At 35.6% G+C, this 72,089-nt stretch overlaps 1 pseudogene across 1 annotated transcript; it reads right to left on the reverse strand.

Moving 5' to 3' along the window:
- Window positions 1–43,776: 43,776 nt before the first annotated feature.
- Window positions 43,777–45,287, reverse strand: LOC308433542 (E3 ubiquitin-protein ligase XIAP-like; annotated as a pseudogene). The gene has a single exon. The product of its transcript is annotated as an E3 ubiquitin-protein ligase XIAP-like (transcript).
- Between the last annotated feature and the right edge of the window lie 26,802 nt (window positions 45,288–72,089).

Raw genomic sequence — 72,089 nt, forward strand, 5'->3', positions numbered from 1 at the left:
ATCTGATAGCTCATAAGGACTAGATGCATTGCACATATCAATTAAATGTATATTTTAATTTTGAACATTAGTTTACATATGGTATTCTTAATAGAATACATTGAAAAGAGCTTTTTTATGCATACAGGTGTTTTTTCGATAAATCTCGTAAGAAAGTACAAAGAAACATTTTTTATAACCTAGTAGGTACAGAAATACATGACATTTCCTTATCCCAAGGGTAAACCAATACTCCTCTCTTTAATAGATTTTATGTTGAGATACTTTATACCAGTATACATGTGATATTTGACCAGTTATCATATTATCATTCTGTTGGAATTGGTGATACCATTAAAGAATATACACATTTCAGTAAGATCTTTGTGTCAGTTTGAATAGATCTGTGCCTCCTGCCCGAGGTTTATGTATTTAAATGCTGGTCCATAAGAAATAGCACTGTTACAGGATTTGGGTTTATGGGGGGAAAGTGTGACTGAAAAGTATGTCATTATTAAGGGGAGATTGATGGGAGGATGAAGGAATTCCTTAGACTAAGGAGCAAGGCTTATGTAGGTTCCGAAGAGAAAAAAAGCAAAAATATAAAAGAAAGCTAAATTTTCATAATACCTGTGTCACCTGAATTCCTTCTTTTATCTTGGTTCCTAACATCATAAAAACTCCATTTTGTAATTAAAAGAGATAAAAGAAAAATATAATCTTGTTTCCAGATGATCCTATACACATATAGAAGACCCCTCTAAAACACTATTCAAATTGAGTTCTGCAAATATACAAACACAAATAAAGTTTACACATACAAATAGAAGTTTTCAGGTTTTTATTCTCATTAATTTTATTTATGTAGTACATTGAAGCAAACTATACAAATTAATAAAGGGATTTATTACCCTGTATTCAGGATGCAGTGTAGATTTAATTGGGTCCCATTTTACACGTTGAAAATTAAATAATAACTATCATAACTTTCAGCTCCTTGCATCTTAGACTTTAAAACTAAGATATGTCACATTCTCTTACTGTGGAAAATCTAAATATTTTCCATCAATCTCCACTTCCATAATTCCTTCCACCTCACACTCAAATAGGATGGGTCTCAATCGGTCAAAATTAAGATAGCATCAAGGATTTCTAATGAATTGGTGCTTTCTTATTTTTTGTTTATTGTTTTGTTTCGTTTTCTTGATTTTTCTGGTTACCCGAAGATGCCCACACTTGTGACTTTGTGCCATTATTCCTGTCCTTCGAGTACAATGGTCTCTTTACTTCATTATAAGTAAAACCACCATGAGACTCACCTTCTTGCCAAATTATTATGACCCATATCATTAATATGACACACTCTGTCATACTAAAAACCCTGATGATTATACTGAATCTGTCAAATTAGTCCAAAATGATCTTACAGTAAGGTCCGTTGTTTAGTAACTTACTTTTGGCAATTCAAATTGAAATTTTCTTTATAGGAAAGCTTAGAAGGAAAATAACTGAGCAGTTTGCATTATTAGTCACTCTTAAGAAAATACTATGAATTTTTCGTTACTTCTGAAGGCTACTAGACAGTTGGCTGGGCAATAACAGTCTGGTAAACACATGATTAAAAAGAGACCAAGTGCAAGTTTCAGAAACAAATTTTCAAGGATCCTGAAAGCAAGAGGATATTCTTATCTTAGATGCATGATCAGGGCGGTGTTTGGTTCGTATTGTGCTCTACGTGGCTGTAGTCCTAGGTTCTGAGTCCACTGCAGTATGGGATTTACCAGCCTCTTCCTGATTCACAGATGTTGGCTACATGAATATCAGGGTCACAAGGAAAGATATAGGCACTGTCTCTATACACATTGTTCCAGCCATGCTTTTCCATGAGTTATCGTGTCCAAAGGGACTAGGTTTTCTTTAGTACTCTTGCACTTGAGTAGAAATGTTGTTTTACTCTGTATCTGATCTAGGCATTTTTTTCTTTCAAGGTTTACACTAACTATTCAACTACTCTTCATATAAACTAAAAGCATGCCTTGGTTTTTCCTATGTTCTTTAAAAAATTATTTTAGAGAAGTTTATTTCATTTAAGAAGGTTTCCCTGTAAATCAGAAATTATCATTTTTAATCTCTTTATTTCTGAAAGATGACTGTGGCATAACAAGATTTTTGATATACTAGCCTATTGTATCCATAATGTCTTAAATTATTTATAGTGTGTTTACTAAAGATAATGGAACATATCTGTTACTTAAATATCAATTGTGACATTTCACACACACACACACACACACACACACACACACATATTTATACACTGTGAATATTTTGTTGATTTTAATGGGGATAAAGCTCAAGATACTTTAAAGGTATTAAATAAAACCTGAAATTAAGAGCAAATGCATATAAGCCTGCTTGATTCATATCTTTTTTCATGATGTATAAGTAGAAAAGAACAGACTGACAGCCACTTTCAGTAAGAACATTTGGAAGGCTATTGAAATGTAGATATGTAGGCACAATAATGCTATGCCATTATGCATTTTCTTTTTAAACTGGCAATAATGCTCTAAGTACTTGGACTTACTACAACCAGAGATTCCAAAAAAACCTATTTTCCATTGTGGTGGAAATGTAGGAACTTATCATCTGGCTGAACACAGAATGAAGGGACAGCTGATACCTTGGCAAGTTTTAAATGAATCACTACATTTAGAATAATAAGTGCTTTTTCGAATATATAAAACAGCCAACGTTCGACAGTATTTACCCACCAGATTCATGAATTTTCTTTCCCCTTGCTTAAGAAAATATTGTTGCAATGCACTCATTAATATGAGGACACAGATCAATACATTTAGGGCAATGTTAACTGTATCAGATAGAAACCCTAGAAGTTAAAAAACTTTTTAGTGAAAATGCACAGGACAAGAAGGTGCCATGTCACCAGCTTAAAACTCATGAAGAGGACTGTGGGTATAGTCCCACGATTAGTGAATCTCAGCTCCTGCTTACTGAAAACTGAAGGAGAAGCTGTTCTTTTTGTGGAAATCCACTGTCCCAAACTACCATCATATGTACAATCTGTCCTCCCACCTACTTTGCTATTCTTGGACCTCTGGAGACAGGACTAAACAAGAAAGGTTTAAGCATCTGCATTTTTTGATCATTTTATTTGTTTTTTTTTTAACATTTCCAACTCAGAGGAGCATTTCTCAGTTTTTCTAAGACCCTACTCCCTGCTCAGCTATCTCTTTGCTTAACTGAATGATTGTAAACAAGCTTAACCTTTTCTGTGCAAACATACACAAACAAAACCAGAACAAATGCAAAAAATGCACGTCTCTCCCAAAGGAGTGAATGCCTTACAGTCTGATTACTGCACTCATCTTCCTTGTAAAACAATTCATATTTCAGTGATCTGTGGGGAGGGAGAGGGCTGCATGGTTGGGCCCCTCTAATCTGCCATTTTAAACTTGTAAAACTTTGCAAGTGTCTGATATAAACTCTCTATGAACACTGTAATGCATTGTACACACTACCCTATCTACCCCTGTTTTTATTTTTACTGCTTTTTGTGGGTAACACTGAAAATGAATTCCAATGGTTAATTCCATGTCATCTTCCTTTCTTGCTTGTTTCCTCCCTCTTTGTCTATTGCCAGAGCCATACTGATACAGAGGAGGATGCTTGCAGCTGACCATCAGACTGAACACAGGGACCCTAATGAAGGAGCTAGAGAAAGGACTGAAGCAACTGAAAGGGTCTACAACCTTATGGAAAGAACAAAATTATCAAATAATCAAACCCACCACAGCTCCCAATGACAAAAACACCAACCAACGAGTACGCATGGAGAGACCCAGGACTCCAGGTATATACGCAGCAGAGGATAGTATTCTCTGGCATCAACTGGAGGAGAGGCCTTTGGTCCAGCACTGGCTCATTTTCCCAGTGTAGGGAAATGCCAAAGTGCTGTGGAGTGCATGGTCACAATGAACAATGACTGCAGATCTAGTAGATTAGTCTCTCTCTCTTCTGACTTCATAAACATCACACACACCAAATCTACAGAAATATGAATGTTTCCAGGCAATCGTACACATAAAATGAAAGTAAAACGTTAGAAATTATGTTTTATGGGGCTGTAGAAATGGGATAGCAGCTAAGAGCACTGACTGCTCTTCCAGAGTCCTGATTTCAATTCCTAGTAACCTTTTGGTGGCTCACAACCATCTTCAATGGGATCCAACTCCCTCTTCTGGTGGGTTTGAAGACAACAACAGTCTACTCATATACATAAAATAAATATACCTTTAAAGAGAATAGGTTTTGATAAGAAATGTCTTTTCTTCATGACTGGCAAATTGCTGAAAGTTGCATCATGCAATTATAATTTATGTGTACTGAGTAGACTGAAACATGCCCATTTACAATTTAATGATTATGGGATAAATATCTAATTAACCCCCCTCATATACACACAAAATGGAAAGCTGTTGTGCTTTAGCATTTAAAAGAATATAGACTGAAAAAGCCTGCTTATACAATAATATACAGTGAAAATTGTAATGCTTTAGTTAGTAAAACCATCATGCATCTGTTTTAACTATTATCGAGCTATATTTCAGAACCATGTCATTTGACACATCTTACTAAAAGGATGGGGAATTTAAGAACATTTGTTTTAAGAGTGTGTGTCTAGCATAAATGTAACATAACATATGCAGTATTTGTTCATTACTGATTTGTGTGACTTTTTAAATGAATCTTGAAAGTAAGTTTTCAAATGCAATGTCCTTTTACAAGTACTTAATTTTCTAAATATTTAAACCAAGAAAGGCAAAAGTTATACATTTTCTCTCACATGTGGATGGTAGCTTGAAATGGTCATATATTTGGTTTTCATTTGAAATACTCCTAGATACTATGGAACATTAAGAGGAGGCTTTCAAGGGGACAAAGAGAAAACATAGTGTTATAAAATGTTAAAGAAGAACAATAGAATAAAAGGGTTAAGCTTGAGTGGAGGGAAGGGAAAAAGGGTTGGGAACACAGTCCAGGGAAGGATACATAGTAGTAAAGAACTAAACTACACACACACACACACACACACACACACACACACACACACCTGAATCTCCCTACTAAGCACCACAAGATAACAATGAGCTATTTTAATAATTGATTACTTACTAGTACTAGTCATTAGGAATTGCTTACTTCTGTTGGAGTTGTTAACTATAATGTCCCAAATACTCCCAGACATAGCAACATCACATGCTCTAGTCATTTCTCTTGATTTTTTTCCTTCAGAAGTTGGGTAAACTATCACTGAATATAGTATATACATAAATTACAGAACCTGGAAATATCATGTTGGTACTGGTCTGGCAGCCTCATCTCTCTAAGCTAGCTTTCATATTGTAGATGATTCTGTGGGAAAGAAAAGTCGCCATTGATTAGTTTTAATCAGTTGTGAACCCTGAAAGATATGGTAACAGTTGTCATGGAAAAACATGTTCACTGGTGCAGTAATGTAATGAGTATCACAAGAGTAGCCAACCATTCTCTAATTCTATTTAAGTTCTGTACCACCTCATTACATCCATGCATGGCACTATATCTGGTCCAAAAACCCTGTGGCTACACACAACATGTGTCCCAAGAAAGTTCCTGCTGATCTGATGATTAAATGTAGCAATCTTCTGAATTCTAATGGCTTTTTAAAATTATTGTAGACATAGGTTGATATATTTTTCAACTCTCATCATATAAGCTTCTATTTACAGAAGATGATGATTAACATGGGACCTGAATTGCCACAAAAAAGAGGCCATGCATCATCCTCACTGAACCTAGAATTTCAAGAGAAGTAACTTGGTACACCTAAACTATTTACTAAAGAAATATCTTTCTTATATCTCCATGTCTGTAACTATTTTCCAGTCATTTCATTGCCTCCTTTGATGAAAATTTAGGCACTGACTTCCGAATAATTCCTACAGTATAAAAAAAATAAGAAGGTAAAATTAAGTAACCTCTTAATTTGACATTGTTTTCACAAGGCTTCAGAGTCTAGTTTCAATTAAAATGCCAAGCATTGGTATACTGCTCAGACCCAATTTCAAATTCTCTTTTAAAAATATTGCAGTACAGAATATGCTTATTTCCCATGGCAGTTCTTCTGACAAACACATATAATTATGGTTTCACACCATCAGAGTGAATCCAGAATCCACTCCCTGCCATCTTATTGTGAATTATTAGTGTATTCTTTGTGCTTAGGGCACAGAAAAGCAGCATTTGCAAATAGCCTAATAAAGTATTTGCTATAGGAATATTTCAGGACTTGAAAGATTTGAAAATAAGATAAGAATAAATCATCAACTTTCTGGCTTCTCTGTATATCTTCTGTGGAAGTATGAGAAGAAACTTAAGTTCCAAGTCTTCTCAGAAAGTTTCCAGCCCATGTTGAAACAGTAGAAATACATGCGTGGATATGAATGAACTGTGTTTCCAAAGCTCATTTAGCGTCTCCTTTCTTTCGAATATATTTCCCTTTAAGTGTATTCTCCTGAGAGGTTTGGAACAGCACGTAAGAATAAAATGAGTACTAGGCTAGAGATATAAATGATTTACATGTAAATTTATACTTATTGGTTTCTGGTGTTTCTGAACAGGGAAATCTGAAGATCCAAATTGAATCTGGATGATATCATTTTGTGAACTGGAACTCATGAAATAAACTTATGAAGCTGGAACTCAGACTGAAAATCACAAAAGAAAATGAGAATGGAGTCCTCTTACTTGTCTTTTTACTTCCTAACTAGAGACAACAGTAACCAATGACTCATGCTTCTGCAGCCATGGCTGAAGCCACACTTCTTTTTTCGAGTCACTCCATAGGAGGATAATTCATGCCTGGACTTTATTCCTGGTGTGAAGTGTGGTTGCACATGGTGTAAGTCATAGGATGCAAACTGCTGTGGTCATCTTGCTGGATGGCAATACTGTCAAACTGCCTTCTCTGTATTTTGCTTACATCAACAGACTTGGGCTGACTTCCACCTTGGTCAGAAACAGCAGTAGTCATTGCAGAGACAAATCATGTTCAAGGTGCTGAGAAAAATAGACTGAATGCTAAGCCAAAATGAGACAACTGTCTCCACCACAGATTGGGGAATGTTCCAGAAGGTGAATCAGAAAGATCCAGAAGACAATGAGAAATGCTGTCTTAGGGAATTTGTGTAACTGCCCCACACATGAGCTACAGTAACCCTTACTATCTGTACAAGACCTAGAAAATACCAAAGCAACTCAAATCCAGTTACAGGTGAGAAAGATCATCTTAGCCATCTCTATTGATTGAGAGAAGGCTGATAGTATATGTGGAAAAGGAATATAAATCACTTTTGAAGATGACCATGACAACTCTTAGAAAATATTTACTTGGGGCTGTCTTACAGTTTCAGAGGTTTAGTCCATTAACATCATGGTGAGAAGCACGACACAAACAGGCAGACAGGATGCTGGAGGAGCCAAGAGTTTCTTATCTCGATCCAAAGGCAGGAGAAGACTGTTTAACTAGGTGTATCTTAAGCATAGATAACACCAAAGTCCACCTTTGCAGTCACATGCTTCCACCAACTAGGCTACAACTACTCCAACAAGGCTACACCTTCTCATAACATTATGCCTTCTGAGGGCCAAACATTCAAACATATGAATGTATGGTAGCCATGCCTATTAAGGCCACCACATTCTACTCCCTGAACCTCATAGGCTTGTAGCCATAAAATAATGCAAAAAAAAATTATTCAGTCTCACTTTAAAAGTCCCCATAGTCTACAACATACAATGGAAGGACAGACAAAGAGACAAATGGGAGAAAAGTTTGACAGTATGAATCAGAGATATATCCAACTCACATGAGAAAGCAGAAGAAAGGTTACTTGAGAGCATTGAAAGAGAGAAAATCATTGGTGCTGGTGATAATGTGGTTTGTAGGGTGTGTGTGTGTGTGTGTGTGTGTGTGTACAGAGACAGGTTCCAAAAAGTACAAAATAAAACAGGTGAAGGAAAAATGCGCCAAAAATGAGGAGAAGCCAGAAGATTAGAACATATTGCCAAAGTTGTATGAGGCCAAGCAGAGGAATTCAGTGAGAAACAGAGAGAAACTGGATTGAATCCATCAGTTGAGAAGATTAGATTGCAGAGATATTAGAAGCTTCCAGGCCTGGGGTATGTATGGTTAGAACAGAGAAAGAAATGCCTTGGCTCAGCCCAAGTAAGATGTTTGCATAGCTTGGTTTTGGCTGTCTTCTCATCCCTTCATCTGAGATAATTAAAGCAACACTCACAGTGCTGCAAAAGGTGCTGTGCATGCTACTGAAGTGTAAAGTAATCACTGATCTTCCCTGCTCTGAACCCTGTGAGCTACAAAAAGCTGCCTGAGAAGGAATGCTTACAGATTCACTGCAATAGTGAACACAGATAAATAGAGATAAGAAATGCTTTCTCATTAGATTCTGGGCCTGATGCATATGGTGTAACCTATATGTAGTGCTATTTGTGTGTGTGTGTGTGTGTGTGTGTGTGTGTGTGTGTGTGTGTGTGTGTGTGTGAGTTGGTGTGTGTCAGAGAGATCATAAAGCTGGCATAGAATCTACTAGTGTTAATCTACTCTACTAAATGCAACATAGTATTAAACTGACTCCTAATGACTTATGAAACCCATAATTATTCCACCTATCAATCTTCATCAGAGAAGCTTCTCTTTGAAGTATATGGTAAATAACAGAGACCTACACCACGTTAATGTACAGGAGATAATGCTTTATAATTGTTAGTAAATCTAAAACACTTTCATGAGTATAAGTCCTAACACTTAGATAATGAATCACTATTCATTTTTAATCCACATGCAAGCACTCAGTGTATTCAGTTTATTATATAATTAAATAGTAATGTTTAAGTTGTAATTGTGCACATTAAATGTATTACTCTGTAATAGATTCAGTTGCAGTGTGTCTGATGCTGACGATCATTTGGGAAGTCTCACAGTTCCTATAGTCTCATGTTATTATTTTTTGTGTCTTAGTCTTATCAGTAATTAAATTATAAAAGTTGAGTTGTATGCTTTAAAAATATTTTCAATTAATAATTCAGTTTTCAATATTATTGATACATTTTAGAAAAGTAAATATCCCTCTTTCTGGAGGTTCAGTTCTAGATCAAGAGCTCCATTATGACATTTATGTTGTGTATACTTATACTGAAATATTCAATTATCTAAAAATATTGGAAGAAAAAAATACAGCTGAGCATTAGATATTAACATGCATAGATATCTGAGAGAACCTCTCACAAATACATTGTGTAAGGAATGTGTTTTATAGTTGTTCATAACACAAATATTGCTTAACAGTTGTTTTATGTGAATACTGTAAATGTCATTGGTTAAATAAAATGCATATTCATCTTCATTGGCACTAATAAAATCACTTGGAAATCTCGCCTTCCTATTATAAAATGGCAAAAGTCAGTCAACTTACCATTTAACACTTGAGTGACTTCAATAGCCTCAGCCTCTTTCCTAAATAACCCAGAAACAGATATTTCTAAATATCTGTTTAATTAGGCTGCCTCACCTCATACTTCCCAAAATTAGTGTATATTGGATATGCATTATTGTTGAAATCATGTTCACATTACATTGTCAGAAATGTTAAACAGAAGTGGAATAGCTGGGTCTTCAGGTAGTACTATATCCAATTTTCTGAGGTATCGCCAGACTGATTTCCAGAGTGGTTGTATTAGTTTGCAACCCGACCAACAGTGGAGAAGTGTTCCTCTTTCTCCGCTATTCCACTTCTGGGCATATACCCCAGAGACACTTTAATACACAACAAAGATATATGCACCACAATGTTCATAATGGCTCTATTTATAATAGCCAGAAGCTGGAAAGAACCCAGATGTCCTTCAGAAGATGAATGGTTACAAAAATTGTGGTACATTTTCAAAATGGAATACTACTCAGCCACCAGAAACAATGACTTAACCAAATTCTTAAGTACATGGCTGCATCTAGAGAATATCATCCTGAGTGAGATAACCCAGTCACAAAAGAACAGACATAATATGCAGTCACTGATATTGGGATGCTAACCCCAGAGGCTTGCACTCCCCCAGAAACAACTCACAGACTGTATGAAGTCCAAGAAATAAAGAAAACAATATATATATATATATATATATATATATATATATATATATATATATATATATATATATATATATATATATATAAATATTTACAAAACAAGAAGACTTTGACTATTTCCATGTTGCGATTTGTTTTGCATGTACTTTATGCTCATGGTAACTATTAGGTTTACAATGCATACTGTCTAGCCCTTGAAAAAATCAAGTACTGACTAAAAAATATATTCACATAGTTTTATGTAAAAATTATTTTAATATCTGAAAAAACAGTACTGACAAAAATGTATAATTTTAAGCAAAAAATGTTTAAAATCTGTACATTTATCTTTGTTTTGTAAAATAAAGTCATTTAAAAAAAAAAGAAATGTTAAACAGAAGATTACAGAGTTCTCTCTGAATTTTGCTCTGTCATCTACAAGTACCTTCAAAAAGCTAATGGTCCAACTTTTAGTATCTTAGTTGCTATCCTAGTTTTTTTTCTTCCTTTATTTCTAAATTATAAAAAAATATATATTTGTAAGATGCTGTAATATATTTATTTGTATGCCAAAATTTTCTTTCAATATTGACATATACTAGAATTTTGTAATTACAATTACTGTTATTATTATTTAACTAATAGTCTCCATATGCATAAGTTGATTAAATTGTTTTTATAATATAAACGATTGTGCATACAAATCATCTTAGGTTAGATGTGTTTAAATATAGATATTAAGGATAAATATTTTTGAAACAAAATCATAAACAAAATTTAGATTTTATTAATAGTCATTTAGCAAATATAAGAGTATTTTAAGGGAACAGAAACAATCAAACATTTATCTCAGAACAGCTCAAAAGAATAGTAGTCACACATATACATGTATTTTCCAGAATTTTAATTGAACTTAAAAATATTTCACATTAAATGACTCTGAAACCCCACATTGAAATTTAATGTTTGTGAATTTAATCTACATGTTATTCTATATGTCTAATACATGTGTTTTACATTTTAATGTTAATATATAAAATTTAAATTTCATGACCTCTTACATTGTTGTTCACTGTTTTATTAATTCAGTGACCTTACACAAACATGGAGCATACAGCAATTCTGCACAAATTAGTCAAATTAAAATTATTGATGATCACAGTGCCTATATTCCAACCATATTTTACAATGAACCCATACCTCAGTCAAGAGACAAGCCCAGTACATTGCATCATCCTGTATGGTTCTCGGTATGATGCAGTCATATTCCAACCCATTCTCCTCTTCATTTGACCCAACACTGTTGAACTACCTCCCTTTCTCTGTTCTCCTTTCACTTTTTAAACCCTTCCATGTCATACTTTCTATTCCTGTATAGTATATACAATTCTTGAACTTATTTTTCTCCAAATTTTGATTTAAGTAAAACCTAAAATACTGTGCTAACTATAAATTCTCTCCTCTTTATTGCATATTTCCCTTCACACTGAAGAACACTGCAAAACACGCTTATTTACTCATTTTTCTTACCTCTGCATTACAAAAGATTTGGATAGGCCTATGCTACCAACTGTGTAAAGAGACCAACCGCACTTCAATTCCCTCCTCTTACAGCTAGACACTTCATACAAACACAAGTTAAACAAATAAACACTGGCATTAAATGACATCATAAATCAAATGAGTCTATCCATAGGATAGGTTGGAGTGGGTGAGCATCCTCATAAAAGCAGGGAGAGAGTAGATGGGAGGGAGGTGGTAAAGGGGATAACATTTGAAATGTAAATACATAAAATACACAATAAAATACAAAAATTGAATACACACTTTTTTTTAGTGTCTCATACCACTTTCTCCAAAATTGAATACATAGTAGGAAATAAGGTTACCCAAATACATAAAACTAAAATAATAATGTCTGATGGCAGTGAAATAAAATTGAATATCAATAGCAGTAGCAAACACAGAGATGGTACAAACACACACATACTGATGTATAAAAATTGGTCAAGAAAAAAAATCAAGAAAGAAATGTTTAAAAAAGGGTGGATCTTAATGAAAATTAAACAGCATTTTAAAGTAATTGAGGGAATCCTAAAAGGAGATTTCACACCATCAAGTGCCTATATCACACTTGAGGGATCTCAATTTCCTAACCCTTCCTAGTTCTATAAGGACATATGCTCTCTACCACGAACCTTTGCTGAGATCTTGCATCTATCTGCATTTCCTACCATTGAAATCACTTAAACTCCATTTACCCATTGGTTTATTCCATTGTTTGATACATGAGATTTTCTGGTATCTAAGCATTTGTCCATTGCCTGAAGCTGTCAATCACATTATTCTTGGGACCTCGATGGGGTACCCACATGAAGCTCCCCTCATTTAATTCATTCAAACTATGGCTTGGCTGCCACCATTGAGAAGTCCTTTGTTCTAATTCCTCTCCCCAATATTTTCCAGTTCGAACACTGTATATCTCAGCAATATTTCCTATTTCTCTACATTAGAACTGTAAATATATAACATTGCATAATTTATTATTTGCAAAATCCTCACCTAAATTTTAAATTCTGAGGAATGAAAGGCTCGTGTGTTCTGGTTTCATATAAAAATTTAATGAAGTGGTTGTGGTTCTCCATGCTTGAAATCTTTCATAGATCTACATCAAATATATATTGTAGATATCGGATATGAGATTGATATATATTACAAAGTGGATCTCCTTTTATCATCAATACCAGAAACTTCTTATCATAAGAAATACATATATTTAATTCACATGTTTATTTTGAATCTTCAAAGTTATAAGTAATCATGCGTGGTTGAGAAATTTATCTTTTCCACAAGCACTTCCTCTAATTTTAAAAATGAAATGTGCTGCTAAGGGTGGATATCCTGTAACTGTTCTCTTAGGATGTTGGTGTCTTATTAAAGTCTCTTCAAATGGAATTTGACTATGATCTATGCTATATAGCTTGTGGGTATAATCTAACAATTTATCTATTCAACTCTACAAAACAAAATAACTAATTCAAAAGTATGACTTTCTAATTAGTGGCTCTGAAGTTCTCTCTTGGATGGATTGCTCTTTTTTTTTCCTGTGGCAGCCATATTTTCTCTGTCTTAGTCAATGTTCTATGTGATAGTCATACAAATAGCAGAATTATGTGGCAACTTGACAGAGGTCACAGCAGTAGTGAGGTAATTTAGTTTATATTCAAATTATGTTTAGTTATGCCTAGTTATTTCCAAACTTCCTAGTATGTGAAAAGCCACCAAGGACATTTTTTTACAAAACTGTACAGTCCCATATTAATATACTAAAGAAAAAAATGCCAATAGTGGGGATCAGTAATGTAATGTTAAGGAGTGGAAGTGACAGGAACATAATGTGTCAGCCAATGGAAATATAGTAGGTCAGCCACTTTTGTCATCAGATTCAGTAAGCACTGAGATTTAGATTTTTATGCAAAAAAATGTTTACTTAAGAATAAAATAAAACTTAGATTTTTGAAGTCTTGCAAATAAAAATGGGAGATAAGATGAATTCGTGCAAATATACATATATGCATACACATGAATTGTATATGGAACATAGGGAAGTCAGGATACATAAGCAGATAAATATATAGCCATAAATAGTGCTCAAATGGAAGAATTGTTTAGAGTTGAACCTCACTCATGAATAATTCCACTGTAAGGAAACAGCCTATCTTCTTTTATATTTCAGCTCCTATTTTAAGAATTTTACAGTGAAATTGTACATTCTGAGTTCAAGTGAGGCAGGATTACAACATAAGTATCTGATTTTTACAGACTCTGATCCATTTCAACCACATATAAAAATTCTGTGATGTTTCGTGTAATCTTTATGGAAATCAGAAACAAATTTTTCTTTTATGGTAAGTAAGTTATGTATTAAGTAAATAGTACTAACTGCTCATAAGACTGACAAATGTATAAAACACACTCCGTGCTATGTTTCACTCTTGTTACCATGTACAGACAAATGAGACTCAAATCACTGTTCAACCTAGAACTAAAACTACCTACCTGACGGACTCATATTGATCAAGTATCTTACCTTTGTTCTTTCCTCTTAGCTGTATCAGTGTAATTTGATCTTCCTTACCAGACCTACAGTGATATTGATCCCACTTCTTTCTTTTAAAGATTTATTTATTTTATGTATATAGTACACTGTGGCTGTCTTCAGACACAACTAAAGAGGGCATCGGATTCCATTACTGACCGTTGTGAGCTACCATGTTGTTGCTGGGAATTGAACTCAGGACCTCTAGAAGAGCAGTCAGTGCTCTTGTCCTCTGAGCCATCTCTCCAGGCCCTATCTAATTTCTTCTTAATAGTCTTACAGTGAATTTTTATAAACTAATTTTTAAATCAGTGATAGGTAACTTAGGACTACATACTCATTTAATTATGTTTGTCTTGTTTTCCCGTGAACTTTACATATCATTTTGTATAGAAAACATGTGAATTCCTGCATAGCCCATGGCTATACTTATTCTTAAAAAGTAGAAATAAATAATCATAACAGAAACTGTGTAGAGATCAAGACTAAAATATCTTTAATGGGCCTGTACAGAGAATTGAGTATTTAGACAAAAATGTCCTAATAGAGACTATACAATCTTTAACAAGACCTATCAGTCAGTTGCCAGGGTTGTTTTCTCATGTATTTTATGATTTCTCTGGATAAGTATATTTATTTCCTGAAATCAGTATCATTTTCTCCAAATTTTCTTTCTGTATCCTCATAGGGTAAAATGTAAAACATGTACTGTAAACACTAGGTGCTTTCCTGATTATTCCCCCAGTATAATAAAAGCATATCTCAAATGCATTTCAAGTGCAATATAATTAAACAGAGTATGTAATGAATTACATATCTTCACCCTGGAATGGCAGCTGTTAGTATCTCTAGAGATGGTGATTGCCTCACTCATGGTGTCTTTTTGAGGACTAACCCATGATGATTGTTTTTAATTTTGTCTCTATGGATTCTTATTTTTCTCTCCTCTGAAATGGGAGAACTATATAATTTTAATACTATATTTAAAATAATGTGGTCATGCTTCTTCATACAATGTAGTGTGCGACATTTCCTAGGGAGATATGAACAGATGCCAATTCACCACAGTTCATCACAGTTTATCACTGTAAAGATGCAGTGAATACATTATTCTACACAAGCTTATCTCTGCACAATAGTGATAAGTGATCTCTCCTGAGAGGAGCACAGAAGATGGATTTTGTACAGAACATGCAGCATTCACTGACAGCCACCTCTTCTTAGCTTCTGAAAGGACCTGTTGGTAACATATCTAACCAGAAGGCTTCTTTAAGCAGGAACTGTTACTAATATTATAACTTTGAAAGGAGACCCTTTGAGTCATCTTATCTTCCAGGGTCATTCTGAACCTTTTAAGTTTTGTTAAATTCCGAGTCTGATAAGTCTCCTTCCTTCATTAAGGGTATTTCAGTTTGGATGACACAGTTGCACAAGATGGTACCACTCCTTTCCAATTATTTTATCCTTCTAGACCCATACCAGGATGTCCCCTGAACCTTGGAGGGAATAATGCACTTCTCATATGAAATTTACATTGTCATAATAACCTCATGGACTCAAGGGTGTCAAGGACCTCCCTAGGCAACTACTAAAGTAGTACATGTGTCTAATTATCTTCTTCTTTTGAGTCTGATGATTACACTGCTAAATGACAATGGTCTCCTATTCTTAGAATTTTTACCTGCCTAAAGACTTTAACCACCAAACATAGTGTCAGTCTGAATTAGTATAAAAGTAGCAGGAATCCAGAAACACAAACACATTGTTCCAGTGTACGAGTTGACATAAGTTGCTTTCATCACACTAAACAACTTGTGCTCCTTCAGTATTTCCTGTGATGTCTGGACAACAGATATTATCCCTGGTATTCAATACCAAAGCCGATTACACTCCTCTGGAATTTCCCTTAAATCCAACCACAAAGCAGCTGGTTGTAACCTTTGCAGATAATGTTGCCCCAACATGGATACACCATTTAGGCTCTGTGTGCATAGCACATAACATCCACAGCGAAAATATGCCTAATAGTGATAATTCTCCCACGGCAGTGTGCATAGTGCTTTTAGGTTCGAGAAATCATCAAGCCATGTGTAAGTAGCCTGGCCAGTTGCAAAATTACTTTACCATGTATTACAACTAAAGCATGTAATGTCTTCAGCTGATAGGTTTCATCTTCCATTTCTCATGTGCAAATAACATTGTAGTAATAGTTTCATGGTCTCTGGGTCGTCAGAGATCTCTCTAGACCACAACAAATAAAAAGTTAGCCTAGCTGTAAAGAACCCATATGTCCTTCAACATAGGAATGGATACAGAAAAAGTGGTGCATTTATACAATGGAGCACTACTCAGCTATTAGAAACAATGGCTTTACAAAATTCCTAGGCAAATGAATAGAACTAGACAATATCATCCTGAGTGAGGTAACCGAGTCACAAAAGAACATACATGGTATGCAGTCACTGATAATTAAATATTAGCCTCAGAAACCTCTGGATACCCAAGAAACAACTCACAGACCTTATGAAGCTCAAAAACAAGAGAGGTTAAAATATGGAAGCCTCAGTCCTTCTTAGAAAAAAAGAAAAAGAAAAAAAACATGCATTCATCACATATTAATATGTAACAAATGCTGTGAGCTATAATAATATTTTGTAAAATGAATTAATTAATTCAAAAGATCAAAAAATTAAAAATACAAAAAATAATATCAAAAAAGATAGACTATATTTTTACTGTCTATTTCATTCATCACCATTGTCTTCACTGTTCTAGATACTTTTCTAAACAAACAGTTAATGTTCTATAAAATCTCCAAATAGCTACCACCACTCGACTCTCATTAAGCACCAGTTGACCTTGAATGGTAGACAAGGTACTAAAAACAATGTTAAAAAAGTCCAATACAAAACAAAAAAAGAGTCCATCAATTATGCCAATTTTTCATTAAAAGGGCGAATATTGGGTCCAATAACAAGGGTGGTAAACACTGGTATATTTAAGCTCTGAATATTCATGATCATTTTTATTATTTCTATTCTGGGGTGCTGATGCAGGATACAGACAACAATGTGGCTGCTGCTTTTCTCCTAAGTCCTGATGATCCATGATTAGACATGGCTCCCATAGGATTATGATTCATAGCTTAGTCCCAGTCAGTGGAACTCTTTGGGAAGATACAGGAGGTGTGGCCTTGATAGAGAAAGTGTATCTCTGGTGATAGACTTTGAGGTTACAGAAGTCCATGTTAAACCCAGTCTCTTTCTATGACTACCTGCCTACACATTAAAATGTACTGATTTGGCCTCATGCATTCATTCCAGCATGCTTCCTACTGTGGTGATAAAAACCTAATAGCATGAAACTGTAAGCAAGATCCTGTTTAGATATCTTCTTTTCTAAGTTGCCTTATTATTTCCGGTAGTCACACTTGGCTATGACATACATAGCGAACAATTCACCCAGCATACTATCTTAGAGAGGCGAATTGAAGACTGCATTGTCTGCTACCAATGCCAAGGCAGATTTTATTTCTCTAAAGCTCTATCAGCAACACCTTCCATTAAACATAGTTTGTGCTCTGAAGCTTTCTAGAAGCTGCCTAGCACAGTAGTTGGTTTAATATCAATAGTTTAATCTTAAGAAATCCTTCAAGATATGATCTTTTCTTATTAGCTTTGAGTGTGGGACCACTTTGTGAGTATTCTCTTCTATGATCTCCTCTTGATAATTTTAGCATTTTATGAATACAATTTATAAGCTGCTCTAAATCATTAAAATCTCTAAGAAAGTACAGTTTCATAAAGATGGATTCTACTTATTGATGCATTACTATTTTTTTTTATAATTTAATGGCTGTCTACTATGTGATGTTTTATGGACTTTCTTCCTTTTATATGTACAGAGGTTGGTTCCCAATTCTGCCCCAAATGAGTATTGCACTTAGTTCAAACATAGCTACCAGCAGATCCCCCATCCCCTACTGATTGAGCTATCAACTTTCTGTCTTTATTTTTTCAAACTGGATATTTTATGTATTTACATTTCAAATGTTATCCCCATTTCCCCCACTCCCATTCCCCTCCTCCCTGCCCCTGCTTCTATGAAGATCACAATCCCACTCACCCACTCTGACCCATCGCCCTGGCATTCCCCTACACTGGGGTAAATTACCCTTCACAGGACAAAGGGCTTCTCCTCCTACTGATGCCAGACAATGCCATCCTCTGCTACATTGGTTACTGGAGCCATGGACTGCTCCAGTTGTACTCATTGGTTGGTGTTTTAGTCCCTGGGACCTTTGGGGCGAGTTGGTTGGTTGATGTTGTTGTTCTTGTGGGGTTGCAAACCCCTTCAGCTCCTTTACTCACTTCTCTAACTCCTTCATTGGGGTCCTTGTGCCAGTCCAATGGTTAGCTTCAAGCATCCTCATCTTTCTATCTTAACTGAATAGGAACCCCCCCACACACACAAAAAAAAATAAAAATAAAAACAAGTAGTGAGAGTCCCGGGCTGATAAACATACTCAGTACATGGAAGGTGCTGCCTCCAGTCTGGACTGAAGAAAGACCTTTTGTACAGATTGAAGAAAATGGATTTTCATAGAGAAATCTATTAGATTAAGAGAGTTATTTTATTTTTGTTCTAGTAGTGCTACATACTTGCCAGTGGTAAGTTATTTATTAGTTCAAGATAACTCTGTGTTTTTTTCTCCTTAGGACTTGTTAAACATCAAAAGACATTTTTGAACTGTACATCTGATCAGATTGTTAACTTTTCCTTAGTTTTTATTAATTTTTCCTCAGATTGTTAGTTTTTATATCTTTTGAGAACCTTTGAATAAAAAAACATTTGAAACTTTCCAAAAAAAAAAATCTACCCGTTGAGTTTATTAGAAAACTACCTAAAACTCATAGTAATCTCTGCAACCACTTTGAATTAAGTCAAATTCTTTGTGTACATGTGTGTGCTTGTGTATTGCATGTGTGTGTGTGTGTGTGTGTGTGTGTGTGTGTGTGTGTGTTTGTGTGTGTGTTTTTCAGTGTATATCTCTGTGTGTGTGTGGGTATGTGTGTGTGTGTGTGTGTGTGTGTGTGTGTATGTGTGTGTGTGTGTGTGTGCTCATGTTCTTTGTTTGTGCATCCAGGTTCATGTGAAGTCCAGAGGAAAACTAAAAATGTCTCCTCTGGTGTCACTCCTTATTTTGTGTGAAAAGCTTCCTCAGTTGCCTTGAACTCTCCAAGTATGTGCATGACATCTTGAACATCACTTCTTGTGTTTTGAAGACAAACATTTAACTGAGTTATTTCTGTTAACCCCACAGACCCTCAACCCACTTCTCAACTGTCCTGTAAACACAGTATTAGTTGATCTAATAAACTGAACATGAAATATGTCCTCTAACTTGCCTAGATTTTGTGTAATTCTTGTCTACCAATTATTGGTTTTTAGTACTAGATCTTCATGTAGCTCTCATATGCAATAAGTGTCATTAATCGTTTGTATAAAACATTCCACCAAGGTCTGATTTCCCAAGTAGTGTCTCAGATTATGGAATTTTTATCTCCAGGAATGCTGATTGGTTATATTACCTATTTTTATTACTTCCAATTTTGAAATGATATCATCCATTTCTATGGGCTAATGTATCATGAAGTTAGCTGCCAGAACTTTGCATTGATTGTTTAAAATATTTCTCAATGAAAACAACTGAGATACTAAGTAGTTCAAGATCACCATACTTTTTTATTATTTGAACATTATCAATGTCCCATCTGCAGGCTGAAATGTGAATTTTTCTTCTGTACTAAATTTAGAATCTGAAAGTATATTTTACCCTTTCTATTTTTTCCTTGTCATTCAAGATTTAAGCTTTATTCTTTTAAAATTAAATTTTTATTAGATATTCTCTGTATTTACATTTCAAATGTTATCCCCTTTACCTCCATTCCCATGACCTATCCCCCTCAACTTCCTTCCATGAAGGTGCTCCCTTTCCCCCCAAAAAGACAGTAAGGCCAGAATATGGATACCTCAGTCCTTCTTAGAAGGCAGAAAAAAAAAAAAAAAAACACTCACTGGAGGAAATATGGCGACAAATAGAGGAACAGGGATTGCAAAAAAGATCATTCAGAGACTGCCTCACCAGGGGATGCACTCCATATGCAGCCACCAAATCTAAGCTCTATTGCTGATGCCAAGAACTGTTTACTGCTAGGAGGCAGATGTGGATGCCTTCTCAGAGGTTCTGCCAGTCTTATAGATACAGGATGTTTGCAGCTAACCATCTGAGAAAGAACTGAAGGAGTTGAAAGGTTTGGCAACCCCATGGGAAGAACAATATTATCAACCAAATGAACCCTCCAGAACTCCCAGGGACTAAAACACTAACCAATGAGCACACATGGAGAGACGCATGGCTCCAGCTGCATATGTAGCAGAGAATAGCATATATTTTTTTCTATTCATTGTGGACATCTTCCAGTGGGTTCCACATTTTACATTTACAGAAGTTTTTGTCTTTTGGACCTGCCTGACTCTGCCTCTAAGAAGCAATATTTCCATTCTAAGGAAAGAATTATACAGTAATATTCAACTGTGTCTTCCTTTGTCATTGACATAGATGTTCCTAATACCCCTTTTACATACTCCTTAGATATTGTGCCATCTGACCAGAATCCGTGAAGAATGTTTTATTCCCCGATTAGACAAATTACCTCTCATACCTCCACAACACTGGCTGAAGCAGATTTCAAAGGAACTCTACAGTAGATATTGGCTAGCTGGGTAAATTTCTCTGAATGATTCAAACTCCTACAAGCAAGAGTGAATGTCAGCGATAGAAGGGGGTGTGTGCCCGTGTGGCCTGAAAGGCTGCATCCCTTAGACTCAGAGCCTAAGCTGCATTTTTGAAACCTACAAAGTTGAAAAAGAGATTGTCCAGATGTCTTTATAAGTCTCTTGCAATATGTAGAGTCTGAAAAGTTCAGAAGTCATTAATCATACACAATCTGAGCATGCTGCTACTGCTAAGCTTGTATTAGTTTCTTTGCGGAATAATATATTTTAAAAATTGCCCCTTTGCAAAAGTTTCTCTGCTCTTAATATACATTCAAGATAGATTTTCTTTGCCAGTGTATTGTCAAAATTCAGCAGAAACAATCACGCTATTCTCAGTTTGTATTTTGATGCTGTTATTGGGTAAGCTTTCTAACAAAATATGAGAGAGTCTCAGCTTTTTATTGTAGAAGACTACAATCACTCTGCATTAGATCACACATAGTACTGAAGATAGATAGAATCACAAATTGCTATGTGTTAATAGAAATCATTAGAAATGTTTTGTCTTTAAATTACTTTTCTGTCACATAAAATTGAAAATAAAATATTGTAAGAGTTAAAAATGTAGTGTTATTAGCATAAATGATAAATTGTTATACTTTAGTTAAAGTTTAAAAAAAATTAAATATGACCTTAAGTCGTACTGAAAATACCTGGATATTACTACATCAAAATATTTTACTGAATCACACTTTTAGGTAATATTATAACATTTAAATGTGAATATTCTATTATACTAGTCATTATTTTATTGTCCTTATAAATACAATTGAATTAAATTAAAATGTTGTTCTCTGATTTTTTTTTCTGTATTCATGTATCACCTAATTTCTATGTTCTATTTAGGGGAAGTTTGAGTCTTATATCCTGCATACAATATATAAATGTACCATGATTTTACTCAGTAAAAATATTAAAGAAACCTTATTAAATAAGAAAAATGTACTATCAAATAATTTCTTAATGAACCATGTATTAGAGTCATTTTGATGAATACTGGTGTATTTGGCAAATGAATTCCAGTTAACTAATGTAAACAATTTTTCCCATGGCTCTATTCCAGAAATATGTGATGGAAAAGTACAAAAATGCATATTCCTGGTTTAGATTCAAAGCAACATATAAATGCACATTTCAGTGTTGTTTTATTTTAAACTTCTCAGTTGGTAGTTTCTTCTTTTGCTCTTGGTTTATCTACCAATGCAGTCAGAACTCAGTCATCTGTATTTCTCTTATCTCCAGCCTTACTTTAAACAGTCATTACTAGTCAATTTCAGTCAATTCATGGTCAATAAAGCTCTGTGCATAGGGACAGCATTGTTCACCCAACCTTAAAATGGACCATAAGAGCTAAGAGCTTTTAGTCATACAGACTATCTTGAAAGTATTGCATTATGTTCTTCTGCAATGAGAAATATGTAAAGAGCCTACTTTTCATGCAAAATACAGGAATAGAGAATATTAAATGTCTGCTTCTTCTTCCAAGGCTATGGCAAGGCAAGCACTGGTTAGAAGTTACTCTTAGAAATCTATTACTACTGCATAGCCTGTCATTCTTCACATACCTGAATCTAATAAAACAAATGATGGAGTTTTCTTGAGTCCTTTCCTCTAAAGGGTTAACATTTAGTGTGAACATCACTGCTTCTCACCCTTCCAAACCACTAGAAGCTCAGATTGTCTCAGCATTTTTTAAAAAATAAATTACATTATGATTATTACTATTTTTACTTATTCAGTACACATCTCACTCACTGCCCACTCTCAGCCACCCCTCCCAGACTATTCTCTTCTCTCCCTCCCCTTCTTCTCTGAACTGATAGGGAGCCCTTCCTGGGTAGTTCAAGTCCCTTTGAGCCTAGGTGCTTTCTCTCCCATTGCGGTTAAACAAAGCAGTCCAGCTAGAAGAACATGTCCCATGCACAGGAAACAGCTTTTGGTATAGCCCCCATTCCAGTTGTTCAGAGCCCACATGAAGACCAAGCTGCACACCTCATACATACATGTGCAGAAGACTAGATCCAGCCCATTTATGTTTTTGGTTGGCGACTCAGACTGTGAGAGCTCCAAGGGCCCAGGTTAGTTGACTTTGCTGTTATTCTTGTGGAGTTCCTAATTCTTTCAGGCCTGCAATTCTTCTTATTCTTCCATAAGAGTCCCAAAGATCCATCCACTGACTCTGCATGTCTGTATCTGAGTCAGATGCTGAGTGGAGCCTATCAGAGGACATGTTTCTGTCTGTGAGCATAACAGAGTATCATTAATAGTGTCAGGGATTTGTGTTCATGCATAGGATGGGTCTCAAGCTGGGCTGTTTATTGCTTGGCCATTCCTTTAGTCTCTGCTCCTTCCCCCATTTCTTGACTTCCAGTAGATAGAAGGAATTATGGGTTGAATGTTTTGTAGATCTGCTCCACTGGGGTTCCAGTCTGGCTACAAGTGCTATCCTATTCAGGTTCATTTTTCCAATGTAGTTATATATTAAATATAAATAATGTTATATTTCCAATGTAGTGAGTCACAGCTAAGGTTACCCCCACTGATTCTTGGAGCCTCCCTTATCTTGGTCTCTGACTTATCCTGGGGATGCTCCCCCACATCCTCAACCCTAAGCATTTTCTTATAGAGCTAAACCAAAAGTCAGCAAGTTGACAGAGAGCATTTTCTCTAGTAATCTTCATATCTCTTATCTATAGTAATATGTCATTTCTGAATAAATGTTCAGAAAAATAATTCATGAATTATTATTTCATGAATAAATATGACACTACATAATGTCAGCTCTTGATTAGAAAAAGCTTGGTCAAATTATGTTTTATATATAAAATTCATAAAATACATCTTAATCTGGATATATTATCCAAAAGTTCTATTAAATAAATAAACATGGGTAGTTTTAATGTGACATCTGACATTTGCCAAGGTCATCTTTTATTTTGATGCTGTAATAAAACTCTACAACATTAAATACTCAAGATTTATAGATAAGGTAAAAACACCTAAAGAAGATTTCTGTAACATTGCTTTCTTACAGGACAGCCTGTAGATGTAAGGATATTTATAAATGTTTATAAATTGGTGTTTTTTAAGATGCAGTAGCCGCCATGAAAAACTGATTACTTAAAATATTATTATAAACATGGAAAAATCATTGTTTTCTATTTATAAATTAAATGAAAATCTTATTAGAAAAATTTACAAGATAATCAGAAAGAAAATAAAAATATTCAACTATATAACATTTGCTAGTTGAAAAATGTAAATTAGACATTGAGAGAGAAGGTCATAAAAATTAACTTAGAAAAATGATTTCAAAATCAAGAGCAAAATACTGCTTATTGACTGAATTTAGAAAATAATTTATCATCTAGTTATTAATAGGGGAAAATATTATTACTAGCTCTCCAGACATAATAATATAGTATTTAACCCATTATATATATATACATATATAGTTATTTAAGTGATTTAATATTAGCCAAATTTATATGGAAACATAAACTTACATGTCTTTCAATATTTAGGCAACTAAAGTCATACCTACTTATTAGTTCCAAGTATATTTGTTCTTAATCATGGGGTATACTTTATGTTCAATTTATTAAATATTAAGGGTCATGTATAACTTGCTTTATGTTTTTAAATTATGTATGTCTCTGCCAATAAGATGGCAAACCTGATGACCTGAATTCAGATGCTATATTTCCTCTGGGGGAGGGAAGTGGGGGAACCCTCCAGAAAGGACCATAGATCCTGGAATTGAGACACTCTCAGGAGTCAATGGAGGCGATTTTAACCAAAATGCCCAACAGCGAGAAAAGGGAACTCGAAGAGTCTACCTCCAATAGATAGACAGGACCTCAAGTGGAGGGATAGGGTTGCCATCCCATAATCAAAGATTCTGTCTCAGAATTGTTCCTGTCTAAAAGAACTGCAGGGGCAAAAATGAAAAGGAGACAGAAGGAAAGGCAGTCAAATGACGCACCAAACTTGTAATCTGTCTCATGAGGAAGGGGCACCAAAACATGACACTATTACTGAAGGAATGATGTGTTCTTATATGGGATTCTGGCATGGCTCTCCTCTGAGAGGCCCTATCAGCACCTAACCAACCAATGGATTGAAATCGGGGACCCCTATGGTTGAATTAGGGAAAGAATTGAAGAAACTGAGAGGGAAGCGTGACCCCATAAAAAGACCTACAGTCTCAACTAAACTAAACACCCCTGGGAGCTCCCGGAGACTGAACGGCCAACCAGGCAACATACAAGGGCTAGTCTAAGACCCCAGCAAATATATAGCAGAGGACTATCTCGTCTGGCTTCAATGAGAGAAGATGTGTCTAATCCTGAAGAAACTTGAGGCCCCAGAGAAGGGGCATGCCTGGTGCTGGTAGGTATGTGGAACACCTTGACAGAGGCAAGGGGTAGAAGGAATGGAATGAGAAACTGTAGAAGAACTGGAAGGGGCAAAAAGCTGGAATGTAAATAAATAAAATAATGAGGAGGGAAGGATGGAGGGATTCTTATTACATAGCCTCAGCGAGAATTGGAACTTTCAGTCTTCACCCTTAACTTTCCTGGTGTCAGAATTCTACACATGGGTCACTGTATCCAATTGTTATTAAAACTCATTCATAAAATACAGATCATTGAGAATCTGAATCTGGGGAGAAGTGATATAAAATGCATAGCAAAAACCTTCCCCTAATGATTAAAGATAACAGGGCACCAATCACTGGGCAAGGATTAGGAGAGACTTCCAGGTCGGAGAGAGGAAAAGGGGCTGTAGGAGAAAGATGTTTCTTTGGATGGGAAGGGAGATAAAAACAACACGGGAAGGTCCCCGGTTCATGTTCCTGCTCTTTTGGTATCTGCTACCGAAGAATGTATAACTTATGAATTATTAAAAAACAATTTGTTTTATCTAGGTGGAAAGTTTTGATCATTATCAATTGGCTGTGAATTTATTGTGTAGACATTTTGTGGGGGTGACAATTTACTGGTGTAAATGTGATTGATAAATTACAAACCTCAACATTTTTTTTTTATTTTACCGGGTTACTGGGAATGTAAGCAGAGCTCACAGCAGGGAGCTGGCACTGGAGCAGAGAGTAGAGGGCACCAATATGTGGCTAGCCATGAAGGCAGAGGTGGAGGAGAATCAGGGGGTAGCATGGCCTGGTGCCTGGAACCAATCGCCATTTTTTAATATTTACCGCTGCAGAAAGGCTTCCAAACACAAGAGAGCGTGTCTTCTTTTAGCAACTGGGGAACAAGCTAGACAGAAAAGGGTTATCTGGGAAAGGACTACAGGAGGTAGTGTAGAATATAGCCAAAAGAGTGTGAAGCCCACAGAATTACAGAATACAAATAAACCTGTGAAAATGGTATGCTTAGAGTGGTACACGTTCTCTGCAATAAAGTTTGTTCAGGATGCTTTCTTCTAGCTTTCGGCACAACACAGAGTATGGTAAGTATCCATAGTCATCATATAGTGAGACAGACAAGAGTTTTTTTCTCCTATCCAAATACCCATCAATAAAACTTTCTCAATGCTATGTTCCTCTCTACTCTCTCACGTCTCCAAAACGCCTCCTTTCCCTGACAGATTCTATGAGGCAAAACTTTACAGTTCAGGAGTGAGCATAACCTGCTTGTTTTCCATACCAAAATGGTCATCAGTTGCTTCTATCTTTGTGTATCTGTCAAGAATTGCCCTGGACACACAGAACACACCCTCTTCATACCTTCTTCAGTTCAGGAGAACTCTGGATATTTCCACTTTTTGGATCTTGTCAGGGTTGCTTCAGTGAACTCAGGAGTGGAGTCTCTTACACAGATTTTTTTATTCATATGTATCCAGGCCATTTGCATATATTTGAATATAAATTTGAGGAGCCTCTCCTCTGTTTTCCATAATGGCTATACAGATTAACTTTACCAGTAGTGAGCCAAAGTATCTCTCTTCATTCTGACAATATTGATACTTTTCCTGTTTCCTTTTCTTAATTGAACAACTTTATTTTAAAAAACAAAGATAAATGTACAGATTTTAAAAGCATTTTTGCATAAAAGTATATGAATACATTTTTGTCAGTACTTGATTTTTTTAAAGTTTTGATAGTATGCCTTAAAATCTTACCAGTTACAATGAGCATAAAGTACATGTTAAACAAGGTGTAACCTGGAAATAGTCAAAGTTTTCTTGCTGTGTAAAGATTAAGCATAATGATTTCTCATTTTATCTTGGCCTTTGTTTTTCTTGAACTTCATATAGTCTGTGAGTTGTTTCTGGGGTGTTCAGAGCTTTCTGGGGTTAAAGGACTGAGATAGTGCTTATTGTGGATTTGATTAACATGTCATCGGTGGTATCTGTCACATTTCTGCCATTAAGTAGTACGTATTCTTTTGAACAAAACCAATTCGATCCAGTTCTATATCTAAGTCTGTTTTTAATTTGAGTATGTATTTTAAATATATTTTTTATTTTTGCAAATGTATTTTTATTTATGTTATGTATATGGGTATACATACCTGCTGGTCGGTCTTTACATCACATTCATGTGGTGCATACAGGGGCCAGAATGTGTAGGGTTCCCTGGGACTGGAGATACAGAAGGCTGTTAACTGCCATTCATGTGCTCGGAAGCTAACCTGGGTTGTGACCAGAGCGACAAGTACTCTTTACCTCAGAAGCAGCCCTTCAGCCCCTTTGTTGTGTGTTTCATTAGTGGATGCCCTGCTATGCTTTCTGCATCATGCACTTACATTTGTCTAGACTTACTTTTGTCTTCACGTCTTTAATGTTTATATCTATCTTTGAAGCACAGTCATGATACATAGATCTGGGAAGCTTAGAATTCACTAGTAAGCCAGGCTGGCTTGGAACTCTCAGACATCCATATGCTCTGGCCTCGAGTATAAAGGCGTGCATCACTACTCGGTCATATTTAAGTTTTGAACAAAATTAGGGTTAATTATTTGCCAAGGAAGAGGTCAGTGAGCCTGGTTTTATTTTCATGAGTGTGGATATCAGTCACACTTACATTGACTTTTGAGATGACAACCCTTTGCCTAATGCACAGTCTTTCCAGTTATGTGAAGCAACATTGAGCAGTTACTGTTGGAATCACTGCTCCAGTCCATGTATCATTTCTACACAGCAATTCTTACTGCAGCCTCATAGCTCTCTTCAAAATTAAGCTGTGAAAGTCCTCTTCTACCTTTTCTCTTTACTTAGAGTAGCTTTGGTTACTTTGGCATCTTGCCATTGAATACAAATATAATGATTAACTTCTCTAATTCTTGTTCTTTAAATATCCTTTGTAGTATTAGCTGTTTTTATGGGAGGGTGTTTGTTTCTTTTGTATTTTTTTTTTTTACTGTATGACTACACTTGTTGATGTCTACTTAGGGGTGAAATTTTGATTTGAGTATACTCGATGATTGGTGCTAATTTTTTTTTCTTAAATAGATTTAGTTGTTTGCTGTGTTGTTTGATTTTTTTTTGGGGGGGGGGCGAAATCAAGTTTGAGATTTTCATCTGTTAGTATTAACTAGAGGCAAGCACTGTAAAGGGAGTGCTCAACTGTGCGAAGTTCCGTGATGCATTTCTCTCCAAGCAGTGAAGACAGTGGTACAGCAGTGGTACAGCATCCTCTGACTGTTTGTGGAGCTCCATTTAAACTTTTTATAAACATCGTAGGGCCTCTCACAAGACAGGTTCTAGAAAAGCATCACGTGACACAACTGAGTTGTTCAAAAACCAGACATTCCCACTTCATCGATAAGAAACGCTGAGATGAGACAATGTCTATGGGAGGACTCTACATATGTATCCACACATACAAGTAACATTACACACTGACCAAGGATGTACTTACACACCTACATACATGCATATGTATCTATGTCTGTGCAGGTGTCTTTACCTTTGCATATATATGTAAATATATTTGCATATGCATATATACCTGATATAATTCTCTTACTTTTATTAGCAAAATTTGCAAATATCAAACATACAACCTTTTTTTAAATTTTGTGTTAGCTTACTGTGAATGTGTCTAAGCAACACTAGGTCGAATAGCTTTATCGTGGCTGATAGAGGTTATTCAGTGACCAAGTTATGGAAAGGCATTTGGCCAATAAAATATATGTGTGTAGTCCTATTACCACTAAATTATAACAGCAAATATACACAGTATTCAGTGTTTTCATTGCTAAGTTAAAGCTGATAAGATTGAAAGAATAAATATGCGAGTGCTCACGACACAGGAAAAACTCTGGGTCCTCCGGAGCTCATTGTTTTCTGAACCTGTGATATTCCATTATTCAGCTATATGTTTTCATTGAGATATAACTATGACTTACAGTGCACATCTAAAATAAATGTTATATTACATAGGAATGTGATGAATGTATATATTATTGCAGTTAATACTAAAATCCACATGCTCATAGGGTTTAAAATTTTATTTTTTAATTAACATGGTTGAAAAAGTGGTTTACAAATTGAGGTATAAGAAAATGTTATTCCTTCAGCATAACCTATGCATGGATCATGGGTCTAAAGTACTCTTATATATGATAATTTGGTCGTTTGTATGAGTGAACAATTTTTGTTCATATAGTAATTATTATTAGGTTTAAAATAACAATTATAATTATTTAGTCAATACATATTTGAAATCATGATATCTATATTTTGATTATAATTGCCATCTCTGATCCAGTTAAAATGGAAATGTATCTTGGTTCATTTAATAAATAAATATTCACTAGTCTATTAATCAATACATAAAAAACTATTAATTTTTTAATTTACTGTGCAAGCTGGAAATCAATTCAAGGTGATTTAGTATACAGTCTGCATTGAGTCATGACAATGAGTTTCTACCGCTTATGGTTGACAGTTATGGAGCACATTTCATGGCTCTGTGTATACTATGAGTAAATTTCTTTTGAGAAAAAAAATATTGCTGGTTGGAAACATTCTAGAGCACACAGGAAGAGATACAGAGAAATGTATGCTATGTAGAGAGGTAAATGAGAGCTTCATTATGTAAGTTCTGCCAGAACAAAGGCTTCACAGTGGCATTTGCTTCATTTGAGAAAGTCTCATCAGCTGGGAATTAATTACACTTGTGGTGCAACATCAGAAGAAAAATTGAAGCTATCCCATCAAATAAAGACATGGAGTCATCTCCCTTTTTGAATCCCAGCTTTGATTTAAAAATACTGTAGGGTCAATATGCCCATCTGTGTTTGTGTATCTATTTTTTTTAACAGCCTAAAGACAGAACCATTTTAGGTGCATGACCAAGAAGAGTAGATGAGGAAAAATATTGAAAATAAAAACAAACAAACCATGAGATTGTTGTATTCAGCTTTCAAGAAAATTGTAACAGCATTTGGAGGCCAATGAATGCAGCTATAAAATTATCTTAAGCTAAGTTCTAGGGAAAGAAGGAAAAATATTACAACTTGTTCTCATGTATATACTGCACACAAGGTAACTATAAGTCATAATTATGACATTCCAAAGGAAAATGCTCTGAAAAGGGTCCCATGGAAAGTTTGTAAGGGAAAACAAGCAAAGGGGGAAATAAAGGAAGAAAACAAGACACCACATAATTGATACAAATACAAAAAAAGAAGTTCATGTGAACAGAAAACGTCCAGAAAAAAAGGAATATTGAATAGGTGAAAAAGTTCAATAAAAAACAAAGTATTGTGGAAATTGCACAGAGAAACTCATTTTGTATTGTATGCTAATTTTTACATAATTAATAAAAGAGAAAATGGAGGCTGGGAAAACAGAGGTATGCCAAAGGGAATGTGCTAAAGAACTGTGAGGGCTGTAGTTCAAATACCAGCACCCACGTAAGACACCAGCCATTCTATAGGTAACTTTAGCCCCCAGTGGTCTAATGTCACCTTCTTCTCTCCTCACCAAATGCATGCACAAGTGCATTTCAACGACATTCATATAAACACATGTTAAATAAAATACATTTTATAAAAATAAAATGTCTAGAGAAAGAATAGTATTGAAACTGGAGAGTCTGTTGAGATACAGTAGATACATAACATACATACTCATTAACTTTCTTATAATTCGTAGAATTCTCCTCTACCCTTGTTCAAGCAATTCAAGAACCCTTCCTTTTACTCATGTTCTCTCCTTTTTAAAATGTTTTATTCTATTTCTATCTTCTGCTTCCTCTACTCCTTCCAGTCCCTCCCTACCTTCCCTCCTCTGTGGACCCACTTCCTCCCCCCCATCTCTAGAAAATGGCAGACTCCTAAGAGAGAACCAAAGATGACATATAAACACACAATAAAATACAGCAAAATTCACTATTTTGGAGTTAGAAAATGGGAGGAAAAGAGTCCTAAGAGTGGGCAAAAGTGTGAGCTAGACATGCTGTCATAGTAAGGAGCCCACAAAACACTAAGCTACAACCTTAATATATATACATGCAGAAAACCAGGCAGTCCCAGGGCTTACTGCTTCAGTCTCTGTGAATTCATATGTGCCTTGCTTAATTGATTTAGAGGGCCTTCTTCTCCTGGTGTCCTCCATCCCTTTTAGCTCTGGTACTCATTTGACCTTCTCTTCTGTGAGATTCCTTGGGCTCTAAGAGGAGGAGTTTGAGGAAAACATCTCATTTCAACTCCCTCTATGAGATGGGTTCTCTGCTCTGTTCCCATCTGGTTCTGGCAGAAGCTTCTCTGACCATGACTGAATAAGGCACTGATTTATGAGTATAGTAGAGTGCCACTAGAAGTTGTATTTATTGGTACTTTATGGATTAATTATGTTTGTTTGTACCCTAGGACTCTGTACTATCTAGTCTCTGGTTCTTGTTACCAACCAGTGTTAATTATGAGTCCCTGCTTGTGGAGTGAGCTTTAAATCAGATATTTGTGGCTCTTCTTCTAAATCTGTGCCACCATTGCTCAAGCATATTTTGCAGCCATGTCAGATCATACACCAAATGTATTGTAGCTGGGTTTGTGTTGTTTTCTCCCTTTGTAGCCTGTAGCGTACGTTACCATACCAAAGACACTAGAACATAGGGGTGAAAACTCTATGTTGGAACCAGTTGGATTTTCCCATGTTCAGTGAGAAAGAGTTGTGTGGGTATTGTCCTGGGCAATACTTCCCCTGCTGCTCTCTAGTATCAGTTTGCAGAGAGCAAACCATTGTCTTAACAATAGCCTGGGTTATTTGGAAATTTCCATGTAGCCCACTTAGTCAAGAACTAAATTGAATGCAATCCAGTCCTGCTACTGGAAGAACCCATGTGGCATAAGAGATGACCAGTTGAGATTATATGTCCCATTATTAGGAGGCCTCATTAGGATCTCCATCATATGCCATTCTGGGTTTCTATATCATCCCTCCAATTCCTCTGAATTCCAGCTGTCTTTCCTCAATACTCTTCCTGTACCCATGTCTCCTCCTCTTCCTCACCTAATCCTTTTATACCTGTTTCCTCACTCCCAGCCCACACATAAAATCTATCCTATTTCTCCCTCCTGGAGAGATTCAGGTGTCCTCCCTAGAATCCTCAATACCTCACTTCAATAGGAGAATTTGTTGAACGTTAGATAGTTCATTTGTTGGTAAGCTTTCCTAACCATGGTGTAATCTGATGTAACTGAAGGTAAGTAGTAAAAAGAAACCAAAAATTAGTACAAACTCATAAGACTGTTAAACCTGCACCATTTCAGTCAACCACTCAGCAACATAGTTTCCATCCCCACCCCCATATTCCTTTCTCACAAATCAAACCCAGCTTAACTTCTCTTGCTCTGTTCTGTTGTTATAGTATGAATGTAGCATGAATAAGTATTTATCAGTGAAAGTGAAATTGACATTGGATTCAATTGCACAGGTGATACATGGCAGGACCTCTAACAGGTCATCATGACATCAGGAAGCACTGGTTCCTTCAACACAGAAAGAAGGTTTTGAATTAGCTGCTATTCATCACTAGACTATTACAAAGAAAAGCGACACTGCCTGCTTGCTGTTCATGCTCCTTTTTATCAGGAGTGGAGAAGACAGAAAAGCCCTGCTGCTAGTGTACCAAACTCTACAAATGTAAACACAAACGAGCACTTTTCCCCTAGAACTACTTCATTTCAGAAATTTGTCATCTCAACTGAACATGAATTAAAAGATAATTATGTATAAATAAGGCAATGAGTCAAGCACTGTGCTTACTTTGACTATGGAGGAGAGAAAATTTGTACCTCTATGGGATTTATCTAGAAGAGGTGTCTAGAAACAGCCCTGTGATGTTCGTGTTTCAACTTTTGAATAGTCCTGAGATGTCAGATGGAAAAGAGAGCTAGAATAGATCCAACTAATGTCTACAGCCGCTGGAAATGTGTAAAAATAAGAATGGGAGCCATTACATTGTGGAGAGATGAAAAACAGTTCTCATAAGGATTATACTTGTGGTACTGGGAGCTAGATTCTGGGCCACTTATACACTGTTCAAGAAATCTACCAGTGAAATAGAGTTCTATCGTTGTACTTAGTATAATTGACAGCTACTTGTTTATTGTTGTGGTTACTGTGATGAGAATTATTTATGTACTCTCAGGTGATATAACAGGCACAGAAGTTGTTCTGACCCTTAAGACGTTAAACTGATCCACACAATTCTCTGGTTTCTCCCCACAATCTAGGGAGGAAAACCATCCACCTGAATTCTTTACAAGAACTTTAACCAGTGTATCTTATGGGGTATAGGTCACGTCTTTTAATAAAGCTTATGAAGGTCCTCACCTCATTAGATATTTCAAGAGCTGGACTGTGGGGAGCCGAATGCTGATGCCATTACAAGATGGCGCTGGCTCCCTCACGGTTTGAGGTAAACAACTCCATATATAGTAATGCTCTTGTCAGCTAAGGTGCTGCACCCTGCTCATGTGCAGTACATAACCTATCTCCAGTCAATCCTGAGGCCTCTGGTGTCAGCATTGCAAGCCCGTATGTGCTTCTCCCTATATAAGCGAACAGCTAGGGTAGTTCGGGGCCCCTCGCTTCCTGCTCTCCCCTTCAATCAAGAGGCTCCCACAATAAAGCGTGATCTGAGAAGAATCCTCTGGTGGTGGTCGTCTTTTCTTGCTGGTCGAGGAGTGCACCACACTGGACTTTTTCAGAGGTTTCTGTTTCTTTATATAAATCATCATAAAAAAATTACTTGGTACATATTTGTGAAATGCTCTGAGAGCAAATCTGTCAAAGGATAAAACATGCTTTCTAGCAAAGATCCATGGTCACTCACTCAGAGAGTCCTTGCCTTTCTTACTGGGGACAGAGATAGGCAATAAATTCTCCAGAAGATGCAGGTTGACCTTTGTCTATATGAGCCTTATAATCAGGTAGACAAATAGACCTTGAGTAAATAAACTAATGGTGTTCTCTCGATGAAGACATCTTTACTTTCTGGAATCTCATAAGTAATGATGTTGATTCAACCTGACTCGGCTCTTATACTAAATGAATCTAAAAACTACATATTTATGGGAATGGGATTCGGATCAGTGGAAATGTACTTGTTCCACAAGCTTGAGAGCATAAGATTCCCATCACCCACCTAATCATCCATGCTACATGGCATGCATCTCTAACTCCAGCACTGGAACATGAAGGCTACAGACTGTGAGCACTTCCTAGCCAGAGCCTTTAGTAGAAATGCATATATCATTCATAAAACTCTCTATCAGTTTGTCTCTTTCTTTCTCTCCCTCTCCCTATTTCTCTTTCCCTCTCTCTCTTCCTTCCCCTCCCCCCTCTCTTTCTCTCTCCGTCTCACACAGATGGGTGAAGGTGGACAGAATAAAAGCACTGTATGTTTATGATGAGGTAATCATGAAGCCTGTCACAAAAGCATTGTAAAATGGGAATTCAAACTGGAATTCAAATTAGCATAATTCATAAGTTTCCTGAAGTATGAGGTGTTTTTCCTGTTCAGCAATTTTTCTCGTTTCTGGATCAGCAGCTGTATGCATGGTCATATAAGGAGGAAAAGTCTAGAAAGCTCAGCTTATGTTATTAATATGTAGTTACAAATAGTTATTTTTATGACCAAAAAGCATTTTGCCCAAATATCTTTTGAAATTATATTTATATGAAGACATTTAGTTTGGATGAATAAGTATCAAATCTATTTGATGCTTTAGTTAACCATTTTTCTGAGAAACTTAACTTTATTAACCTTTTGTTTTATAGCTTGTCAAATATCTCATACTGTAGACTTTTTCCTCAGCATAGTCAAATGAACTGCCAAGCCCTTACTGCATCTTAAAAAAGACAAAGAAACTCCCGTCACACAATGAATCCATAGGGCTCTTGTTTGTTTGCTTGTTTGTATGTTGATATGTTTATTAGATTATCCCCTCAAGGTTCAGGGATCTATGCAGAAAAGATTGAATAATTAAGGCAAGAGTTTGTGGGTCACTTCAAGGAACAGAATCTTCCGGACACAACAAGACTGGTACACTGATGAAGTTGGAGGCACCTTGGTAGCACACACAAGACATACATGGTCTCACATCAGAAAAAAAGCTCGGTGTTGAGAAGGGATTGGGCACCAAAGTCCATTTTAAACCATCAGAAATATACAATGGATACTTCCTGGAAAAGAAAAAGCCAATGCTACCCAATGGAATGACACCGTGAATATTGGTCGCACTCCAGAACAGGCCCCATGGTCAGGAATATTAAGGTAACACAGAATGGACTCCACAAATAGTCCAGCAATGGGCTTTATATTTCGTATGTTTGTGGGTATATGACAGCTTTTGTTTAGCTTTGATTTGGTATATTTTGATCCTTTGGGTTTTATTTTACTCTGAGTTAGCTTTTATGTATCGGTTTGCTTTGTTTTTAAGAGAGAGAGTGGACATGAAGTTTGGTGTGTAGTGAAGTAGGAGGATAATAAGCTCAAAATGTATTTTATGACAAAAAATTTTATAAATAAAATATTTTTAAAAGACACACTGTATTCTTTATATACATAACACATATAACTTAGTTTATTTCCTTAAAATTTACATATCTGAACATTTATGCCTGTATAGGATTTATCTTTATTTTAAACTTTTCAGTAATTTAACATCATAATCATTATTTTTAAAGTTTATCTTTTTATTAAGATTTGTATTTTCTTATGATTTAAAACTTACTCTGTCTCTGTCTGTCTGTCTGTCTGTCTCTCTCTGTCTTGTCTGTCTCTGTCTCTCTGTGTGTATGTGTATGTGTGTGTGAAAATGTGATTGGAGGTGCTTATATAGTCTAGCAGAATACTTTGGTACCTGAAACGAGTTATAAGTAGTCCTGAGCTATCCATATATGGATGATAAGAACCTCAGTAGGAGCAGTACAAGTTTTGATCCACTGAGCTCTCTCTCTCTCTCTCTCTCTCTCTCTCTCTCTCTCTCTCTAGTCTATTAATGCATAAGTAGTAGTTTTTCAGTGTATCATAATGTTCACTGATATGTTCTCATGTAATTTTCATTTATATATATATATATTAAATATATATTAAAATTATCCATGGGAGATGTATAATGTCAGTAAATTTAATATGTGAATTAAATTATTCAATATCTCAACATATTTGCCTGACAAAATACATATTTTATTTCCATGTAATCTTATCTTTTTGTTTGCTCAATAAATTATAGAAGCCTGCTTGTTTCTGCCTTCATAAATGCTTTGACTAAAGTTCAAATCACCACACCCAGCACAGGCAAATTTTGATGCATAGGGAAAAGACGAGCATTATATAGATTTATCTGTGAAACATTTTTGTTAACTGTGTTGAGTTGCTTACAATCCTGGTGTGATTACACTTGCCTCTAGAGACTGGAGCAGGATCAGTATTCAAGGCCATCCTATACAACACTGTGAGACTCTACCTCAAAAATGACACAATGAAAATAAAACTTGAGTTTAGAACAATTAGAGTTTCTTACATCTTTCTTTACTTGTTCCCTCATTGCCTATGTACAGCTGTACAGTTCAATTCTTAATACACATTCCTTATATTTTAAAGTGTTTTCCCTTTTCCAGTTGATAGCACTATAAAGTCTTATGATTGCTGCTAACGTTACCAGAAAGAAAACATAAATAACACCACGTTTACAATAACTTAGTCATTTCTGATTAGTCTATAATATGAATATTTCTTCCGTTTTATCACTAAGCAGATTTTTCAGATATATTAATATCAGAGTATCATCTGCTTTCTGGCTTAATAAGCATTTACTTGTTACTCACATTTCAATTGTAAAGCTATTTTAAATAATTCCATTTTAAAATACTGAGATCAGCAGATATTTTTCTACCTAGATATAAGACGTGTTATGAATTAGAGTAGTAATTCTCTTAATTTTGAATCACACTTGAATACATAGGAGAAATGCCAGTTGCTTTTGTTCTATTATGAGAGCAAGCAGCACTGGGTTAAGTATGCTAATTTATTTGATGGCACATTAATATTCATAATTGAAAGCAATGTGAATTATCTATTGTGTTTAATTTTTCAAAGACATAGTATAAATTTTTATATTATTTTGATACAGATATTAGAAACTTTGAAAATATTTTTTAAGCCAATTAGGTGAGTCAGTGTACCCAATCGAGGAAACAGACACAGAGCCTTGAGAAAACCCTGCAAAGACAACTTGGTCTGACTAACAGACAGTATTGAAAGAGTTAAAATTTTAAGTTGGCCCCACTAACCCTGTCTTGAGGACAAGTATGTCTCAAGGCTGAGAATAAAAACCGCAGACCACCTGGTCTCTCTATAAGGTCTGACTCTGAGGTTCTGAGAAAAACAAGGCTCAAAGAGCAGCGCGGGGACCTGGCTCACAGCCTGAGTTGCCGGACCTCAGCTCTGCCAGCATGGTAGGCCAGGCTGTGCAGGCCGAGACCCGGAGCTGGGCTAAAGATGCCTGCCTAAAGGCCTTTGGGGTAATAAAACGTCAAGCCTAGGAAAAACTGAAAGAGGCCTATGAGACTGGGAGTCCAGACGTACCCCACCAGCTCCAGGACGAAGACACTGTCCTGGTCTGATGCCATCGAGTGGAAAACCTAGAACCTCACTGGAAAAGGCTGTATCCAGTGCTTTTGACAGCTCTTAGCAGTCATATTGGAGCTTGGAGTGGCCGTGGATGTGGGAACAGACACAGAAGCACTAATACAGACTCCTCAATATTTCCATACATTGAGATCCGCAATTGATGGGGACTTACAAGCCCTAAAACAATCCATATCTAAGCTTAAAGAGTCACCGATCCCCTTCTCGGAGGTGGTCTTGCCAAACAGAAGCGGACTAGACTTCCTGTTCCTTAAGATAGAGGGCTATGTGCTGCCTTAAGAAAATAATGTTGCTTTTATGTAGATCAATCAGGGGTGATTAAAGACTCTATGAGTAAGCTAAGAGAAAGACTAGACAAAAGAAAAACAACTAGACAGAGAAAAACAACAAAGATAGTTTGAGAGATGGTTTAACAGATCCCCATGGCTGACCACTTTAATCTCCTCATTAGTGGAGCCTCTTTTAATTTTGCTTCTGCTTCTTACATTTGGACCATGTATCCTTAATAAGTTAGTAGCTTGAGCTTGCGTTTCCCGGTACTTGAGTGAGGGACTTCCGCAGTTCTGGGGTCTTTTAGTATCACCATCTCAAACCCAGTCTGCAAACATCTCCACCCTGAGTCACCTCCACTTAGGAAGAATGAAGCATAGGCGCCCACAGAGGAATGGATCACTACATGGAGTGATGAACAGTGGGCACGAGGAAGACTCCCACTCTATCAGACTTCCTAGAAGAACCAAACCCAAACAATCAGATCACACCAATGATGAATGTCAAAAATAGTTAGGCTAGTCATAACTACTTGTAAAATTAAGTTGGGGTCTCTGAACTAAATAAACATAGGCAAAAGAAGAAGAACTTGTGAATCACATCCTTAAATTAGATCTAGAAACTCTCAGATAATAAGGAAAATATTCAAAGTACTACAATTCACATATTGAATGACTACCCTAATCACAGCATTAATAAGGAACAGTTGGTAGTTTTACTGATTTTACCAGCAAGATATATAATTATCTAACAATAATTCAAAACCAGTCACTATGAAAACACTTTATCCATGATGTTGAAAGGGTTTTTCTTTTTTCATTTTGTTTATTTGTAGATCTGGGGTATGAGCTCACAGCCATCCATGTTAGGCAAATACCATTCTATCGAGCTTTCTTCTCAAGACCTTTAACCAAACAATTTTTTAAAAGGGGAAATAGGAACAAAGCTAAAAAATAATAATTATTGGATTTCAAAGACTTAAAAATATGGCAGAAAGACTGAATACCAGATAGACATGCACAGTGTGGAAGTACTAGCCTGAAAGAGTAAGAACTCTATTTCTAACAAAACACACTAAAACAAAACTAAAACTAAAACCGAAAAGGAAGAAAGTGAAGAAACAATATGTGAATTAACTTAACCAAGAGGAGAGATGCTCACTTACTTGTGTGATGAAGAACCGTGTTTGCCTCTCATGAGACAAAAGCAGCAAAGAAGAGAAATAGAGCAAAATTAGAACAGTGTTTGAAGAAATGGGGGAGGATACTTCTGAAATTTGGCAAAGAATGCAGGAATACATACGTAGGAATCTAAGGAATTTCAAATATAATACTGTTCTTACACCTTAGCCTAGATCATGGATGAATGGATGGATGGATGGATGGATGGATGGATGATGGATGGATGGATGGATGCATGCATGCATGGATGGATGGATGGATGGATGGATGGATGGATGGATGGATGGATGGATGAATGGATGGATAGATGGATGAATGGATGGGTGGGCAGACGGATAAATGAATGGATGAATGGGTGGGCGGATAAGATAGAGCTCACCAAACCAAACCATTCAACCCACACATTTCTTTACTTTGTCTTTTTTGTACCTTCTTAGAAAGAATTTCCTTAGAAAATTAACTTATAAACGAAATATTACACAAAATAGGATTTAAGGAAGATACTGATATTAAATGCAAAGCAGTACTTCATTCTCTTTGCTCATTGTAAGTTCAAAACAACAGTTTTTAAATGGTCTTGCCTTATCATAGTGTGTATATGTGACTTTATTCTTGGACATAAATGTTTTTCTTAAACAGAAATGAACACTCAGAGTGTTTCTATTTTTAGTGTGCACATGGAAGCTCATATTGTTTCTCTTTATTCAGACTTTACTTACCATGAGGAAGGGGCACATTCTATTCTTTTTTTTAATTGGATATTTTCTTACATTTTGAATGTTATATAATTTCCTGGCTTCCCCTCTGGAATTCCCCGTTCCCCCTCCCTGCTTCTATGAGAGTGTTCCTCCACTCACCCACACCCTCCCTCCAATTTTCTTACCCCGGCATACCCCTTTACTGGTTCATGGAGCCTTTACAGGTCCAAGAGCCTCCTCCTCCTTGATGTCTGATTAGACCTCCTGTGTTATGTATGTGATTGGAGCCATGGGTCTCTCCATGTGTACTCTTTGATTGGTGGTTTAGTCTCTGGGAGTTCTAGAGGAGTCTTGTTGGTTGATATTGTTGTTCTTCTTGTGTGGTTGAAAACCCCTTCAGCTCCTTCAGTCGATATTCAATTTATGATTAGCATTTATGTGTAAACTTGTGATGAACTTTTTACCATGTGAACATGCATTCTGAAAGCGGTTAAATGCTGAAGATAAAGAGTAGAGAGAGGACCATCTCCTGCCCCCTCTTTTTATGAACTTTCATGGGAAACATTTTAGAACTTAGAAATAAAGGTGAAAGCAACTTTTCTATGTGTCCTTTCTTCTTCCTGCAATTCACTGAGCAGACTTGGCATTAGAGCATTGAAGTTCCTGCAAGGATATGCTACATTATCTAATCCTCCTCTGTTTTACCATGAGGTAGTACATGTCAGAGTCTGCAGCTCCTGGCCTTAGAGGAACTCAGACTGGCAGGTTGGCTATTGCAGCAAAGTGACTTAGACTTAAGATAGTTAAACGTTTTCTTATTAAACAACAACCTTAAATATCTTGCCCCCACCGATGCTCTTTCCTGTCAGCTTACGTTCAAGAAAGAACCAAGAAAGAAAGAACAGCCATGGCATGGCCCCCGGAAAGCATGTATCATTATACAAAAATTAAAAACAAGTAAGACAATGCATAATTCTATCTACTTGTTTAACAATACTATGATCTATGATTTTGTGTGTGTGATGAAACATCACATATATTCCATTATTTAATATAAAACTATATAATTATTATATATACTCATATACTATTATGTGATACTGTGTTATGTATTAATATACCTAATGTAATATATATTAGATATTAAAATTAATGAACCATAGCTTTTTATTTAGAAAGCAATTCTTTGAAGTTTATATAATGAAAGAAAGGTATCCATTAAAAAAACAAAAGGGACGCATAAAATTATATTCACAAATATAGTACAGTATGACAAAACAATTGGTCATTCAGGTAAAGAGTAACAAAAATGTAAAAACAGAAATTACATTAAAGCTATTGTTACATCAAATTAAAAATGAGAGTTTGTTTCTAAGTATAGACAGTGATAAAAAAAAAACCCACAGTAATCTTAAATGCTCATTAATAATACATAAGCATATTGTAAATGCCTAACACCTGTACTCACAAACTTCAGCTGCCAAAAGAGAACTTTACCACTCAAACATTACTGTCAAATTGTTTAATTTGAAAGCATCAACAGTTGTCCTACTGTAGAAATTATAAAGCAACACTTCATGTGCAGTGAAAATTAAGAGTGTAGTAGAGTGAGTAGTGGAAAAACTCCTGAGACTTCGAGGACAAGTGGCTGATGTAGTGAGGTTTCTCAACTTAAAACTATGTCCCAGTAGGAATCTATCACCAATTAGCTATATAATTTCGAGCCAATTACCTCTCCTTTGAGTAGTTGCCTCAACAATAAGATGGAGTTGATGGTGGTGTGAATAAGTGACTCTCTAAGGTCATTTCGAGCTCTCATGATCTGTGATTTTATTACATAAGGAAAAAAAATCTACATTGTGCTTAATGTAGATTTCAGAGCCAAACTAAAACATTAGGATGGTAATAACCTAACTGTTTAGGAAAACTCAACAGAATTTAGTAAGAATACTTTTTCTAGTTTTTGAAAAATTAATTTAAATATTTTAAAGGATTGAACTATTTATTTATTACAGTTTATAGCTTTGTTATAAGAAGCATCCAGAGAAGCAAATAATGGACTAAAAGTTGACATAAGAAAAGTCTCATTTAAGCTTTAAAGATTATTTTTATTTTATGTGCAGGTGTGTATGTATGTGTACATGCATGTGCCCATGGAGGCCAGAAAAGGGCACATGAGCTGGAGTTACATGTCTTTGAGCCATCATGTGGGTGCTGGGAACTGAATCTAAGTCCTCTGAAAAAGCAGCAAGTGCTCTCAACAGCTGAGTTATCTTTCCAGGCCCTCTTTTAAGCTTTAGTCTAAGATCCTCCATCAAAACAAACCCATGAATGATACTAAAAGTTTTAGGGTGAGAGTTAACACTTAAGAGTATATAAGATGTTCCATCACTTTGGAAGATGGTTGTGTTAATGCTCTTGGTTTTTGCTCTCTTGTGTGTATGTCTCAGTGTAAATAGATACCTGACTTGTTGTATGTTTGGAGGCAGAGGATAACCTTTGGATGTTGGTGGGCCCTCACCTTCCTACTTTGTACCATGGTGCCTCTTTGTTAATACGTAAGCCATTGGGTAACCATGAGCTTCTGGACATTCTCCTAGCTACTTCCTGTTTCCGGTAGGCATTCTGGGATTACAGCTACTTGGGCTAGTGCACTTAGCTTTGTGTTCGTTTGTTTGTCTTGTTTTGTTTTGTGCTACAGGGTTCCCTGTCCTGGAACTCAATCTTTAGAGGAGACTGACTTCAAACTCACAGAGGCCTCTGACTTCAAATGCTGGTATTGAAGGAGTGTGCTACCACCACATGGCTGCACTCAGCTTTTATATGGTTTCTGGGGATCTGAATTCAGGTTGTCGAGCCTATTTGGCTAGTTCTTTTCTTCACTGATGGCCAACTTCTTAATAAAGAGAAGAATTGACTAAAATGGTATCTCTCCCATATTTCTCCTTTCATTTTCCTGTTTCTCTAACAGCAGTGACGGTCTACTTCATTTCCCCTATTACTTTCTTTGGTATCTACTTCCTCAGAAGTACATTAAGATTTAGGTCTAATGGTAACAAAGCAATCAGCTAATGCTGGAGTGGCAGTTTCCATTCAGAGAGTTCAAAATATAAATCTTACTTAACTTAGAAATCAAGTCAGTGTACTATAGATATACATGCGGAAAGTTTTAAAAAATGTTTCTTTGTGTAAGTTTTTAATTGTGTAAAACACTGGATAAACGATACAGCTAATAACCTGAAAGATCCAGAAATTCAAGGATTAGACCTAAACAGTGCTGTTAACATTTGTTTCCCGATTACTTAAAGTTCATTCACATCACACATTCAGTTAGAGTAAGAACATAACATGCCTACTGTGGTGCGGGTTTAAGAGATAAAAATTCCTTGCTTAAATGTAATGACTGTGTAGCACATGGGACATTTGTCAACTGCTTCAGCACACTGTTTACAAGTGACCAGATGTCCACAAGGAACAATAGCCACGGCAATATTTCTATCCATACAGATTTTGCAAAGCTTCTCCTCTTGTAGGCACCTTAGCTGCTCTTCAGTACTGTCTTTCAGCAATGAAGTCTTAATTGACTCATCCTGCCTATTATCTTCCTGAGCACTCACAAGATCTGCAATCAGAACCTCAAGTGATAGATAGCTGTTCCCAGAGGTTTGGAGTTTTTCTTCCATTATTTTCTCAGTGTCCTTGAAGTTGAATCCCATTCTTATAGCTTCTTGCACCATAGGATTCTGGAAGATGGTATCATCGAATTTTTTTTAGTTAGTGATGGCATTTTTATTTTTTCAGCAATTCTCACCAAAGATTCCCCAAGTGAACAGATTAAATGAATATTATTTATATATTCTTGCCCCTTCTCATCCAATAGATATTTACACCCTGGATACCACTTAGCATGCTGTTCCCAAGGGTCTTCACTTGGCTTCCAATCCGTTAGCCCTCCTCCACAGTGAAAGCACTTCACTTTCTCACCTTCACCTGAAGCATAAAATCCAGCTCTTTCAAGCTGCTCCTTCTTAACTGAGTAGATCCATGTTCCAAAAGTAACGATCCGCGCTTCTTATTCTGCCATGACTGGATGTCTTGGAGAATTTGTTGAATTTGGGGAATTCCAATCCGAACTCACACCAGATCCACTTCGAACATTAACATTCTGGCCCAAAACAAAGAAGCAATTGGGAAAGTGTCTCCTGTGTTGTGACCAGGCACGATCACATGGCTCCCAGTTTTTCAGTTTTCCACCACAACAGAAGCACTGCACTTGGCCGTCAATCCCCGTGTGGTAGAGTCCGGCACTGGCTAACTCTCTGGGGGTTACATGGGCATAATCTGGCCAGTTCTGAAACAACTTCAATCTGGCTTCTTCTCCACACATGGCAGGGTTCCTCGGGAATATGGTATCAGAAGTATCTACAACCCGTCCAGTTCTCAAGAGGTAATCTGCATGAGTCTCTGATGGCCTGTCAAGAGCAAAACGGTTTCAGGTTTTCACACAGTTTTCAGATCTCTACTGGCCATTTTGGATACCAGAATTTGTAGACTGTACGGCAGCGTTTTCAAACTTGACGAATCTGCAATCTGGGGTTATTCTCCTGTGACTTCCAACAGCTGAGTCTCCATACTGCCATCTGTGTACTTCCACGTGACAGCTGAAACACTGCAAAGTGTCTCCTTCACTGGTAGAAAGAAAGCCTGCTCGGGCCAACGTTGATGCTGAAACAGGACTGCTACTTGGGAAGTCAGCAAATGTTTATAGTCTACCAAACTCTTCTACAAACTCCTCATCCTTATTGGTGTCTGCAGGCACAACTGTTCTAGATCCTTCAAAACTGTTAAAAGTCATCCTCTCTTGAAAAGATGACTTGTCCACCTTTTTGCTCCAAGTAATCCAGTCCTAACGACCCGCTGCAGGCGACGGTTCCCGAGGGTGGGTTCCTAGAGGAGGGGTGGCATGAGCCTGGATCAGGAAAACAGAACTCTACTGGGCAGTGGGGCCCTGGACTCTGGGGCTGAGCAGCCCTCGATTAATGCAGCATCCACTCCAGGGACAGCCAAGGTCCCTCTACCTCCCTGAGCCTGAAGGGGACTTGGAGAAAAACCACAGTCCTCTTCATTATGTAGCCCGACTCCCCCCACCCTCCCTCCTTCCCAGCTCCAAGCCAGTACCTCCCATAGCTTCTTAAAAGAAAATAAAATGGCATCAATAATTTTAAGAATTGTAATACCAGACAGCAATCCAATAAATTACAAAAAACAAACAAACAAAATTAAACAATAAATAGCATGTAAAATTGTATTTAGAAACAAGCAAAACAGATATGCTAAGTTTATTTTATTAGTGTGGAAAGTTCATCTTTTAAGTTTTGTTTCTGACAAAAGCTGTAATACACTTCTTAGATAGCTAACATTGATTACAGCATACAATGTTCATATAAATGGAAGTGGCAAAACATACTACACATTAAGCCACAAAAGTAAACTTGATGTATGTGTTCCATTTTCAGAAAATAAGATCTGTATAGGTGTGGCATTTAATCCTATATGAAATATTAAATATAAGTTTCCTTAGCAAAAAAAGATGTTTCTCATTCCAGATATAATGATTTGTTTTAAAGGTACCCTAATGAATGAAACTACAACTCTGTTAAGTAATTCATACTACTTGAATATGAAACAAAGATGCCATTTGAATATAAAAACTTATTCCCCTATAAATAATTCCAGTGTTACAATGTAAAATAAGGAGATGTTTTGCTATTGTACAGGAAATTACTACCTTTGTGAGTCTGACAGCCCCACAGTAGTCGGGTTAAAGTCTCAAATACAGTAGTTTAGCACAGTGAGTTACCTAAAGAATTATTTGTCTTAATGCACATTTTACATTTTTGTACTTTATTGTTTTTCTTATTTTGTGACTTTTCTTTTTTTTTTGTAATAATGGTTTAAAATTGTATCAACCCAATGCACCAATTTCCAGGTCATGCCTGTCTTCTTTTTTATAGTTTAATTTTGTAATATTGTTTCGGTGAGAGGCTATGTGGTTTTTCTTTTATTGAATCAGTGTTTTAAGTCATTTTACCATTTTTTTTCAGATTTTTGAAAAGCATTGTGTTTCACCACAATTTGCAAAACTGAGACCAAAATTTGATTTAATAATCTTAGAATGGAAACTCTGCCCAATTGACAATAAGCGGCAAAGGCTACCTCAGTTTCATGCTTACTAAATGCCTGTGGGTGTGACAAAGTTCTGTCACTGCTATTTCCCATACAGGAGCAGAGACTGAAGCCTGTGCTGGTGAAGATATCCATCCAAAGGACTCATCTTAGAATTTAGGGCATGCAAAGAAGAAACTCAACACTCTTATCTGAAATAGATGTTTCCCTTCTCTGGGTTGAGTGTTCGGAAATCTTGAACTGAGTGACATATTGTGAATGGTAGCACATCAGTCAGGGTTAGGTTCTATGCTGTGTGGAGATTCCTCACTCTTACTGAAACAGCGTTTCTAAATTCACGTCCTTGACATACTTTCTCACATGAAGAATTATCCATGAAAGACTGTGAATAAGTTCCTGGGTAAAGCAGAATCCCTTTATGGAATTTTGTTGACTAGGCTTACTTACATTGGTACTGTGCGGAACAGCATTTGTCATGGCTCTGTCCCTCTGTGCCCTAATACATTTTCTCCATAATATTTTAAAATAGTTTTGAATCATTTCCTAAAATTATTATTGCAATTGCACTATTCTGGAATAGTGTAATTCCACAAAAGTATAGATACAAACTAACTAGTTCACTTGTCTGTGCAAAGATGAGCATAGGGCTGTCCACTTGGTATTGTTAATCAATAGGATCAATGGGAAATCCCATGGAGAAGGGAACATTTTCCGCTCTCAGAGTTCCTCAATTGTTCTTTTTAATATGGATGTCCTACTGAGTGAGAAATGTTTGGCTGGTCCTAGAATATATGTGCTATCCTACTAGCTTTAACTATTTCACTTCATACATCCTAGAATCATCTGGGAAAAATAAAGCCATGACCATGAAATTTTCTGGAACAGATGGCACTGTGTGCGCACACCCTGGTTATTCATTGATGGGGACTCAGATCTTTGTGGGTGGAATCAATCTTACAATGATGTTCCCAGGCTTTTAAAGAATGATAAGTAAGGATTAGTCTATGGGTAAGCAAACAACCATTGTTCTCTATGGATTCCATGGTGTTTCTTTAGCTAAAGATGAGTTCCTTAGTCAGATATAATGCTGTGCAGAATAAGATGAAGTCCTCTCCCTATTTCCTGCCCTGACTTCCCTTAGTGATGAAAATTGACCTGGGGTAGAAATCTATTGAGCACTTGTTGTAATGAGCTATTGTTGTGGAAATTTGAAGAACAGTATTAGAAGAAAATAGGCTGGGGGGATATAACTTGTAAAGTTTCAGAAGAGATCAGGTGCTTAATTTTAAAATAAGCATCCCCATAGAAGCATGGGCAGGAGGAGGGAAGGGAGGAACCGGGAAAGGGGATAACATTTGAAATGTAAATACGTAAATTATCCAATAAAAAAAGATAAAATTGGTTTATGAGCTACTCACATCATATTTTGGCCAAAACCCTACATATACTGATAATGCAGTGATATGATTAACAGATTGATCAGAAGAATACTATTTTATGCTACAGGAAAATAGCATACATATTAAAAGTGGTTGAAAATTTACTAATAATTAACAGTAGGTCAGCAACATTGAGGTAAACTTTTTTCCTCAAGTGGAGCAAGGGAAAGGCATTTCCTCAAAGCCAACATAGAGAAGCAGTAATCTAGACAAGCTAAAGGCAGCACTGCAAGCTAGAAGCCCAATTTTACAATTTAGAAGTTATCCAGGTTGTACTGATTTTGAAGGCACTGAGATCCATGATCAAAGGGTTATAGAGAATGGTTGAGGAGTTAGGGTTTCTGAAGAGTGGTCATGAGAGGCCACTGATGAAGGTACAGCCTCAGGTAAGTGGGGACCTGGGACATTAAAGATGTAATATGATGTGCCTGTGAAGGTGATTCAGATGCCAGAACCAGAAAAACAGGTGTACTCAAGCATTTTAGAGTAAGAGAACTTCACAATGAGTGAGTTCCAGATGTTAAAATTTAAACTACATAGTTTGGATTTACACTAACAAATTATTGTTTGTTAGGATCTACTCTTTTTATCTGCTCTTCCCTTCTAAATGTCCTTATAGGCTGAAAAACATAAAAACTATTTTTTTTGCCTAGCATGCTCTTTTTAATTCAATTAAATATAAGAGCAAGGGTTTAATGTATTTTTTTTAATTAAACATGTGTTCAAATATTGAATTTTCCTAAGATCATTTTATTTATACTTTAACTGAAGACTATTAGAAATACAATACAGTTTCAATTTGATGAATTTCTCATGGTGAAAAAACTATTAGAAAGCCAAAAAATATAAAATGTAACTTCCAACTACTAGATGTTCACACAGTAGTTATTAAATGATTTACTCGGTTTAATTCTTTGTTACAAGAAAAGTTTAATTACACGTACATTTAAATATTCATTTGAAAGAATGGAGAAAACAAAATCTCATTAATGGTTCCAACATTTCCTCACTGAAGACAAAGGTGGTCAACTTCCTTTGTCCAGGTAGAGTGTAGGATATAGGAACATTTTAAAGATGCTCTACACTCTAGGTATTCTTCACTTTGCAGAGCTGCAGGTGGTTTTAAAATTACATCAGTGAAAATAGAACCCACAGAGTTGATAATTTAAATCTTACCTTCATACTTTTCATTTAGCATGAGACTATCCAGAATAAATGGGCACTTGTGTTAATTTACCTCACATGTTTTAAATCTATGCTTTGAACTACAAATCTTAGAATAACAGTAGCACACAGGTATGCTACTTTATTTAGAATTAAAAAAAAAACCAAGTAGAGTTCTCAACTGGATATAGCAGTATTAGATTTCTCAGCATGTGTGTGGCACATAAAGTCAGAAAATACAGGTCATCACATGAAAATAACTAACATAAAATGCACCTTTATGTTCCTTTTTGAGAAACTTAAATGGATTCATTGGCATTGTGTTCATATAATTTGAGTTGCTCTTGTAAGGATGGATTCAAAATTAGTTTTACATTATAAACATCTTTACAACTTAGAACTAAGAACCATTGTAACAGGATGAAAACAAAATACAATTATGAAACCGTTAATGAAAGCACAGTTGCCACTACCATTCTTTCCTGAGTAGCTTTTGTTCTTGATGCTTTAATCATGACACTGGGAATCTAACTCAACAGACATTTCTGCTCAGAACATTTTGGGCACATCTTCTTGTTGGAAAGCCTTGTCCAACCCCAATAAGAGTTCTTTTGTCAAAAAAAAAAAGAGTTCTTTTGTCATGTCTTACTGTGTGACACTTTGTCTCATTTAAATGTCATCTCAATGCCTACTCTTCTCTGAAGAGAAAGTGGACAGGGAGTAGATCTGGGAAAGAAGGGGGATATGAGGATCACAGATAAGTAGAAGGTGGGAAAATGGCAGCTGGTATGTATTATATAAGAAAAGAATCTATTTCCAATAAAATAAAAAAATAACATACAGTAATCAAATATTTAATTTTTCTGATTTTCAAAACGTGCTTATTATTTTAAGTTCATAAAAATGATCATCTTAATTAATTAAAACTAATAAAATATTATAATATTCTCTGCTTGAGGGAACTGATCATCTGGATTTCTTTACTAAAGTTTTTTTTTTTTTTTTTTTTTTTTTTTTTTTTTTTTTTTTTTTTTTAGTTAGACAATTGTAAACTTCAGGTTTCTTAGTTCCAGCGAGCTCTGGGGGTTCCGGTTAGTTGATATTGTTTTTCCCATGGGGTTGCAAACCCTTTCAGCTCCTTCAGTTCTTTCTCTGGTTTCTTCCTTGGGGTCTCCAAGTTCAACCAAAAAGTTAGCTGCAAGCATCCTCATCTGTATCAGTAAGACTCTGGCAGCGCCTTTGAGAAGACACTCATGTCAGGCTCCTGTGAACAGGCACTTCACCAATCAATGCACACACACGGAGAGACCCATGACTCCAAATGCATATGTAGCAGAGGATGGCATTGTCTGGCATCAACAGAAGGAGAAGCCTTTGGTCCTGTGAAGGCTTGTTTTCCAGGTGTAGGAAAATGCCTGGGTGATGAATTGGGAGTGGGTGGTTGGGAGTGGAAGCATCTTTATGGAAGTAAGGGAAAAGTGAAGGGGGAATGGGAGATGGAGGGAAAGGGGGATAACATTTGAAATGTAAATATATAAAATATCAAATGAAAATGATGAAAAAGACTATTTTAAACCAAAAATTTATAGTGTTAACTCCCTCAGTATAACAGTTTTCAGTTATATAAAGATCCTAAATTTAGTGTACAGTTAGACAACTTAAGCTGAGTTTAATTCCTCATTTGCATAATAAATGTCTCCTCTAAAATGTGGTATTGAATGTAATTAGGGACAAACATTATGAAAGGATAAATATAAGTGATTTCTAATTATGCCACAGAGTGTTTACTATTTGTAGTAGATGAATGCATATTCAATAGTGAAAAAATGGTTGTTAAAACTCTTAAGAATTTTACAGAGATGTACAGAATCTGAGGCTAGTTGATCAGGTGTGTGTAATCTTTACTGTACTTGCAATTTTTTTAATTATGAAGTTTAATATTGTATGGGGCAATATAAAATAAATATTTATAAGACACCTCAAAAACATGTAGAATATAGTGTTAAATAAAAACAGTGAAATTCATATCAGGTAGGGATTGGTGAATACTCATGTTTTATTAAAAGAGAATAAGAAACAGATATACCTACACACACACAAACACACACATACATATACAGTCATATAGAACTTACATGCATATACATTTATATTAATAAAGAGAGAATGTTTAAAAAGTAGACACACATTACAAAGAAACATCCTATAGCTTGAGCGTGAAGCTCCTTTTTATGCTAAGTCACTAATGCTCAGAACAGAGAATGAGCTCATATTTGATAACTCATGTTTATGGATATGTATTGATCCTATATTCCTGTTCTAATAAAGAGTTTCAAGCTCATCAGCTGGCCTAAAATAATAGGAAGTATTACATAAAAGATATGGAGATTAGAATTTCAAAATAAGTAATTAATGTCACAATAAGAAGTGATATGTTCATTTTATACACTCTATAAGGGAGTTTTTTTTTTTTTTTTGTCTTTTCTGTTAAAGTCTACACAGGTTTCATATGTAATGCTTCCATCAATAATGAATGAGAGTGACCTCTATGGACTCATATATTTAAATACTTGATTTTCCTGTTGGCAAAACTGTTAGAGAGATTGGAGGTGTGAATTTGGTGAGTGAGGTGTGTCACTATAAGGAAAAATGTAAAAAGTTTGTCTTTTAGCATATTCTAGATTCTATCTTGTTGACAAAATTAAGATATTATGGGGAGGGTCATATTAAAAATGTAGCAATTACTTTTCTATTACATTTTTAATGTATTATTTATGCATTCATGTTTTTCAGATTATAGTTTTATTACAACATTTCTGTCATCCATTTATGCAGATACATTTAATTTTTAATAACTAATTGTTATTTCATGCCATAAGATTTGTATATACACATGTATCATTTTCTAATAAGGTGGCTGTGCTCTTTTTTAGAGATTATCAGCTCTAGTGATAATGAATATAGTGTTTCTACCAAACAGATTACTAAACTTCTATCAAAACTCTTTTCTTTTTTTTATGATAAATGTGTCTCTTAAACAGATAACAGTCTGAAAGTGACTACACAAAAAGCAAAGGCTATCTATACATGTTCTTATCAAACGTATGTCATAAACAACTTGATATATAGACTCTTGAAGAGATATCCATGCTGGATACTGAATCATCCTCATCTTTTAAAATTGATCCCCGTGACAAGGCTAGGAAAACAGGCCCCAAGTAATCTGTATTCTAGTGATGAGATGGTTATTCTTAATGTCAACTTGAAGAATATGAAATTACTTGTTTTGCTTGAGCAATGGCACAGTGGGCCAAAACCTTAGAGTGATGAACCATTTCGAAAATACAGCATATAAAAACTGAGGGGAGGGAATATTTCTTATTATTATGAAATGATTACCAGTATTATGTCAATAAATGTGAGGTTTAGCCACCATCAATTAAAATTACTTATTCGTCTAGAGTGACAAAATTACATTTTAAGATTCATATTGACAATTTTATAGAGTCATACAGTATCCTCAGGCAAAGTGAGAAATTAATATTTATCTAGTACTACAAGGTGTTTCTTCATTGTGATATTTTCTAAAAGGTGATAAAGATTTTTACACATTATAAATAAATAAAGCACTATGAGTCTTAGAGTATAGATGAGTCAAACACATTTTCTGAAAGGTCATCTTGATGTAGCAGCTGCTCATTGAAAAATGTTTTATCCAGGCTCACATTAGAGTGTAAATAATTCTGATTATGGGCTGCTCCTTTGAGCATTTGATTATTGCCAGAATCCCTATTTCTTTCTGTTTCTATTTTACTACTGGGGCCTTTCATCTAAATATCACTTCCTGCCTTGAGATAGCATTTTGTAGAATTTATGTACAGCCTTTTCTTGCGTTTCATCTGCCATTTTATTTTGAACAGGTAGAGAGCATTACCACTTACACAATTTATACATTCTCTAATTTTTAAATATGTCAAATTGAAAGCAAACATTTTGACCATACCTCTGAAGCAGGTAAGACAATTACATGTAATATGAAAAAATTGCTTTTGAATGAAAATATACCAAATTTTTGAGAGACCTATTGATCCAGTTGCATATGCAGCTGAAGATAGCAGTGTCTGGCATCAGTGTGAGAAGAGCCCTTTGGTCCAGAGAGGGCACATTTTCCCAATGCAGGGAAATGACAAATCAATGGGGTAGAGAGAAGATTCAGAAGGGAATGCACCTTTGTGAAGGCAACTGGAGGGGCCAGGGAGTTGGGAGCAGGGCAGGGTAAAGGGATAACACCTCAAATGTAAGTACAGAGTATGTAATAAAAAAATAAAAAATAAGTCAAAGGTGAAACCTAAGTGCACATTGCAGACACGTTGTAAAGGTGACTTTTCTAGACCATTAATGGCAATGATTAATTCCAAAAACTCCTTAATTAAACTTGTCTTTTAAGAAAGGTACAGTTTTATGAGGTAAAATGGAAGCAGTGTTAGGAAACTTTTGGCTTCCAACTGAAGGTAGAAGTATTTTAAACTGTTATAATAGCAAATATTATTGATTCAATTTTTACTGCTTTTTTATTATTAGACAATTTTCATAAATGTACACAATATATTCGGATTGCTATTTCCACAGCATTTCTTATCTTTTTCCCATCATTTTCAACCATACCTCATCCTCCTAGTGCTGTTCCCACATTCCTGAGCTTCAATTGGTTCTACTACCTATTTATTATAGACAGTGCTATCTGAGTTTTTAAATATCATTTCCTAACTCTAGAAAAATGTGGATGAGAGCTGCTAAACTCCACAATGCTAACATAGTCCTGAGAACAGTTGCCTAACAAGAAGAAATCTGTTAGAGCCTCATAGGTTTGTGAATGAGTTCACAAATGGAGACATTAATTTCCCCTTTCTCTGAAAGTTTCTCAGCAGAAAAAGTTTACTGGTGAATGGGAAAGCACTGTGAGCTCTCTCTTAGGGTTACACTTGCTCTAATGACCAAAAGCGAATTGAGAAGGAAATGGTTTGTTTCGCTTCCACTTTCACATTGCTGTTTACCATTGAAAGAAGTCAGAATAGTAACTCAAGCAGAGCATAGGGAAGCAGTACCTGATGGTGCAGAGGTCTTGGGGAAATGTTGCTGGCTTCTTCTTTATGTGTCGCGCACCCACGCTTTCCGCCGATAGGAACAGGCGTGCAACGAACAAACAGATTCTTATGCGGACAACCTTTATTTCACAGCAATTTGAGCAGAAGACTACTTGAGCAGGAAACTTCTCTCTGAGCCGGGGACTCCCTACCAGGGTTTACTGTATAGGCGACCTCTCACATGCAGTCTCCCACGTGCGATCTCTCTGCCCAGTCTCTCTCCACGTGGGATCTCCCGCAATCTCTCCTGTCGGGTCTCTCTCCACGTGGTATCTCTCTGCTATATCTCCACGTGGGGTCTCCCGAAATCTCTCCACTATCTCCCTCTCCACATGGGGGAGAAAATGCACTGCTTTAAATGCCTAAGAGACTTGTGTTGCTACCTGATTGGTGCATCCTCCTGTAGCTCAATCACGTGCCCCGAGATTGGGCTGTGACTTATGTGGTTGCCAAGCAACAGGAGGGGAAAGGTTTTTGCAGGCTGAACAATGGGCGGAAAGCTGGCCCCATCTATTGGCGCCAACAGCTTTCTACATTTATGGCCTCTTTTCCAGTGGTACCCAGAATCACCTCTTACTGGTAGATAACTCATAATAGGCTGAACCCTTCCATTAGTGTCACTAATAAGGAAACTTTCCCACAGCCTGGTTTTGTGGAGGTATTTACTCAATTGAGACCCCACCTACTCTTATGACTATAAATTGAGTCAAGTTGACAGAAAACTAGCTAGCACAGTGCTTTTTATACATGGCTGATGCTTAATTGAACCACATGTGTAAAAATATTTCCACGTAGTATTATGCAAGATACTATGAGATTTAATTGCAACGCCCATGTCAAGGCTAGACTATGGTTCTAATCCCCACTTCCTATGACCTCTTATGCAGTATTCCTTGAACCTAAGATGGGACTATATAAGACTCAATAATGGCCACTCACATCACCTCTCTTTTACCCTCAGCACCTTGTGCAAATAAGAGTGACTGTATTTCCACCTTTTTACTCTAAGGAGGCTTCCCAGTTTACGGAAGAGATTAGTACTCATCTATGCCTCTTAACACAAATATTTAGAAGACAGCTTGACATTGTGCTAATTTGATCACTAGATCTGTTTTATAATTTTACTCTGAACTCTACATAAAATTACTGGAAAGAAGAGGTCTATTTAAACCTCGAATCTGTAAATCACATATTAATATTTATTGATTTATACTTTATGATTATATTAAATTTTATAATTTGATTTTTGTTTGCATTAGTAGCCTTATTGAATTGTTCCTCGTTGTCTTAAAAAAAGCTAGTAATTAAAAATAAACATTCTGGTTTATTTTTGTAAACTGTTAGCATTCACTTATAATTTATATATTTAAAAATAATCATATTAAGATAGAGTAATGAATTTACAAATTGTTGAATACACATTTTTATATTCTAGAATATATAACTATATATATGTAAATATGTCAGAAAAGTGAAAAGAAATGCTCTGTTAAAATCAAATGAATCATAAATATTCAGCAACTTCAATTTAGACTCTACTCGGCAGATATCAATGAATCAGAATGGATACCAGCTCTACTCCAAAAGGATACCCAATATTGGGGACACATTTGTGGAGATGGTTCTTTCTGATGTTATATGAGTCATGATAGTAATTATCACATCACCTCAAAAGTAACAGCATCTCTTAGTGAGAGGACAGAAAACAAATATCTGACTTGTAGGCATCCCTTTCTAGATGAAATGTGTTATGGCATCCCTAAATTATTGCAAAGCTCCACAAATCTATGCCTGTTGGCTTAGCAATGTAGGAAAATGGACAGTATCATTGGGAAGATAGCCCCAATCTTCACTGCTAGACTGTAAATCCCCTTTAACTCCGTTTGATCCAGTCTATAAATCTTGTTTAATCCCTGTGGTATCAGGTAGTTTGAGGTTCTGTCTGTATCACTGCAAACCACTCAACCAATGTCAAGAATCTTCCACAGGTCTAAAAACATTATTTATTCTGCCACAAAATTTATATTCATACATATTATCTGTGAACTAGTAAGTCAATTTATCTTATTTTTACAATATGCATGTGAGTATGCATGATACTCTGTGTGGTAAGAAGGTGTTGAGGAGAAAGAACAAAGATCCAGGGCCATGGCAATTCTTTGAAGTGGTGGAGCAATTTTGAAATAAATCCAATTTCCTGAATGAGCAAATTACTCATGAGTAGAAAATGATGCTCCTTTTTGACACATTTCTCTCTAATTGCCATTGTTTCTTAGAATTACCTAAATGATATTTCTACAATAGGAATGTTTGTTTGTCATACAGGAAGGACATAAATGACGATGTACTCAATGTCTACATGCCTAATCTACTGCTGCTTGTAGAAATTTTTAATCAATGGCTTCTATTAAAAATTAAAACAATTATAAAGTGAAGGCATTTCTTTATCTTTGTCTCTAGTAATTTCCTCACACATTAAAGAACATAGTTTAAAATTTCAATAAGTCAGATACTAAAATAATATTACTTTAGTTTAAAAAAAATGTATAATCCTGACATTCAACATGAGTGGCAGTGATTGAGTAGAAAATGCATGTGCTCATTAACATGACCTTAATAGGAATGTAAGTGCCTGTTTCACAGTTGTAATGTTCATATATTCAGAACTGTGGTTTGATATTATTATAGTGATATTGAAAAATGCTTGAATACCATATTTAGTGATATTTGTTATAGGAAAATATAATATATATATATATATATATATATATATATATATATATATATATACCAAATATAGGTGATATATAGAATATATCTAGTAGGTGTCTAAAAGTAGCAATGAGAAGAATATATGGATCAGAATAAAGTGTGGGGTACTTTCAGAAATCCAGAAATTTATAGACACACAAGCACAAACAATTGAAGGGTCTAATCTGAGCAGATTTTTCTATTGGTCTTTCTGGAATTTTGAATGTGCATTTGCTTTCTTTTTAGTTCTACAAGCATTAAGGATCAGATTATGACATTATACCACAGAACCATGAAAAATTTCTGAAAGAAACTCATATGAGTACATTTCTCAATATTCACTCTCCATGAGTTTAAACCTAAAATAAAGTCACATATTCTTAATAAAAATCTGGGAACACCCAAGAAACAATTCACAGAACTTATGATGCTCAAAGAGAAAGGCCAGTAGGTGGGTGCCTCAGTCCTTCTTAGAAAGAAGAACAAAACACTCAGGGGAAGAAAAAAAGGGACAAATAGAGGAGCAGGGATTGGAGAAAAGATCATCCAGAGACTGTCTCACCTGGGGATCCATCCCATATGCAGCCACTAAACCCAGGCACTATTGCTGATGCTAAGTAGTGCTTACTGGCAGGAACTTGATATGGATGCCTCCTTAGAGGCTGTGCCAGAGTCATACTGATACAGAGGAGGATGCTTGCAACTAACCATCTGACTGATCACGGGGACCCCAATGAAGGAGCTAGAGAAAGAACTGAAGGAGCTGAAAGGGTATGCAACCCCATGGAAAGAACAAAATTATCAAGCAAACAAACACATCACAACTCACAGGACTAAAACACCAACCAATGGGTTCGCATGGAGAGACCCATGATTCCAGGTGCATATGTTGCAAAGGATATCATTCTCTGGCATCAGTGGGAGGAGAGGCATTTTGTCCAACAAATGCTGGTTTTCCTAGGGTAGGGGAATGACAAGGCGCTAAGGTGGGAAAGGATTTTTGGGAGAAGGAGCACCTTCATGGAAGCAATGGGAGAGGAGGGGGATGGAATTGGTGGAAAGGTGATATCATCTGAAATGTAAATTCAGAGAATATCCAATAATTAAAAAAAAACAAAACAAAACAAAACATGTATTTGTTCCTAATGTAAGCCAATTGCTTTAAATTGTGAATAGACCAGGAATGAGAAACAAAACAAAACATGATGAACTAGAGGTTACGATTGTTTAAATATACCAGGTAAAATAATAATTCTCCACATAAAAAGTGTTGTATTTGTCTATGACCCAGATTGTTTGGATAGTATACAAATTACAGAATATTTACTGGAACATTTGAAAATTGAGAAAGGAATTATTTGAGACAATAACAAAAACATTCACATTATAACAACTAATGTTTGCAAACAGTGGACAGCCCAATAGAATTAAAATAATTAGGTGATTTCTTCACAATGTATTTAAGCACAATTGTCAAGTGAATTAAATTAATAAGTTTAAAAATATTATTCTCCTATCTTTAAGACCACCATAGCATCAGCAATAGGGTCAGGTCTTAGAGCCTCACCTTGAGGTGAATCCCAAGTTGGGTCTGTCACAGGACCACCTTTTCCTCAGTTTTCTCATTAATTAGGAAATAAGAAATAAATGAATATATATGTCATCATTTTCATACTATTTGAAATAAAGAACGTAGGCAAGAATTGTTTATGTGAATATAAAGCATTAAAGAAAGACCACTGAACAGAATGGTTTGAAATGTAAAGACAGAGAATATCCAATAAAAAAAGGATGATTTTAAGTAATACAGAAAGGACTTCTGCAGCAAATGAAATGAAATTAACTTAGGTTCTCCATGCTCACATTATAGGAAAAATATGTGGTATAAAACATATGCTAACTAGAATAATATGTAACTAGCAAATAGCTATCATTATCCACGGAAACACATTGCAGATTCTTCAATGTGTAGCAAACATACAAAAATTTATTACTAAATTTTGCCACCTTAGGAAATGAATGGAATGTGAACCATGAATATAGAGATACTATACCCTCTATACAGCAAGTAACCCTTGAGTTACTTTGAAAACTACAGACATATTAGTGGCACTATTGAGTGATTCTTGGATAGATAGCTATTTTTTACTATTGATAGTTTCTAGGCTAAAGATATTTGTAGGTGTTTTAAGTCTTTTGTCAAGATGAGTACCAAATGAATAAAAGTATACAATACAAGATAATTTCTGTGATTTGTTTCAAAAATTATCATGTATGTGATGTAGATGTAACAGAGATAGCTATGCAGAGTATTATGCAAAATGGTATCCCATTTTTATACTATGTGTTCAGATTTTTCTACAATCAGGAGGAAAATACCAATTTATTTGTTTGTATAAAGAGATTAATTCCACAGAAAAGCAATACAGTCTCTCTCTCTCTCTCTCTCTCTCTCTCTCTCTCTCTCTCTCTCTCTCTCTCTCTCTCTCTCTCTCTCACACACACACACACACACACACACACACACACACACACCTTTATTTTTGAGACAAATCTGTCAATTTTAGAGAAAATAAACATAGAAGCTTGTGATTTCAAAATACTTTAGGTAGTTTTGCTATGGCTTTGACTGTTTTGTAGACAAGGTGAGAACCCACATAGGTATCTACCAGCAGTTATCACAACTGTAGGTAATCACAGATACCCTTGCTTTTATTTTCCACTGGAGCCAAAGTAACAGATATATGCACACAGATCCAAAGCAAAACCAAAAATCAACAATTTGAAAAATTTCTATTCTTTCTCCCAAAACCTTCACTTGGGTGAACCTATAATTGCAGCATCATGGAAATGTCCTATCTTGACAAAAAACACCCACTGTCATAGAAAGTTTTAGAACAGACACACGTTGATATTCTGAGATTAACTGAGATTCCAGAAATCATGAAGTAAGTTTTATTACTCAAGATACAATTGATATGAAATAGCAATTATAATATAAACTGTAACTCATACAGAATCATAATATAAAATCAGCTTTTTCAAACAAAATTGTAAAGTTATATGTATGCAATATTTGGTTCTAATCTCCTCTCTGTAAAATTGTACATGTATTAAAATCATAACTAAAAGAAGAACATACTTTTGGTTTTGTCATAATAAAGAAGCTCTAAAAGGAAACAGTAATGACGTAGGTTTATTTTCATTTTTTTGGATACTAATTGACTGCAATAACAAAGATCTATAATCAACATTTTGATTTCTCCCTTATAAATCTTGTTTTTCAGTAAGAAAATAGTGCCTGTTCAAATGAAACCATTAATTGATTTTGCAGTTGTGGTGATAGATAGGAGCATTACAACTGTCTATGTTAATTATGCTAGTATAAATTAAAATATATTCAAATCAAATTGTTTTAGTTTCAAAATTGCTTACAATGTACAGGTGCTCTGTTTATTGTGATGTTGTTAAACTAATATTACTTCTGTATATATTTTAAGCCCTATAGTAATGGATCCATATTTTCTAAATACTTACCTTTTGTGAGTGGTCTCAGTGTTTTCTCAGACCTAGGACTTGAATAAAATATCGGTAAATTATAGTTATTCTCTAATGAATTAATTCTTGTCATGGCTATCATCAACACACTCATTTTTTGTGGGTTCAACTTATTTGACCTCCGCATCCTTGTCCAATTTGCTAAATTTTTATTAGGTAACATCTGCAAACCTCACTTGAAGACCATCTGTCAAGAAACGTCAAATGATGTCATGCTACCAGGCCTTCCTGTTAGTCTTTTCTGATTGCTTTAATAGAGTTGAAGAGTTAAATAAAAAGAACTATGTTATTACAAGTAAAAAGCTGAAAATTTCCAGTAGGATCCTATTTCTGGCAAGGATTCAGTTTTTGGTTTCTAGGTGACATCATAATGTATTGTTACATGGCAGACAAGTCTAGGTGACACCATAATGTATGGTTACATGGTAGACAAGATGAAATACCTCCTCTTCTTGTGTGGATACAATCATTTTATTATTACTCCATCCTTGACAATATATCCAACTCATGCTACTGTTTAAAACTCACACCTTCAGATATGGTCACTCCAGAGGTTATATGTAAATGTGGGAAATCACACCACGTACTATTTGGCATGTGGACCATAGGAAATAATGACTGCCACACTCAGCACTAACCAAGAATGTTCAAGTATTTACCAACAAGAGTTAATGCATTCATAATGCCCCCAGATGCCTTTTAAACACGTACTTCCATTATCTTTCAGATGCCCTTATTTGTACGAACCTGCAGTTATTCTCAAAGAATTGATATTGTTAAAGATGGTTGTCTTTATATTTGGCCTTCCTACCTTATTTCATGGAAAAAGTTGGCAGGTGTTTTTTGAAAAAAAGCTTATGGAGGTGGATAGATGTCAATAGAATAGACTTCCTGCCTGAGGGATAAAATCTTCATAATTGCATTAACTATTATGCTAGGCAGGTGGTGGCCAAAGACCATTGCTAATTTGGCACTATTGAAACGTTCATCAGAAGTATAATTATCAAGAGTATTATACATAACTAATTGATAGGGTGTACTGCTGGAATCATTAGTAGTCTTATGTAATAGATTTTGAGGAGTGTAAATATAACTATTGGAGAGTTTTAAAGAGAGTACATATTATATTTATATCAAGTAACAAAAACTCATATTTTGGTGTAAAAATAAGAACATATCTCTGCAAAAATATGTTCTCCTTGAGCCAGTAGCTAGTTGTACATAAGAATAGTCCAGAAAATAATGTGTAATCCCTGCACGTGGTCTTCTAGAGTTGAGCAATATTAGAATGCTATTAGGCTTTCCATGCTGTCCCCTAGGCATATGCATGCACTTAAGTTTCAAAGAGGAAATTTCTCTTCCTCCTTTCCAGTGTAATGTTCTTGTACTCTTGCCAGATTTTAAAATACACACCTTGAATAATCATAAATAAATAGTAAGTAAATAAATATTTCTCTGTCTTTGGCTAGGGATGGAAACTTATGAGGATCTCAGGTAAAAATGAATGTTTCCAATGTTTCCCAGTTAGTATTTTGTATCATTAAAATCTGATTCAACTTGATATCCAGTAGTTCAAAACTGGGAAAGAACAAACAAGTTGTGGAATCAGCTGGAAATAAAACCTTCATTACTCCAGAATTAATTATAAAAATAATTTTCAAAATTAACGTAAGTACAGTGACATGAATGTGAGTTAATAAAAAAAGGTGGTTGCTCTTTAATTCATTGGAATGTATTAAATGTTGCTAGATTATAAGAATATATATTCAGAGGTAGATCACTTAAAGTAATAATGCAGAATATAGATGTAAGCTTATCTAGAAATCCTTTAGCTATCTCCCTTCTGTTCTCTTCCTTTGCCTCTCTGTCCTCCTTTTCTTCATATGTAGTTTTTCTATGTAATAAACAAATTGCTCAGATTGTTGCATCAAGGCATTAAGGAAAGTGTTAGAAATCTTAAAGATGTTTCGCATAGAAGATGGATTTATGGATATTGCATACATAGACAGACCTGTGATTATCAAATAGAACAGCACTCCATTATGACCCCACTCAAAAGAAACTTTGCTGTTGAAAGTGATGCCCCTGGAATGTTTTCTACAGAAAATATAGAGTTTCTAAACAGAGGGTTCTCAGAGATTCTGCAGTTGCTTTCAGATCCCAAGAGCTGATATTAGATATGTGGTTACTATTTAATGTATATAATATTATCTAATAATAAAATATAATGGTGCTTTAAATTTCTGTTCCAAGAAAGTCTTAAAAATTCTTGTAACTTGCACACAAATAAATACCTTCACTCACAAGCAACTTTAGAGCAGGTTTTGGGTTATTTGTTTTGTTTTGATTTTGTACGTTTTATTATTTGTTGGACTGTTTGTTTACTTTTAGCCCATACCTACTGTAAAATAAGAAGGGTTCTAACAACACTTGTTTCAAATGGCTTTTAATTACATCAGACCACACTAGTCTTAAAACTGGAATGGACAAAATGCCACCTGTTCCAAATGTTCCTGGGGACAGAGCATGGACAAGAATATCTAACCATAAACTTCATGAGAAAGGAAACTAGAAGCAAATATATTCCTAGGAGTCTAGATTGTAGAAGTAGCCTGGTATTTTAATGTCAGAGTTCTGCAAAGAGCATAAATGGCTGATTAGGTACAAAGAATATAAATGAAGAGGAACTTCAATAGTTCAGTACAAGGGCAGATAAAATAAAACAGATGCAAGATATGTGAGAATACCCACAATGAAAGCAACACTCCATCAGTCATACTTAGAAAAAAACATTAGTGCTCACCACTTTATGAGCCCACCATAGTCATGGGGTTTGTGCTTGTAAAAAAATAAAGAACTGACAACTCATAAGCTCTTTTCTTGGTTTCAAGAATCTGCACAGTGATAGTCTTAGCTATGGGGCTTTGGTTGAGCATGTCTGGTGAGTGGGTCTCACTGATGTAACAATAGATTAAACAGAAGATTTCTACATACCAGACATGAGAGTAAGGTTTATTCAAAGCCTTCTAGCATTGGTGAACTGCCACCATAGTGTGGTTCATAATGGAGAAAGCAAAAGAAACGAAGGAAGGAAAAGAGGAGAGAGAGATGAGGTGGCACAGGCTATTGTTTATGAAAGTACACCAAGACTAAGGTCTTTGTGCTCTATAGGACTAAGACTTAAGACTTTATAGCATCACCATCATGGAGAAAAAGACTCTAAAAGTAATGGAGTGGTATTCTCAGAAAGAATTGCACATCCAAAATAGGAAACTCAACTGGACAAGGGCAATCATTCTTATAAGCAACATTTAAAGAAATATTTTTCTAAGCACATAGATATAATCAACATGAAATGATATGTCACAATTGACATCATTACTCAAATTAGACACTCAAAATACTATGACATATCTAGGTCTGATATCCCACTGTGCCTTTATTGATATTGAAAGTGTTGAATATTTTAGTGCATGTGTTATAGATTACATTTTATGTTAGCATGAGAGTTTCTATTTGGCTCATATCAATAATCTGTGATTTTTCCTGTATTACTTCTCAATGTCACTAAACATACTTTTAATATATAACCTAAGTCTTTCCAAGACATTCTACATGCCTTCACTAATTTAGCTATAGAAACGGGGGTAGGAATGAGCATAAAGGATCAGATTGGTATAATGCAATGTCTTGCTTGACTCTTCTTTCATGGTGTCATTATATAGTTAAGAATTTGAGTTGTTTGAAAAGTTTAGCAGAACTCTATGCAGTTTTGTTGTTATTTTTTATATTATTATGACCAAAATATTTCACAGAAGCTAAGTAATCAGGAAAATGCTTAGTTTGGCTCCTATTTTCAGTTCATGATTATAGTGAAGGCAGGACAACAGAAACATCTATGTCTGTGCCATGTGAGAGTCACACAGATGCTGTTAAAATGAAGTGTGCCAAGAATCAGAGGGAACCGGCTGGCCTCAGGTCAGGTGCTTTCTTCAGAGGCTCTCACATACTGATCTGATCCTTCCTTCTAGGCTTCACCTAGAAAAAGGCTCCCAGTGTAATAAGCTAGGAACAAGTATTGACATCCCAACATTGGGGCGAAGATTTTAGACTGAAATCATAAAACCTGCCACTAGTCTTGTTTGCAACAAGGTACATTAATTATTTTGAGATGAAATTTGCATTTAAAATAAAAATTTGTCTCAGAATAAATCTGCTAACTATGTAGGTAAATTTACTCTTCAACAGTTTTAAATTTTATTGATTACATTTATCAAAACTTTTCTCAAATTCTTTCCTAAATACAACAAAAGTATTTTCCTAGACATCTCAAGATATATATTACTCTTTCTTCAATTCATGTTTATTGTATTCAATTTATGTTATTAATTTCACAAGGATATAAATAAGCCTGTTTTGAAAACATTTAGGCCATATATAAAAAGCACAGGGTTATTTTGAATTTTGTTTTGAACTCTGTGCCAAATCTAAGGAAACTTACAGGATAAAATTGACCAACTTTGTTTGGATCTACAAACCTTCCACAGTTTTATCAGTAGTTCTTACTTATCCTCAAGTGGATACGCAGTGTTACTGTCTTCATTCTGTGTCACAATATCTGAAATGAGTGTTGTATAATCATCCCTCTTAATAAACATTTTACTATGCATCCCACAAAAGTGAAAAGCCATCCTTTTATGAAACTTCAACACAGTTGTCAAGTTCAGAAAAATGACAAGGTTGAAAAGTCTCTAACTCAGACACAATTCATGTTAAAACTCAGTTGCTTTGATAATCTCTTTCATGAAAATTGAATAGCAACAAATACAAGTACACAGTTATTGCTTTTCTCTGTAAACAATGTATCAGTAGCATTCTCTTCACCCTGAAATATTTTGCATCCCTTTCCAGAATTTATGTTTTTGAAGATTTAGAGAGCATGACTTTGGTAGTTAGTTGCTCAGTTGTGTTTGTCTCACATTTGATCACAACTAAGTTCAGTTAATGAATTTTTGGCAGAAGTAGAGTATATTTGAAGGTGTAAAGTCCTCAGTGTATCACATCAGATGGCAGCTCTGTCCATTATTGATGTTTGGTAGCCTTGATATGGAGATGTCTGCTGGGTTTCTTAATAAAAGTACTCTTTCTTCTCTTATGATTTAATGAGTAATTTATGAATAATAATTTTACTGATGTTCTATGATTAACAAACATTCATCTTATTTCTGAGCATGCATTAATACATTTGAAAAAGATACTGAGAAAGCATGTGAAAAAATATAACACACTACCTAAACATTGTAAAAGCAATGTAAAATAAAACAGTAGCCAACATAAAACTGAAAGGAGAGAAACTTGAAGCAATTCCACTAAAATAAGGGACAAAACTCCCACTTTATCCCTATCTATTCAATATTGTACTCAAATCCTACCCAGAACCATTAGACACAAAAGGTCAAAGGGATTAAAAAATTAGAAAGGAGGAAATCAAAATATCACTATTAGCAGATCATAATTGTGTGACCCCAAAAATTCCACCAGAGAACTCGTAAACCTGATAAACAACTTCAGCAAAGTGACTGGATATAAAATTAACTCAAACAAATCAATAACCTTCTTCTCCACAAAGGATAAACAGACTGAGAAAGAAATTAAGGAAAAAATACTCTTAACTCTAGTCACAAAATAAAATATCCTGGCATGACTCTACAAAGCAAGTGAAAGATCTGCATGACAAGAATTTCCAGTCTCTGAATAAAGAAATAAAAGATTGCAGAAGATGAAATGATCTCCCATGCTAATAGACTGGCAGGATTAATACAGTAGAAATGGCCATCTAGTCAAAAGTAATCTACAGATTCAATGCAATCCTCATCAAAATTCCAACTCAATTCTTCATAGAAATAAAAAGAGCAATTTGTAAATTCGTTTGAAATAACAAAAAACCCAGAATAGCAAAAACTATTCTCATCAATAAAAGAACATCTGGGGGAATCACCATCTCTAACCTGGGACTGTATAACAGAGCAATAGTGATAAAAACTGCATGGTATTGGTACAGAGACAGGCAAGTAGATCAATGGAAAAGAATTGAAGACCAAGAAATGAGCCTGCACACCTAAGGTCACTTGATCTTTGACAAAGGAGTTAAAACCATACAGTGGAAAAAAGACAGCAATTTCATCAAATGGTGCTGGTTTAGCTGGAGCTCAGCATGTAGAAGAATACAAATTGATCAATTCTTAGCTCCTTGTTCAAATATCTAGTGCAAGTGGATCAAGGACCTCCACATAAAACTAGATACACTAAAAGTAGTAATAGAGAAAATGTGTAAGAGCCTTGAATATATGGGCACTTGAGAAAATATCCTAAACAGAACACCATTGTTTATGCTATAAGATCAACAATTGACAAATGGAACCTTGTAAAATTTCAAAACTTTTGTAAGGCAAAAGACACTTTCAATATGATAAAATGGCAACCCACAGATTGTGAAATTATCTTCACCAATCCTATATCCAATACAGGGCTAATATTAAATATATACAAAGAACTCAAAAAGTTAGACATCAGAGAAACAAATAACCCTATTAAAATGGGGTACAGAGCTAAACAATGAATTCTCAACTGGGAACCATATGAAAAATGTTCAACACCCTTTGACATCCAGAAAATACAAATCAAAACTTCCATGACATTCCAACCCACACCAATCAGAATGGCTAAGATCAAAATCTCAGGTGACAGCAGATGCTGGAAAGAATGTGGAGAAAGAGAAATACTCCTCTATTGCTGGTGGGATTGCAATCTTGTACAACCACTCTGGATATCAGTCTATCAGTTCCTCAGAAAATTTGACATAGTACTTACTACCTGAGGACCCAGCTCTTTCACTCCTGGGCATATACTCAAAAGATGCCCCAATCTCTAACAAGGACACATGTTTCACCTTGTTCATAGTAGTCTTATTTTTAATAGCCAGAAGCTGGAAAAACCCAGATGTCCTTCAACAGAAGAATAAATACAGAAATTGTAGTACAATTATATGATGGAGTACTACTCAGCTACTGAAAGCAATGACTTCATGAAATTCTGAGGCAAATGGATGGAATTAGAAAATATCATTCTCAGTGAGGTAACCCAGTCACAAAATAACACACATTGTGTTCACTCAGTGATAAGAGTATATTAGCCAAATAGCTCATAATACCCAAGAAACAATTCACAGACCACATGAAGCTCAAGAAGAAGAAAGACCAAACCATAAATGTTTCAGTCCTACTTCAAAAAGGAAACAAAATGCTCAAGAGAGAAAATATTGAAGCAAAGTTTAGAGCAGAGACAGAAGGAAAGCCCAATCAGAGACTCCCCTACCTGGGGATCCATCCCATTTACAGATACCAAACACAGACACTATTGTAGATGCCAAGAAGTGCTTGCTGACAGGAACCTGATATACCTGTCTCCTGAGAGGCTCTGCCAGAGTTTGACAAATACAGAGGTGGATACTTGTAGCCAACCATTGGACTGAGCATGGGGTCCCCATGGGAAAATTTACAGAAAGGACAGAAGAAGCTGAAGGAGTTTGGAAGCCATAGAAAAAAACAATTTCAACCAACCAGATTCCCCATAGCTCCCAGGGACTAGACCACCAACCAAATATTACCCATGGAGGGACTGCTGTCTCCATTTGCATATGTAGCAGGGGCTGGCATTGTTGGACATCAGTGGGAAGACAGGCCCTTGGTGCTGGGAAGGCTTAGTGCCCCAGTGTAGGGAAAAACCAGGGCAGGGAGGAAGAATTTGATTGGTTGGGAAGCACCCTTATAAAAGCAGGGGGAGACAGATGCAATAGGGGGTTTCCATATGGGAAACTGGAAAGGGGAATAACATTTTAAATGCAAATATATAAAATATCTTAATAAAATGGAATAAAAGTAATATTATCTTGTGATTTATCAATCTTTGCTGTGGGTATATATCTAACTAAATAAAATAAATCTGGTAAAGAGAACAAAAAAAAAAAAAGGCTTTTGCTCCATACCTCTTAGCTGTCACTATAGGTTAGAAATTAGTTTGCTTGCTCCTGACTTTATGTAATAACTTCCTTTAAAAGTTTCATTTCTCATTTATTTTTCATGTATAGGATTAAAATTAATTGTTTTTCTTGATAAATACATACATTTTAGGGAATTCTAGATAATTAAGTATGATGATTGTATGCATTGTAAACTTTACTAAGTTTAGAATCATTTTAATGACATATTTTAATGTGCTTGCAAGGGGTTTATGAAGAGATTTACTCTAGGTGACAAGACGCATCCAAATATGAGTGGTAGCAGGCCATGACTGAGTCTCCAGACAAGATAAGAAAAGTAAAACAAACAAAAAAAAATCAAAAGAAAAAGTAGAGTTTATAAGGCCCAACAAGCAAACATGCTAACATGCCATTCCCTTTGATTTGAAATTGACATTTGCGGAGTCACTTTTCATCTTCTATCGTAACCATGTGATGGATTTACTCTCAGAACATGTGGCAAACTAAATCTTTCTCCTCATAACTTTCTTTGTGGAAGGTGTTTGTCCAGAGTTAAAGAAAAGCGTCACATACAGACGAAAGCCCTGAGTTCTGCCATCATCTGACCATGTGGCACACAGGCCACTGAATCCCATTATGCTATCTGCATATGTTTTTGTTTTAATCCTAAATGTGGGATGTGGGACTGCTTCAGATTATTCACAGCTGCCGACTATGATTTGCCTCATGCTCTGGCAGGGGTGCGCTTCTGTCCGGTGAAGATAGTTTATATTTGGAATTCTGGGCACCCTTGAGAGGGTATAAAATATGCTGGAGCTTTGAGAGACTGTGGTTGCTGCTCCCGCTGCAGCTCCCCCTGCTGCTGCTAATTCCTGCAGATTGATGTGCTGTTTGGTTAATTACTGGTTGCTCATTAGAACTATGCCAATGATAAAGCTTGGACTTTCCTTGAGGAACTCAATGCCCTTAATCAGCAGGAAGTTGTTTAAAGAGACCTACACCCTTTTTTTCTTTAATGCTCCTTTTGGCTGCCTCGTTTTGGGGGCAAGGGTTGAAAGTGATTACGGTGGAGAAAGGTGATAGATATAAGAACCCAATAAAGTAGCCAAGAAGTACAGTTACAGTGCTGCATTCTGTCTCCATCCTGAAAATTCAAGTAAAACTCAGTTTAAAAGTACAATAAAGTAGTCTGTGACATAAACAAACCTATATTGTTTAGACTTCTGTATTTCCATTATCCACTGTGTTTATTGAAGTGTGAAATGAGATTTCAAAACAATAAAATATGAAAATCTACCACTTGGCTGAAAAAGAAGCATAAATGCAGTTAGTCTTGAACTGAGAGAGCAGGTGGTAACAATGAAGTTATAGTTGCTAAAGCAGTTTATGTCATTATCAAGACACCAGAAAGTTTGCATTAGGAAAACAGAAAGGTACCCAGAGGACAAAACACTACCTGTGGAAATGTCTAGCTGGCAAAATGCAGGTTCATTTGGAATGAGGGACACGGAATAAGAAGACTATCACTGGGCTTTCCTCCTTTAAAAGAGCTGTCTAAATATGTGTCTTCTCAGACCTAGCCATAGGGGCACAGGAGCCTCTGTAGCTGACACTCAAAAGGGTCAGAATGCATCTCGTGCTGGAAACAGAACTTGGCATCATCCATGCATGCTGTGTAAAAGAAACAAAAGGGCAAAAGGTATTATGTCATGGAGTTGTGCTCCAGAGTTTCAGAAATCTCATGAAAGTAGGCAATATGTTTATATTATAATGAACATTTAACACAAAGGAAAGTTTCCAAGAGATGTTTTAAGTAATATTTTTTGTTCTTCAGGGATTGCTAGTAGCAGTATAAGATACATTTAATACTGCATTATTACAGATTCTACTTTCTCATTTTTAAGATATAGTTTAATTCTCATATGTGTGAGCACCTTGTATGTATTATTTAATAAATATAAACATGTTTTAAAATGCATGCATTTTATGATAATTAACCTCTTTTAATTTTTTGTCCACGGGTTTTGTTTAAAATCAGAGAATTTTATTATCCAACAATGTGAGTCTTAAAATATTCCTTACAATTTTACCTATATGAGGTCACTGTGTGTATAGCTTTAGTATACTGGCTACTTTTCTCATCTCTGAGACCTGAACAGATGTTTACAAATATGGAGATCACAGATCCTAGTCTAGGCCGATCCTATATTACTCCACCCCGAAGAAATGTAATCTAACATATATAAAAATAAACATTCCCAATAAAATAAGTCTTACATATATCTGCAAACAAATTAAGTACTGTAGAATATGATGGAAAGAAAATAACAAGCTAAAGAGATTAACAACACCAAAGAAAACACATAGAATAAATAACCTCAGACTATCATATTTAGTGAGGGGAAACACACATCTACATACACAAACATATCCCAACCACCACTACTAATACCACCAACAATAAAAAGAACAACAGACATTGTTCACTGATAACTTTTAACATGAAAGATCTCAATTCTCCAATAGAAGAACACAAACTACAAAGATCGATGCAAAAGTATTATTCATCCTTTATCTGCATCCAAAAATCATACCTTAACATTAAGGATATATATCAACTCAGGGTAAAAGGATGAAAAAATATATTTCAATCAAATGGACTTAGCTGGTGTAACCAGTTTAATATCTGAAAAAAGAAACTTTAAACCTAAACTTGTCAAAAAAGCTAGCAAAGGAAAAAAATTCCAAGAGAATATTATAATTCTCAAAATCATTGCATCAAAAACCAATGTTACCTGAGTTTGTAAACAAAACAACATACAACATAAATAATCTACTGATCCTCAGACACTGATAGTGAAAGACTTCTATACAACCACCCTCAGCAATAGACCAATTACCTAACAAAAATTAAACAGATAGGTTTGGTAACTAACATTAAAAACAAGTGGACTTAAGACATATTTACAGAACATTTCACCACAACACAAAAGAACACGTTCCTTTCTCAGCAGCTCATAGAATGTTTTCAAAAAACTGATCATGTACTTGTAAACAATGCAATTCAGAAAAAATACAAGACAATATAAATAATTCCCTGCATACTATCAAACGACCCTGGATTAAAGCTGCATTCCAGTAATAAAAGAAACAACAGAAAGCTTACAATCTTATGAAAACTGAACAACTCTCTGCTGAATGAAGAAATGGTCAACACAAAAATCAAGAAAAAAAAATTAAAGACTCCATAACTGAATAAAAATGAATATAAACATTCCCAAACGTATTATAAACAAATTTATCAAACTACTTGCTTACATTTACAAAGAAAAAAAAACTGGAGAGGCCCTGAAATAGTAACTTCACAGCTCACCTTAAAGTTGTAGAATAAAAAGAAAAAA

Source organism: Micromys minutus, assembly GCF_963924665.1.
Source record: "Micromys minutus genome assembly, chromosome: 20".
NCBI lineage: Eukaryota > Metazoa > Chordata > Mammalia > Rodentia > Muridae > Micromys > Micromys minutus.